Raw genomic sequence first — 72,089 nt, 5'->3', positions numbered from 1 at the left:
CATAAACAAGAGCATGACTAGTTGTAGTAGACTTTGACCCCAGCTGGACATGATCTTAATTAGATGGGCAGCGGTGGAAGTTTGTGAACTGCAAACATATTTGCTGTAGGTTTAGAAAGATACCTACAGCAAAGAGGTGACAGAGCAGAGCCTAGTGACTGGCTGGTCATCAGGATCGTTGGGCATATGCTTAACAGAGCAGGGTTTATAGCTCCATCAGTCACTTGAGTTAAGACTGGCTCATTTAAGTGTTTGAAAAATCAGGGGAGATGTGGCTAAAAAGATTCTCTCTTGGGGTTTCAATTATTTTCTGGTTGCTATCATAACATTCTTATCCTGGCCTTTCACATGGCATCCTAGAACTTCTATCCCTATTCCAGCCAAAACTACAGAGCCAAAATAAAAATAAAAAATAAAATAAACCCTGTGCAGGAAACTGCTTTTGAATAAAAGTTCTTCCTTATCTACATGCATCGTTTTATAAAACATCTGAATTTAGAATACAGTGGCCAAATACTTCAGGTACTCATTTTTTCAGTGAGCCAGCTTTAGTGTCATTAACTGTGAGTGAACGTTGGGGTGGGTATGATACCCTATATGCAGAGACAGGTCTGGGTCCATTGGCTTGGTGATAGCAAGGATGAGTGTGTTCCATGCCAACTCTGTTGAAACGCACCCAACTTTGGAACGATAATTTAATATAAGCAGCCAAACATGGACTTAGTCCAACCTCAAATGTCCTACTAAAACTGTGTGATGGCTCATAAAGATAGCTCTGTCTCTAGAAATTTTATGGACTAAAACAGTGTGTTGAAGTGATAAATAGCATCCCCAATACCTCCATTAAGAGCTACGTCTGTATTGCTTTGGACCACCATGCAGCAAAGAGAAATGTCCAGCAGAAGGGAATCAAGAATGAATCCTGCATTCTCTTTTTCTTTCGGATGCTGCATATATGACTTCATTTTTTTCTAATCTTCAAAATGGAAAAAAGAAGATTCTAAGTATAATCAATTGAAAGAATATTATGGTGTTCCATGTTTTGAGAAAACATCTTCCACTGCTTCATTAATGTCTCTTCTGTAACAATTCATGATCCCTGATATGTTTCTTTCAGAATTTACTGCCATGCACACATACTTCTTAAATATCTTTAAATTTAAATGCAAGTAATAAGAAGTATATGGCACATTGGGTTTCCCTTTTTGCACTAGTTTCTAGGGAGCTCAGAGTGAAATTCCGGGCTGAATTCCTTATCCCCATCATCAAATACAATGGTTTTCTGCCTCCTTTTCTGCATCTTCCCTCTTTTTGAAAAATATCTATTATAAGTGTAGTTTGGCAGGTTTTTAATTTCTCAATAAATTTGGGGGGAGGTGCAATTTTATGGCAGCATAAAGTTAAAGAACAGCAAGAAATATAAGTGGCTCTTTATTACCCATGCATTGCATGCTCTTCAGAACTTGAGATATTTTTCCTAACACAGCATGGCTTCATTGAGTGGGTAATGTTAATGCACATCATACTATCATGCCACTGAGTTCCCTATGGGATCTTTTTCATGTTTATTACACTCCAAACTAGAAAGGGTAGATTTAAGATGGAAGGATAGAGAAGGTGAGGTAAAGGAGGAGCAAGGGAAGAATATATAATTTCATGAACAAATTAGTGAGAATAAAGGTGTATTTGAATAATTTTTATAAAACACTTTGAGATTCTTTTTCTCTGTGGAAATTTACACACTTCCCTACCATTAGCATTAATTAGTAAGAGGTTATTATAATGGCAGTGCTTTATATGGCATTACGGAAAGAATGAGTGCATGTAAAATTTTGATCACACAGAAGACTCATTGAGGCAAATGCCAAAATTTTCCTGTAGAAAATTAAATGTACTTTGACTTTATATTTGGTCTTAGATACTGAAATGTTTTACTCTTATCCAAATCCTCTTGGCCTTTGCAATTTTGGAACCAATATAATGTGTTTTGTGGTATCTTAAGGTATCATTCATGATGACATTATGACTGCTAATAAAATCATAGGGTACACAACAAAATGAACTTCTGGATTTGGCTTAACTAATGATTTAGGATGGAAAATTCTCAGAGAAATTGTGCATGAATTTATTCAGTGAGAGAAAGAACTCACCCAAACATGCTAATTCTTCTGGATGCCTGAAGACTAAAATATTACTTGTATACTCAAAAAAGTTAGGAAAGCCCATGTTCTTTGGCTGAAATTTATAAGTTGGAATTAAAGATGTATTGGTATTATTCAATGAGATCTCTTATATAAAATGAGCAAGGCGATGGTCAAGAAAGTAATTCTGAAGTACATGCACACTAAGGAATAACAAGGCACCCACATCCTTAACAGCAAATTCCATTTTTGTATTAGACTGATAGGAGAAATGCAGTGAGAAAAGATGATAGGGTATTGGTGCTTATGCCAATAGTTGAATTTCTTCTTTATTGAGAGCTTCTTCATCTCTTCATTGCTGGAACATGGTATTCCACCCCCCCCCCCCCACCGGCCCCGAGGCCTAACACAGACTGAGTCTACATTGGGCTATAGGATCTCCTCATTCTGACTGAATTAACCTTTCAAATTCATCAAATAAACAGGCTCTGTTTCTGTTAATTGGACATTTTATTGACTAAACTGATTGATTTAAGCATTAATTTCAGGTCACTTAAAAAAATGTCTACCTGCAATATACAAGATCTCTGTAGATTCAACAGATCTTACTGAAATTTAATGCTTGAAAATACAAATGTCCATCTCCAAGAAGCATAGGAAACTTGTGCAAAGCCAATTCATTTTTTAAACTTTCTTTTTAATTCACTTATTCAGCAGATACTTTTTGAATAGAAATAGGATTGAACAGAAATAGGAACAACTATGAACCAGTCAGATCTATTATTTCTTTTGTCCCTAGAGCTTATGGCTAGGGATATAGTGTCCTCAGTGCAAGGCTAGGAGTTAGTGCAGGGTGCCATGAGAGGACATGGGCAGGACATCTAACCTTGCTGGAGGCGGGATGGGAGCAGAGAACAGACTAGGCTTCCCAGAGGAAATGACCTAAGCAGATGGAAGGGGTGATGAGGAGACTGATGCAATAAGAGGCAAGAAATATGTGACCTATTTTTCATTGTATCAAAACAAAAGAAGAAAAAGATGAATGTGGAAAACTTGTGATTTCAATGGCAAGAATCTGTCAGGATCGTCTTTGTGATTTTCTTTATGAAACAAGAGACGGGAGTACAATCACATTGTAAGTGTGGAAGAAAGAATGAGGAAGAAAAATCAGAGTGGGATAATATGGACAGGGAGGGTTGTGCAAGGGAGAGGAAAGGTTTGAGAAAGGTAAAGAAAGTTTTAAATAGGTGCTAGAAAGAACCTGAGAGAGAGAATCTCTTAGGAAAATATAATAAGGTTGTCAGCAGAATTGAGGGACAAGACAAGTTCATGACTTTTTAGAAACATTACCTCCCATAGTTCTGTGATATTAACCAGCAGGACTCCACTGTTTAAGTGTAGATATAGAGGAAATGGAGAGATGGATGACTGAGGGTAATGATTTTGTTCGGCTGGAGTGTTAGAATAATCACAGGCAAAGAGTGAGTATGAAGACATAAACCATCCAGTCTCACCTGAATAGGAAAAGCAGTGAAGTCTGGATGAAGCTGATAGAGAGGTTCAAGGTATTATGAGTCTCAGCAAGGTCAAATAACAAATCTCATGAGTGACTTATTAGGTGGGTTCAAAGATAAGGTGGGAGCCAGCATTGGGGGAAGCAGTTCCAGATGATGACACAGTGCAGTGTGTGTCTAAGGGAACAGATGGCTGAAGGAGAGGTAAAGGTCTCTGGAGCAAGAGCCCTGGGTGGCAAGAGAAACATCCATGCTGGTGTGGGAGTTGCACAGGAGGATGTTAGGATGTGAGGAATGATGGAAGACTATGAACCATGTGTTAGGCTCACTAACAAACTGAAAACAGGAGAGTATGCATTTCACAGAAGCAGGGTTTTTAAAAGATCCTGGAGTAGGTATAGCATGGGAACTGAATGAACACCAACTGCATCTCCTGGCCCAAGCTGGGAAAATGAACAGCTTCTCCCAGAGAAGGTGTCATAACTCACTGTCCTCAGGAGAGAACCTCTGGGAAGAAATGTGAAGAGTTGAGGATTTAGCACAAAGAGGTGCCATGGCTTGCCCAAAGTCACCAAACAAGAAACTCAGGGTTTTATCAATATCCCTTGGTACTGAAGGCTCTAGTACTTGCAAGAGGCTTCCTACTGGAAGTACTTGCAGCTCTCTGCCAAGGGCTTTCTATGACTGCAAGGCAAATAGAATGGGCGAGAGAGGACCTATGCCCCCAAGACCAACCTTTAACAAATAATTGAAAAAGGTAGTAAATACTTGCCCAGGATCCTTTGTCCCCAGATAGGACAACTCTAAGGTATGTTCTAAACAGTTTCCCAAAATTCCCAGAGGGATTGAGCTATAGTTACCCACACTTGCTCATTAATGCATCCTGCATTGGTCTTCCCTGTTTGTCTTGTGTCGTCCCTCTCTTAGCTTCCTGGGATTGTGTTGCCAGGATGCCCATCTATATTTGAATTTCATATAAACAACACTTTTTTTTTAGTGTAAGTATATCCCAAATATTGCATGGGACATAATGTATCCTAAAAGTTTTGTTTGTTTTTATTTGAATTTCAAATTTAGCTGAGCTCCTGCAGTTTTATTTGCTAAATCTGGAAGCCCTATTTGGGATTGCCTTCCAAATAATTTACTTGTATTCCCATCCTTCCCTCAATATTTGCTTCTGAGAGAGACCAAAGTAAAACAGTCAGCAACTACTCCAGAGGGATAAACTTTGAAGAAGAAAACAGACTTGAGAAGCAACATTCTACTGCATCGTTGAAACCAGATTGGAATTATAAATGACTGTCCCTCTAATGCCAACTCTAAAGTTACCAGGAAAAGGCTACAAACCAGCCACAGCACATTTGGCTTGATTTGTAAAAGCCATCACCTCATCAGAAAAGCACCTGTTATCCAGTCACCTTTATTAAACTCAATGCCAAGTATCATTAGTACAGCAATGCTGTGATGATGTGTATTCATTCCATCACCAAATGTCCTAAATGTCTATCACTGGAGAACAGCCTCTGTTTCAATAAAATAATATTACTGAAAAGGACGCGGGGAGGCCATGCAACCCTGGTGATCTCCTTGACCAGCCACTTCCTAGCAATAAGCTGTGCTTGATTGCATCAACACAGGGGATCCCGGATGCATGATTATTAATGAACTTTCAAACTGAGGCTTGTTTGTTAATAATTTAATGAAACCCCCAAGTGTTTACTTGCTGCTATTTCTCCCAAGAGATCCCTCTGAAAATTCTGGATAGGAGCTGCTTCACTCCTCTACCCCAACAACATTGCCAATGTTTTCCAAGCTGATATTTACTACATCCTTACTTCCATGAAAGCATCCAAGCCCGGATGGTGGGGTGGTTTCATTTCTCATCAGTGTAAAACTAGGCCTTTCAGAGTATCTGCATTTCCCCAACATGTCTGGTGATTCCTGTGTCTTGAATTTCACAGCAGAAGTTCAGTTGTTTATCACTTTTGTTTATGCACAGTGAAAACAAATCATTGGTGCTAGTGTGAAGTTGTGTTTCAGGTACAAAACTTGCTCAAATATTCCCACAAAATTCCCGGGTTAATGAATGTGTGGTAACTTCTCTCAATGTTTAAAATGATCTCCCATCAGTGCAATCTAATTTTGGGCATCCTTACTGTTTTTTTTTTTTTTAATTTAAACTATTTAAACTGAAACAAAACAAAACTAAAAAACCAAGTTCACCCATTTCTCTCACCCTGTCACCTGCTGCCTCTGGCAACCACCAATCTGTTCTGGTCTCTGTATCTATGAAGTTGTTTTGTTTGTCTGTTTTAAATTCTACATATAAAAGAGATCATCTAGTATTTGTCTTTCTATGTCTGACTTATTTCACTTAGCATAATGTTCTTGAGGTCCTTGTCACAATGGCAAGATTTCATTCTTTTTATGGCTGAATAGTATTCCATTGTGTGTGTATATATTTATCCATTCATTCATTCATCCACTGGTGAACACTTAGACTGTTCCCATATCTTGGCTATTGTAAATAATGCTGCAGTGAACATGGGGGTGCATATATCTCTGAGTTAGTGCTTTCATTTTCTTCAGATAAATACCCAGAAGTAGATTTGGTAGATCATGTGGTAGTTTCGTCTTTAATTTTTTGAGAAACCTCCATACTGTTTCCCATAGTGGCTGCACCAATTTACATTCCCACCAGCAGTGCACAAAGTTTCTCTTTTCTCCACATCCTCGCCAACACTTGTTATTTCTTGTCTTTTTGATACTAGCCATTCTGCCAGATATAAGGTGTTATCTCATTATGGTCTTGACATATATTTCCCTAATGATTAATGACATTGAGCATCTTTTCATTACCTTTTGTCGATCTGTGTGTCTTCTTTGGAAAAATGTCTATGAGGATTAACATTATTTTCATGTAACACTGGGGTCTTTTATCTCAGCAATAGATAGTACCAATCTGTGGCAGTATCAGCAAACCTCAGGGCTTCCAACAGCACTTGAGTCACTGGGGAATGCTAGTGAAGTTCACTTTAAAGAAAATAATTCTTACGTTTATATGCATTCTGCAGACTTCCTTTTGATTTCCACAGTGAGCCTATTGATTTCAAAGTGTCCTTTCAGGATCACTTAGAAGGCCAGAGTCTCATCCATGTCCCAATTCATTGACTTTGCTCCATGCTCAGTACTTGTTTGAAGTCTGTGGGGTTCTGTCTAAAAGAGGCTCAGTAGGCAGCAGAGAGAGGCAAGTGTCTAGTCTCAAACCTCCCTTGTGGGATGATTACAAAACCAAGTAGAGACTGGGGAACTGGGTATCATCTTGACAATGAGTCATCTTCCGAAAATGAGTACTCAGATCCAGCATGGCAGGAGATGACTACAAAGGACGGCATTTTATAAAGGGGCTCACATCTTTCTCTCCTGCCTGTACAAACTTCACCATTTTGAAATCTCAAGAAGTTGGTTCTACACCAGAGTTTGAAGGCAGATAATCTTCGGATTCACAAATTACTAAATTATTTGAATATAAGTGAGAGATCAAGATGGATGAAGACAACTATCTTCATTTGCTTTCATCACACACTCCTAATTGGTAGTTCAGGATTGTCCCCATAGAGCGGATGAACAGCAGAAACCCTACCCTACTTTAACAATGCACAGAATTGCACTGTGCTTCCTCTTATCTGCTGCTTTCTGAGGGCAGTATTGTTCTAATTATAAGGTCGGATGGTTTTTCTATTAGTGGCAACTTACGACAATATGTGACTTCATGAGAGCTGAAGAACCATAGTTCTGCTGTTGCCTTTCCTTGCTCCATATGGTTGATCCTACAATATATTTGAACATGACACAATAATGTAGATAGATTGCATGGTGGGCCACAGTGACGAGGCATTCCAGGCTTTGTACCTCACCCATTACAGAGGGCTCCCCACTGAGTCAGACTCCAATTCAACTCTGTAATTAATTTTATTTAACATTCTGAGTGACTTTTACATCACTTAGTGTCTAGACATAAGCTCAAGTAGCTAAGACATGCAAAAATTCACACAAAGCGGAAATTTATCTTTCTGTGGGATTAAGCCATTTAGTTGTTTCATGGAATTCAACAGTTCATTTTTTAAAATTACTTTTCTTTATCACTTGAACTTAGCTGGGCATACCTGTGTTTGCCAAGAGGAAAGCTTTTTCATAATGCTAATGTCTTCAGACCACACATTTGTATCCTTCGTAGGAATTGGGAAGGACCTAAGTTGAAAAATCAGAATTCATAGGCATCTCCCCCCAGATTTTCCAGACCCTGTGTAAGTCACTTGCCACTGTTTGTAGAGCATACCTCAGAGTCTGCTTGGAGCTTGTTGTGATTACACAGTTTTTCCAAAGACCCAGGGCAAGGGCCACATCATTTTAATCTGGGAAATGACTCTTTTGAGCAAGTACCAGATAAAGTTAGTGATTTACGAAAGCTTTTATCAGTCTCCTGATGGCTTTTACAGAGTGGAACACTACATGACCCATGTGATTTGTTTTCATTTACAAAGGTGCAGAGGCTTTGAATTTAAAAATGGAACGTTTTCTTCTCGTGCCAAATGTAAACAATTTAACATCCATTTCCCATCTAGCTATTTTACCAGTTCAAAAGAGTTTATATGAATCTTATCTGTATTATATTTCCTGCTGATTGGCAGCGCCTCCTACTTCAGCTGGGAAGCCAAAAATGTGCTGGCTCAGATTTGAACAGGAAAGGAATAACAAAGAAAACTGGGAAATAAATGTAATGAGTGGTTACAGGGTGCTGAAAACTATACTTATCGTTTCTTATTCTCGCAGAGTTGGTGCTGCCATATTGATTTATGCCTGGGAAGTCTTTTACGGAAACACACAACAAAAGCTTCAGATTATTTTGTCAACAAGAAAACACAGTTTACCTTATCTTCAAAGTCCCCATCTATTCCTGATTTAAGCAGTTCCATATTCCTTGCTTGCTGAGATCTCTGTGAGCCCTAGAGAAGATTTGCATTGGATACAGTAATTCACCATAAGAGATAAAATCCCCCAGAATGTCACAGAGCTGGTTTTCAAGGCCAGTGGAATAAATCTGGGGGGACCACTAGGAGTCCAGAGAACAAAAACTATTGTGGCTCTTCTAGGCTGACTTAGAGTCAGTTTACTGAGCCCTTGAGACCCCCTTTTTTCTCCCTACAGAATGCAAAAGACATTTATTTGGCTTATTGTTTAAAGGTCTTAAGTTTCTTTCTCACATTCAAGGCCTGAACAATTGGAAAGGAGAAGAGGGAAAAGAACAAAAACAGCTGTCTAGACATTTCCTGGTGGAGGATCATGTTTATAAGCCATTTTCCATGCCTTGTCCTAATAATGCATTATGAACTGAGATAAAATACTAGATTGCAAACTTGGACCCTATTGTGAGGAAGACAGGAAGGGGTTATGGTTTTCTTCCCAAAATTAAACTTTAATTTTTTTTAAGATCACAAGACCAACAATTTCTATTAAAGGCCTTTCTTCTGGCCACTGTCCCAGAAATGTTCCCATTTGCCACTGGCTTCCCCACCCCACATTCCCTTACACTCTCCACCCTACCCTCCATCTGCAATTTTCACTCCACTCTCAAGCTTCAGTTTAATTGGACTTAATAAGTATATGGGGAGTATGTTATTTTTCAGTAAATACCCTGCCTTTCCTGTCAATAAACCTCATGACTATCACCACCATCTAACAACTGGATGCTCATATTAAAGATAAGACATAACGTAAGGTAACATTAGTACTGACTAAAAAGGATAGATGTGGATGTGCTTTCTGAGGCTCTCTAGGCAAGATGTATTTGGCAGACAGAGCATTATAGGAGGCCCAGGTTCCAGTCCTTGAGTAAGACATGTAACCTCTCTGAGCCTCTACTTTAATCACCAACAAAATGGGGGCATGGGGCCAAAAGCTTAGAAAGTCCCTGATTCCTGAAAGGTTTTTTGTTTTTTTTTTAACTTTTAAGCTTTGTGTTTTTAGGAAGTTGACTATGTCCTTGAAAATTTCTTCTTGCTATTAGATGTCCTTGCTATGAGGAGTGCAAAATGTTTTACTAGAATACACATGTACTGATCTTCATATTAATATTTTACATTATTGAGTACTGCTGGTTCACCAAGTGTTCACCCACCAGCTAACTTCTCACTCATTAGGCAACTCACCAGTGTAGTGGGTAACATTATCAGGTGCTAACTGCAATACAGTGACCTTCCAAAGAGCAAGTAGGATGGTGCATATGATGGCAAAATAACTGGTAAACTAAAGGTCACCAACCAGAAATTGTAACTGACATTTAACAGACGTTTCCTAGTCTCCCGTTCTTTTCTTTACACCATGATACGTGTCTTCTTTTTCTTCCTCCATACAAAGAAATACACTGATTTCCTGTCCCGTGTATTTACACATGGTTTCCATTTGAAAGGTCATCAGTTATTTGGACAATGATAACAAGATATTTCATTAAAAAGTAATCTTCAAATATTGAGCACCTCCAGAGAGGGAACACTCTCATTAAGTTCATTTGATGATATGCAGTGTGTGTATGCAGTTAAAATTGAAGGAGGTGGCATACCATTTTCCCAGCCTCAAAAACCCAGCCTCAGATAAAACACCTTGAGATAAGATTATGCTTCAGGAACATACAAGTTCATTTAAAAAGTATAACCCAAACTGTACATTTTGTGTCTTACCAAGACACTAGTCTTTGAGCAATAAGTTCAAATTAGATTCTCAAAGAATTCTTTTAAAGCAATGAATGGATAAGTGAATGAGTTGCCTTTATATTAATATACAATTGATTCTTGAACAACACAGGTTTGAACTGCATAGGTCCACTTATATGTGGATTTTTAATACAGCACAGTACTGTAAATGTATTTTCTCTTCTGATTTCCTTAATAACATTTTCTTTTCTCTAGCTTACTTTGTTGTAAGAATACAGTATATAATACATATAACATACAAATTATGTGTTAATCAACCGTTTATGTTATCAGTAAGACTTTCAGTCAACAGTAGGCTATAGTAAAGTTTTGGTGGAGTCTGAAGTTATACATGGATTTTTGACTGTCCAGGGGGCCTGGTGCCCCTAACCTCCACATTGTTCAAAGGTCAGCTGTATATTGTATTGGTCACTGACTACTGGGTGATGGTTACTTATGTGGCCTACTTCACCAAAGTTGGAGAAATAATAGTAGTAGGTCTCATATGATATCTTTCTTTATCTGTTTGTTCTCTTCTCCAAGGGCAAACCATTAGGCTTATTAGGTATACACATTAGTCAGGCATCTTTGAGATTTAAAATTATACAGAGCTTTCCTAAAGTGCCAGCATGTTAGATAGATAATCCGATGCCTCATTCACATCTGATGGAGACAACTATTAGATTCATTTATGCCAGTCACTGGCTGGACTAGTGCCATACAGCTAATTACTTGGTTTTCCTTTATAAAAATGAGGGAATGGGGCCCACACGATCTCCCGGTTCCCTCGTGGCATTAATATCCTGTGGTTCTATGAAAGCAGCAACTGTGCTTACAGAACATTCTTTGTTCACTGCAATATGTAATAGGAAGAAAAGATAGCATTTATCCATGGTTATCTTTGAGACATGGGATTATTGGTGATTTTTAACTTATTAACTTATTACTATTAACTGTTTTCAGTCAGAATTTTTTACAATTAACATTCATGATTTTATAGTCAAATGAAACAAGCTTTATTTTGTTTCATTTTAAGAAAAAAATCTAATTTAAGAGAAAAAAATAAAAGGCAATAATGCAAAATATTAGTCTCCATATCCAGATCTAGAGCCATGTGTTTCAGACTTTTATGGACCCTATTCTGGAGGTTCTGATTCAGTAACTCAGGATGAGTCCTAAGAATTTGCATTTTAGCAAGCTCCAGGTTCACACTTTGAGGAACCTGGTGAAACATCATATGGATATAGTGCTTTGAGTCAATCCCCACCTATAAGTATTCCTTACCTATGACTATCATAGTTAGGAGGAAAATTTTCTATATCAAAAATTATTTAACCTAAGAATCTTCTAGGGCTAAAGAATTGTCAAAAGACTCAAATCCACTGGAAAATTGTGGCTCCACCCCAGATGGCACTTGAATAACTCAGAATGATCAGCTCATCACCACAGAGTTTAACCCATTTGGGCCCTAGACCCCCAGGATCCTCCAAATCTGCACACTAGGAAAACACAGTCTGATATTTAAAGTCAGGGGTCAGTAGTTTGGATCTGGAGCTTTGGTACTAGAACATGCTCTCAGTAATGAAATTATGGGTCATCCTTTGGCAATGGATTAGCTGGTCAGTGAACTGAACTGACTGTTTTATCACTGGGTTTCACTTGAAATGTCAAGAAAGAAAAACTTACAGGGAAAGAGAATGAGAAAGGAAATGGCTCCAAAAAGAATATGCATTATAATTAAAAGAATAACAACGTTAAAGAATATTGACTTAATTTTGATTTTGTTGATTTGACCACATTGCTGAGGTCTAAATGACAGAAGAACAGTTAAATGGATCTTCCAGCCACAGAACGCTTTCAGTTTACAAGTCTTCATTTCAGAAGCAGCAATAATACTAATATTTATTGTTTGTTCAGAATTGTTATGAACAGAATGTTTGTGTCTCCCTACATTCATGTGTTGAAGCCAATCTCCGTTGTGATAATACTTGGAGCTGGAAACTTTGAGAGGTAAATAATGTTAAGTGAGGCCATGAGGATGGAATCCTCACGATGGGATTAGTGGCCTTATAAGAAGGGGCAGAGAGATCAGTCTTTGTGCTCAGGCACTGAAGAAAGGCCACATAAGGACATAGGGAGAGGGCAACCATATGCAAATCAGAAAGAGGGCTCTAGTCAGGAACCAAATTGAAAGACACCTTGATCTTAGACTTCCAAGTCTCTAAAATGCTCAGAAATAAATTGCTGCTGTTTAAGCCACCTGACCTGTAGTACTTTGTTATGGCAGCCCAACTAGACAAAGACAGTGCCTTAATTGCATTATCTGATTTATTCATCCACCATGGTCACTTTAAAGAAGAAACCCAAACCCACCAAAATCTTTTACTGTATTCCGAGTTATCAATAGTGCTCTTTTATATTTTGCTGTAGAATCTTGTTATATATTTCACATGTGTGTATACATGTGGACCTACCCTTGCATGTTCATATAGGATACGTAAGGATAGATGTGTTTGTTAAATACCTGTGCCTGTAGTGGGGTGGATACTGGATCCAATTTATTTAGCAGCTAATTCCCTCCCATTTTCCTCCCAGAAATTCTCTGTCTCCACATTATTGCCAGAGGGAAAAAGGAAGGATGCAGGAGCAGAGAGAAAGGAGGAGAAAAGAAAACCAAGCATGAAAAGAGAGAAGAGGAGAGAAAATGATGTGAAAGAGCAAATAAAGGAGAGTGATTTAGAAGGAAGAAGTGGAAGAGTGACTTTGAGAAGCCCTGCTTTCCTCTGCTCTACTCGCTGCTCTGTCCCCAGATTCTCAGGCTACTGCCACGCCCATGCCAATGCCTGTTATATCCATTCCCTGACCCTGTGCCTGATGAAGCTTTCACCTCACTCTCTAACTTTTGCCCCCAGCACTCCAGCTAGAAACAGAAATAAAAGAAAATTTCCTGTTCCCACCCTTAGTATTGCACCAAGAGGCTAATTAAAGAAAACACAAAAACCTATGACACTTTCCAATTCTTTAAAACTATAAATGGTGCGTGCACAGCTCCTTACAGCCTCCTTCATGGGCTGGACCTCCACCATTTCTTCCCCAACAGCTCTGGAGACCTGCTTAAATGTATGCAGAATGGATACCAGGGGGGTCCCCTTCAAATTGACTTCCAAACTGCCCATTACACATCACCCCATTATGCATTCCATTCTTTGCAGGGTTTTATTTTGGGGATGTACATTGCTGAGGAAAGAGAGGCCTTTAGGGTACAGTATACTTTAAAACACAATTAAACTCTTCATGTGGAAATGTAAAATGCATTTGTATTCTGTTAAAGCCTTTGGCCTTATCAACTGCAGAGTGCTCCATAACAAGGTCATTAGTAACCAGCCTTACACAATGGGCAACAGGCATCAGCTGCACAAAAACAAACAGGGGCCCCAAACACCACAATAACTTCCTGTACCTGTTCTTGTTTGCTTGCTGAGCCCTCAAACATTGGGAGTTGCTGAAATACATAAAAGCGTAACAGCTTGAGTCAATATTTACCAGCCTAAGCGAGTGATTTTATTTAGCGAGACGACTGAACCCCTTTGAATAAATACATCTCCTTGCAGAGAACAACCCCAGGCAGGCACTGGGGGAAGGGCTAAGACAGAACTAGTTCTGAGGCTCTGAGATTTTAGAGGAGCCTTCTCTGGACACTTTTCTGCAATTCTCTGCCACCTAGGACAAGAGATCTAGTCCAGGAGCAAGTTGAGAGAACTCTCACCTCCAGGCTGCACTGGCTTCTGGATTAGTCGTTCTCATCATGTCACCACAGGGCTTCATAAATACTAGTTCCTGGGCCCAGCGTTGCTGATTCAGAAAGTGTAGGGTAGGGCCTGAGGATCTGCATTTCTAACAAGTTCCCAGATGATGTTAGTGCTGCTGGTTCTGGGACCACACTGAGACCCACTGGTCTAAACCATCTCTGTGCAACAGAAATGTAATGCAAGTTTCATGTGCAATTTGAAATTTTCCAGAAGGCATGTTAAAAAAAGCAAAAATGCACAGATGAAATTAAGTTTAATAATGTATCCATAACAGAATTCAAAATGTAGTCAATATAAAAATTACTGAAATACTTTACATTCTTTTTTGTACTAAGTCTACAAATTCCAGTATGTAATTTACACTTGCATCTCATCTCAATTTGGACTAACCGTATTTCAATAGCTCAGTAGCCACATGTGACTAATGGTTGCTTTATTGCATGGCACAGTGCTAGACCACGCTCTGGGTACACAGAACCCAGGAATTCCCAGACCTATAGCGATAAGCCTATCTCCGGAGCCTGAGTGTCCCCACAAATGTGTGTCTTACTGTTGGAGTAGAGTGCACATCCCCAGGCTCAAAGTTTGTCTTCTGGTGGGTGTGAGATGAACAGGTGAAGAGTATTGGAATAAACTTGGATATAAGGGTGTCTATATGTATGAATGTGAGGCCCCTTGAGGTGTGAGGCAGAGTTGGGGGGGGGTGTGGAGAAACAGAACGATCTGGCAGTGTGTGCATGAGACAGAGGAAGGAAGGAAAGAGAAGAAAAGGCAGAGAGAGAGAAGAAAGAGAGAGAGAGGAGAGAGAGAGAGGAGATGATTCTATTCCGGGCTCCCTTCAATTACAGAACAATCCATTTCCCATGGCACACCCTCAATGAATTTTGCAAAAAGTTCTGGTTGCCGGTGCATTTGCACCGTCTCACTTGTCTTCAGGACACTTCAGGACTCATAAAAGGAGATACCTCATCTGCCTTCCTGCTGCAGGGGCCCCCTTTCCTGGCTTTTTTCCTTTTCTTTTACAAATGGCTTGGGGTCTGACTTGAAGGAGTGATCATAAAGAGAATGATTACTTTTATACTCGCTGCAATGAGGAGAGGCTTCTGTGAGGAGGGATTAAACATGAAAATCAATACCAGCATTGGAAAGCATCCTCTTTTGCCCATATAAGTGCTGCCCACAGGGTCAATAGCTGGAATTAACCTGGATCCTTTTTTTATTATTACTATTTTTAATAAAGCTGCTTTATGATAGACTCTGATGTGAGCTCCCACTCTGCAGCTGCACCAATGTGAAGGGAAAGAACAAATAGTTTCATTTAAGAATTAACTTTCACCCCAGTGGATACCACACCTCACGTCCACTTCCCCCACCTTCCAAGTCTCCAGAAAGTCAGAAGGAGGAGAATGAAATTAAGCTTTTTATGAGCATAAACTGATACCAACATAAAAGAGATTGAGCTCATTGCCCTGATTTTATAGGTTGTTTAATTTGCGATATACAATAATAAAAAATCACTTTTGTAGGTACAGCTGTACTGAACACTTACTGTCTGCCAGATTCCAAGCTTGGTGCTTCATTTACCTCATTAAATTTTTTCAACAATTCTATCAGATGAAGAAATGGAGACCCAGGATGGGTAAATGTCTCAAGGAAGGTATAAGGGGCTGACAGTCCTTGTCCTATTAAAGTCTTTTTGACTCCCCAAACTGTGTCATTTGCTGGATCATAAAGATTGAATGGATGGATCCTCCTTACTTGCTAGAATAGGTGTTGGAAGCTTCACCTGTCTGTGGACCTTATTCAGGCCATTCTTTCTATTACCGTTTACAAAGATAGGGTGGTAAGAAATTGCTTTTATGATAGCCCTGGAATCAGTCCTTGAATCCTCTTTCTCACACCTCACAACCAATTGATTGGTAAATCCTGTTAGTTCTACATTTAAAATATGCCAGACTCGGGGTGCCTGAGTGGTTCAGTTGGCTGAGTGTCTGACTTTGGCTCAGGTCATGATCTCACAGTTCATGGGTTTGAGCCCCGTGTCAGGCTCTGTGCTGACAGCTCAGAGCCTGGAGCCTGCTTTGGATTCTGTGTCTCCCTCTCTCTCTGCTTGTGCTCGCGCACTCTCTCTCTCTTAAAATAAATAAACATTAAAAATAATAATAACAATAAAAGAAAATATACCAGACGGTAAGAATGCTGTGTCACCTCCACTGGTCAGTAACTTCCAACTCTCATCCCCATATAGACTCTGCTCCATACAGCAGCCAAAGTGAAACCACAGTAAGTTAGGTCATGCCAGGTCTATGTTTAACATCTTCCAGTAGCTTTCCATCTCATTCAGAGTAAAAGCCAAATTCCTTGCAATAACCTTTAGGGCCCTAAAATGTTCCTTACACACACACATACACACCACTCTTCTGATTTCATCTTCTTCCACTTTCCTCCTTGCTCACACCCCGCCAGCTACACTGTCTCAATGCAGTTTTTCAAAGTCACCAAACACCCTCCAGCATTCAGACCTTTGCACTATTTATTCCTTCTGCCCAGAACACATTTTTCTTGGTTAATAAAATGGCTCACTCCCTCACTTCTATCTAGTGCCTTCCCAAATGTTTTCTTATTAGAGAGAATCCTGCCCTGACTACCTTGTAAAAAATAGCAATCTCTCCTTCCTTATCATCCTCTTTGAGCTGCATTCCTCTCCAGCACCTTCCACTGCCCAACATTTAAACATTCATTTGCTTCCTGTCTTTGTCTTTCTCATACCCCACCTTCCTCATCAAGATAGTAGTTCCATAGAGGTTTGCTTCATTCACTACCAAAATAGTTTCTGGAATAGTTTCTAATAGGCAGAAGGTGCTCTATAAATATTTGCTGAATGAATGACTGACAACCATTTGGGAAAACCAGATATGGGAAACGGGGCATTAAAATGAATTTTAGGACTGTTTTTGGGTGCTCGGAGAATAAGAGCCTGCTCCTTGAGAGCCAGTCCTGACAGAATCCCTCAAATGCAAACTCGGGAGGATTTTCAGCACTGCTTCTGAAAAAGGAAGTTCCACTTCATCTGTCTTACTACACTTTGTGTTTGCACTTGGCATCCATGGCATTTGAATAAAGCAAGAGCATGCAGTTAACAATCCAAATTGCTTCTCATGATCCTTTGTATTGCTCAGACCTCAGAGGACAAGTTGGCATCAGAGTGGGAATTTGGGCATGGGTGGTCATTCGGTAGTGTGGGCCCTTGGCCATGCTGTCTCATCTGTCTGAGTCCTTTGGGGGCAAAGATATCAAGAAGAACAATTGGAAACTTGTAGACTTAACCAAGTCTTCGTGCCAGATGGTTCTTTCAAGGTGACTTTCCACAGCATGAGCTAAGTGGGTTTATGGATTGGGCACTGAGAAATAAAGGAGAGTTGGAAAAAGCTGGCCTACTACTCAGGGGATAATCTGAACAGAGTTCAACATATAACTCAGCTCCTTCTACTCTACTACATCACATGAACCTAGAAGTCCTAAGGATAATAACATTGCAAAAAGTCTCAGCCCTTCAAAATGGAACACTGACCAATTCAAACTGACACTTGCCAGCTGGCAAGCTAAAAGCAAGTGTTTACCTGCACAGACTCAGTCCCAGGCAATGTGGTAATTCTCAACTCTCTTTCTAACCTTCTCTGGCCCTGGGGATCTTGCCATATATGCTGGGCTATCATTACTGGTTCAATTAACTAGTAATTTTTATGCCTCCATGGCATCTTGTTTGGTGCAGACACAGTCTCACTGCAGGTATGTGTGCCTCATGAGTCTGAAACAACCGCCTGTATCAGGAAAGCCTGGAAGGAAGACAGACTCCAGCCTCCCAGCAATATTATAGTGTGTCTTCGGCTGCCATAGCAGAAGAATAGTTCACAAAGGTAATATATTCTGGGAGCCTGCTGGAACGCTCAACTGACAAGAGCCCTGTTGAGATGATGTTCATTCCCCCGGGAGCTTTTCTGTTTACATGTGCCTTTACTCATCTTTCAACTGAATCAGAAAGCTGAATGGAAACTGCAGTGTTTGAGAACACAAAATGGATTTTGATGCTTAAAAGGACTTTCATACAGAGAAACGCAGAGTTAACAATCTTCACGTGTAGGCTAGTTCTAAAACCCTAGAATTTGAGAGTTGTCTGGGACTACAGAGATGCTTCCTGTGCAGTCCAATATGGTAATCACCAGCCATGGTGATTTAGCGATTTACATTATGATTTAAAATAACTTAAAGTAAAATTAAAAATTCAGAAAAAAAGTCTTTCAGGCACACCAGCTACTCACAAGCTACATGTAGTTAGCGGCTACCATATTGGACAGCACAAATACAGAACACTTTCATTTTTGCAGAAATTTCTACTGGATAGCACTAGCTAGACTACTTCCCTTGTTTTATAGAAAAAAAAACAAAGGCCAAATATCTTGCTTTCTTGTCTTAAAGATAGTAGCTTGGCTGCAATTAGATAAGATCTAGTTTGTCTTACTCTGCCCTTTCAGACTACGAGGCCATCTCCCATCTCTGATGATAGAATCAAATGTTATTCTAATAACATCTAGCACAAACACAAGTGAAGGAAAGCAAGCCAGTGACACAGCCTATAAATGTCCAACTATGAGTGATTACAAAATCAAATTAAAATAGAGTCAGGAAATCCTGTCTTCTCCATGAAACTCTGCTAGGCTAATATGAAGAGAGTTTTCCCAATAGCACTGTTCTTATACCTGCATCTCACAGGGATCCACTGGTTACTATGAGACTACATTACTTATATATCTAACAAATGCTTTTTATCAGGTTTCTTTGGTTGTGTATAATGAATGTCATGGGGAGGGTCTTAACTGCTTAAATAACTCCAAGAAATCTTCCCTTATACTATGAATACAGGGTGCATTTAGGAACATTTTGGCCACAGCAACCAATAAGCAATAATGACTACTCTTAGCATGTATATGGCAGAAAATATTTTCAATTACCCTATGATTCAAAACTTGCAGTATAGACTAAGGTGTCAGAATTGAGCAGGCTATGGTTCTGTGGTTAATGACTCTCCATATACAAAAAGCTGGACAATTCCTATGAAGTCTAGATCATGTCTACATACAAGAATTTCTTTCTAGTCCTTTGACTAAATTCCCTAGGCACCAAAAGAATCTCACATTTACACCAAAGGATGTGAAGCTAATACTATTTTTTTTTTAGGGTTGATGTAGACCTGAAGAAACTTCTAGAACTTATGAGGGTCAGAAACATTATCACTGTTCATCTATATCACTCATCACTGTGCCTGGAACACAGTACATGTCCAGCTACTGTCTGTGGAAGGAAGGAAGGAAGGAAGGAAGGAAGGAAGGAAGGGGAAGGAAATGAATTATGCCTTTAGAATCCTGTCTAGCCTCTCAAGTAGAAGAGGAACATATATCATGGAGAAATTTAATTGTCCTAATTTGGTCCCTTTCTTCATATATATGGCTAAAGGCAATTACACCCACGAAGTAAACACCTATTTTTGTCTTCTCAGCATCCTGCATATTAAGAGAACCTATCTCTTCCTTTGGCCACTACTTCCCTTCAGGTCCTATACTTCAGCTGAAATTGAGCCTACTTTTGACTCCAGGAATGGACACTAGACCTGGGCCTGGCCAAAGAGATTATTTGAAATGTGAGCAAACTAATTAGAATAATCTCCAGAGATATCAAGAAGAATAAACTCAATTTTGGTGTTTCTAAGTTGGAGGAAAGTAATCCTGGAACTGTTACTAGTCATCTTTGGTCTCTCATTGGCCAACTCAGAGGAAACCGCAAAGGGCAAAAGATGGAGAAAGATGCCTAATGTCATAGTTTGGACATCTAGATCCAGTCTTGAACTTTTCAGTTAACTGAACAAATAAATTCTTTCTACCACCACTCCCCTTATCCAGCTCTTTTTGAGCCTGTTTTAGTTTGGTTTCTGTCACTTGGAGCAGAAAGACTAATGATTAATATGAACACCAATTCCCCCAAATCTCTTTTGCAGGATTGCCACCATGATTCTTACAGCTATTAACTAAAAGTGGTGACTGCTTCAGGCTAGAGAATGCTCTGGAAACCACAATTTTCTTCACATTTCCAGGCATGTCTGGCTTTCATGATGGAGATCCACTTCTGAGTAGGTATCCTCTCATCCCCACACACTGTCTCCTCTGCTTTACCCCACTCTCAAGCTCACAAATCATACTTTTATATTGCTCTGTGCAAGCCTTCTGCACTTACCTTTTCCCAGGCTTTAATTTTCCAAAATCATCTCATGAGTCGGCTCAGCCCAGGAGCAAGCAATGGGAAACAAAGATTTATGTGGCACAGTGTATTTTATATTTAATAACTGATCTGTCATGGCATTTATCTGCATAAAAAGTTGGGTAATTCATGAGTGGGTTGGCAACCGTGGCCTCCAGTGAGTATTGTTTCCTGCTCTACCTCATGAAGATGGACAGCTTGGTAGATACCAACTCTCAGGTGCTCAAATATATTCAAGACTTTTCTGTAGCCTTACCAGGAAACAGTGGCCCCCAGGAACATACCGTAAGATGATCACTCAGGTTAGCTGCCTCCTGCCTTAAATAGAGAAAAACAGGAAGGAGGTGTTTTGCCCTTAGGGTTTCTCGGGCAGGATCAGTTCTCCAGAGATGTATGTTAAGTGAGTAAGAGGAGTAGCTTGGAACCCTGGTAATTCCTTCTACTTCTGTGTCCCTCCTATCTCCAGGGTGATGCAGGGATAACAAAGTAGATGATGGTTAACAGAGATGCAGTAGTTTCTTTTCAGCGATAGTGCCAGAAGAGAGAGCACCCTCTGGAAGCTTCCAGACAGAAGTCCAGCATCTTTGCTCTGGCCTTTTCTTCCATGGGTAGCCATATATGGGAGTAGCTGCAGCTCCATGATTTCAGCAGTTTCTGGAAGAAAGACATACCTGGGCAAAGCAAGGCAGCTTTTTTGAAAACAACTAGGTCCTGCATTTGCCACACTCTAAATGGTCCAGAAGGGATTGGCTTGAAGTTCTGTACAGGCATCTTCACCCTCTCATGAATGAGGAATAAGAAGCTGCAGACAGTAGCTTCACTCCTTGGGAGCAAGTCTGTGCTGTGGAACTTCTACAGTCCTGTGTTCCCCTACTTAATCTTAAACTTAATCTCAATCCAACCAGGAAATTACTTACCCTGCTGTCAAATACTTGTTCCACTTGCCTTGGGGGTACATCTTACAAGTAAACTGCCTGTCAGAATATTTAACAGGATAAGGAGCAGGGATATTAATAAGCTTTCAAGAAATGGATGTATGACTGCTGTTGTACACACTTGCTAATGAATTGTGGAAGTATGACAGAATTCCTTCCTAGGACTTGATTTTGTTGATAAATACAATCTATGAGGAGGCATTAGTACCATCTATTTATAATAGTTGGAAGTCATTGAGTATATCAAAATAACTACAAAATTTTGAATGGGAAAAACTGGCTTAAATTAAGTCTGCAATACCACCCATCCCCATTTTTTAACCCTAAGTATGAACTCAGCTTTCTAGTTCTGTGATTATGACCAAGTCACTTAATACTATCTGAACCCATTTATACACTTAGTTATTTGTCCATTTAGCTTTTCTTCATTCACAAAGTACTTATTGAGAACTTACTATGTGTTAGTAAACGCATTAGGTTTTATAAAAGTGCTAGTAATAACTACCTCATATAGTAATTCCAACTGTTACATGAAACGATTTAGAAAAGCTCCTAGCACAGAGGGGATCGTGCATAAACTTCTACTGTATACAAATTTGGAAATAAAACATATTAGAGAGTTAGGGAGAGAAAAGCCTATTTTGGGGTCCACCTAGGTACTTAAAGCTCATGTACTATTTTTATTTTTATTTTTTTAAGAGAAAGTGCAAGCAGGGGAGAGTCAGAGGGAAAGGGAGAGGGAGAGGGAGAGAGAGGGAGAGAGAGGGAGAGAGAGAGAGAGAGAGAGAGAGAGAGAAACAGAATCTTAAGCAGACTCCACACCCAGCATGGAGTCCAATGCAGGGCTTGATCTCACAACTATAAGATCATGACCTAGGCTGAAGTCAACTGTCAGATGCTTAGCCAGCTGAGCCACCCAGGCACCTGAAAGCTCATGTGATTATTGCTAAAGACTCTGAAGGTGTATTTTTTTCCCTCAACAATAGAATGGCGATATTATTCTATAATTGTCCAAGGGCCAGATAAAATTGAAGATCAGTATCTACCCATGCACAAATATTTCCCTACTTTTCTCTGGAATCCAGTCCATGATATGAATCATATTCTGGTAGAGGCTTCTTATAAGGAAAGCCACCCTTTAGGGAGAATTCTGAGAGGTGCTGTAACCTCAGATTAACAAGAGAGCTTTCCAGGCAACCTCTCTGTAACAGTCCTAAGTGATTATGCACACACAGCACTCTGCACACCCTGCTCCACAAAGGCTCCCTTCCTACTTCTCCCCAGTATCTCCAGTAGGTAGTTCAATTAATACCAAATAGATAGTCCAACAGAGCTTCTAAGGTTAGTTGAAGAAATTATGTATTCCTGTACTCTCTCTACTCTGACAACTTAAGAGTGAAACTGGGATAAAAATTTTCAATATACCAAGAAATGCCTGGATATCCTAGGGCCACAATGAAAAGCCCAAAATTTCTTACTGGTTGTTTTGCTTGGTGAATCAATGGGGGTTAATTAAATGTCCTACTGAGAATGGGGAATCTGGTATGCTTTATAAGACTGAATAATCCTTCAGTGCAGCACAGTGAAGATTTGTCTTGTAGGAAGCTGCTCACTAATGTGAGGTGAGTGAACTCTTTGGAAGAGCCCTAAGCCAATACAGCTGGTACGCAAGTGAGGAGCCATTTATTAACCAGCACCCTGGGTGCCCTGGTGAGGGCGGATAAATTTAGGGCAACTATGCACTTTTCTTACTCTGCTCCCCCAAGAGTCAGGCCTTGCAGCATTATTGAAAATAGGAAGGAGTATTAGAGAATTCTGTATTGTAATCAGTTTCTACATAATCCTGCACTGTGCCAAAGTGGAGACAACATTCTTTTTCTTCAGGTTTTTATTTAACTCCAGTTAGTTAACATATAGTGTTATATTAGTTTCAGGTGTACAATATGTGATTCAACACTTTCATACATCACTCAGTGCTCATTATGACAAGTGTACTACTTAATCCCCATCACCTATTTAACCCATCTCTCTACCCATCTCCCCTGTGGTAACCACCAGATTGTTCTCTATAATTAAGAGTCTTGATTGAGACAAATATTCTTTTTTTTTTTTAATTTTTTTTTCAACGTTTATTTATTTTTGGGGGGACAGAGAGAGACAGAGCATGAACGGGGGAGGGGCAGAGAGAGAGGGAGACACAGAATTGGAAACAGGCTCCAGGCTCTGAGCCATCAGCCCAGAGCCCGACGCGGGGCTCGAACTCACGGACCGCAAGATCGTGACCTGGCTGAAGTCGGACGCTTAACCGACTGCGCCACCCAGGCGCCCCAAGACAAATATTCTTTAAACCAAAAGCTTTGTGGGTTTTCTTAAAAAAATATTATGTATTTATTTTTACCTCACAGTGAATATTCAGAAATATATCCCTCACCCTGCTTTTTGCCTCACCTGGCCTATTTGCATGACCTTGTGAACACAGATAGCTTTAGATCTTTGATTTTTCTTCTTCAATAGAACCTGGCTTCCCAAAAAGATAAAGGGGGAAGATTCCAGGACCCATGACTCTTCTGAATTCTTCTTGTCTTTGAACAATGGCTTGAAAGAAAGATACTTTATTCAATGCAAAGTGAAGAAAAATGTCTTGATTAAATTCAATAGTTTTTTTCTTTTTAGAAGTCAAATATATAAAATTCTCTTAAAGATCTTTGGAAGACATTTTCAAGGAGAGTGAATTATGGAAACAGTTGTTTATAACTCATTTTTTGAAATGTTTAAGGGAAATTTGGCTCCAGCCAGAGTTTGGTAAGGATGGAATAAAGTCATCTTCATTCATTTAGAAAAATATAATGAAAGAGAGTCAAACAATAATAAGAGGGAAGTTCCAAAATTCACTGATTTTAAAAGTTAATTGTGTGTGTAAAAGTAGTCTCCAGGTTTACTGTGAGTGCAGTGAGGGTCTATAATTATGAAGTAATTAGTAGCAAGTTAAATATCAATAATGCTGATTAAGAATTATAATGCCAGGAAGCTACTGTGGCTCATGTTTGCTTTTTTTAAAAAAAGCAAATACAAACAAGGAACTGTCATTCCAATACATTAATTTTTCTTAAAATTAGGAAAGCCATTTTTGAGCCAGTCTTAAAAGTCTAAACATTTGGAATTTACCTTTGGAAATAACAATTCATGTGGACAGGATCCTCTCCAAAAGTGACTTCTTAAAATAGAGCTGCAGATTTCTCAAGTGATAGATTTCTCCTAGTGGACTAGGAATTTCCAAATTCTTATTCCTTGACAAAAATATTGAAGAAAAAAAACCAAGCAGAAATATCTGAACTAACTTTATCAGAGCTGTGGAAAACAGTCAAAGGTTTACAGCTACCAAGTCAATACCTAATCGAAAGAAAAGAGAAAAAAATCCATCTTGAGAAGGGTAGGAAAGTAGTTTTGTGGCATTTTTACTCACTCTTGCCTTACTACCCCTGCCCCCCAGACATGTCAGTGGTTTTGGTCTTCATGCAGTAGCATCCTGATTCTCAGTTCCTACTTCAAACCAGAGGAAGCAAAGCAGAACTTATTTGTAAATTACTGTGTGTGTTTGTTCTAACTTATATGAGAGATATCTGAAAAACGATGCAGTGTACTTGTCTCTGTTTTTCCCACCTTGGGATTTAGGCAGGAAAAGTGGCAAGTTCTGCTCATAAAAGCTGCAAGGTAATTATGGACCTGTAGATGACTGGGGCATGAGATTACAGGTGGAGACATACAATGAACTAAAGCCTGGAGGAGAGGCTGGGTTGAGATTCTTTGTGGGGAATTAACACATTCAAAAACAGCCATGTATATAAGGGAATTTAGAAAGCTACGCACATGCCCAGGCAAGATATATGGTCAAAAAATACCACAGGCCTTAAAGTTTAACCTCAGAATTATCCCTAAGCTTAGAACAAGCCTAGCTAAGTTTTGAAAGATTATCCCAGAACAGACCCAATCTGCAAAGATTAGGAGACCTCTTGGTATCTAAGCAAATCTCTCTCAAAGCAAATCTCTCTCAAGACAGCTGAATGCAGAGACTTCAGTGATTACACATGACAAGGAATAGTCTTTGCTTATAAAATAGTTTGGGAAAGTCTCAAAAAAAAGTATTAGAGCCTTCAACAATTAAGAAACAAAAAAAAAAAAAAAAAAAAAACCTGGGGCAGGGTAGAATCTGATTTCCAGATTTCCAGAACTTTACACATGATAATAGTCAAATGCTCAATTTGCAACAACAACAACAACAACAACAACAAAATCACAAGGCATACAAAGAACCAGGAATGTATGGACCATTCAAAAATAAAATAAATTGACAGAAAATGTCTCTAAGGAAACCCAGACATCAGACTAACTAAAGACTTCTAAAAAACTGAATTAAATAGGTACAAAAAGCTAAAGGAAAACATGAGCAAAAAACTAAGCAAAATGAAGAAAATAATGTATGAACAAAATAAGAATGTCAACAAAAATACATAAATTATTAAAGGGAACAAAATAAATATTCTAGAGCTGATAACTAAAATGAAAAATTCACTTGAGTTCAACCACAGATTTGAATACGAAGAAGAAGAAGTAATCAGCTAACCTGAAGACAGGAAAATTGAAATTATTAGCCTGAGAAACAAAAATAAAGTGATTAGAAGGAAGTGAACAGAGCCTAAGACTTATAAGTCAGCATCAAGTAGGCCAACAGACATGTTATGGGAGTCCCAGAAGGAGAAGAGAGAACAGGGCAGAAAGAATATTTTGAGAAATAATGGGCAAAAGTTACCAAGTTGGATGATATACATGAATCTATAAATCCAGAAGCTCAAACTTTCAGTATGAATAAACTCAGACACCCACAATGAAGCAATTATAATTAACTTTTCAAAACCAAAAGGCAAAAAGAAAATGCTGAAAGCAACGAGAGAAGCAATTCATCACATAAAAGATATCCTAAATAAGACTACCAATTAATTTCTCATCAGAAATCTTTGAGTCCAGAACATATTGAGATGATATATTTGAAGTGCTGAAAGAAACAACTATCAACCAAGAATTCTGTATCTAGAAAAATGTCTTCAAAATGAGTGAGAAAACAGGGGTGCCTGGGTGGCTCAGTTGGTTGAGCATCTGACTTTTGATTTGGGCTCAGGTCATGATCCCAGGGTCATGGGATCAAGCCCCAAGTTGGGCTCTGCACTGAGTGTGGAGCCTGCTTAAGATTCTCTCTCTCTCTCTCTCTCTCTCTCTCTCTCTCTCTCTCTTTCTGCCCCTCTCCAGCTTGTGCTCTCTCTCCCTCTAAAATAAAATAAATAAATAAAATAAATTTTTAAAATGAGTGAGAAATTAAAACAGCTCCAGATAAACAAAAGATGAGGCAGTTCATTACCACTAGACCTGCCTTATAAGAAATGCTTTTTAGTAAATGAAAGGATGCTGACAGCAACTTGAAGCCACATGAAGAAATAAAGATCTCTAGTAAAGGTAAATACATGAGCAAATGTAAAAGCCAGTATTACTAAAATTTTGATTTGTAATTCCAATTTTATTTTCTACAGTACTTAAAGACAAATGCATAAAAATAATTATAAATCTATGTTATTGAGCAAAGAATGTATAAAGATATAATTCATGACATCAATAACATAAAGAGGAGGATGGACCGTATATAAGTAGAGTTTTGTATACAATTAAAGCTAAGATGATCTCAAATTAGATTGTTATAATTTAGGATTTTATATATAATCCCATGAGAACTACAACAAAAATATCTATAGAATATACACATATATACATATAGAATATACACATATGTATACACAATATACATATACACATATATATATATAGAATATACACATATAATGACAAAACATGTCATTATAAAATATCAACTAAACACAAAGGAAGGCAGTGGTGGAGGAAATGGGGTGGGGAGCTGCTGTAAGACATACAGAAAACAGATAATAAAATGGCAAAAGTGAGCCCTTTCCTATCAGTAATTACTTTAAGTGTAAATGGATCAAACTCTCCAGTCAAAAGGCAACAAATGGCAGAATGGATAAAAATCATAATCCAACCATATATGGTCTGTAAGAGACTCATTTAGATCTAGAGACACAAATAGGCTGAAAATGAAAGAATGGAAGAAGATATTCCCTGCAAATAGTAACAAAAAGAGCTGGGGTGGCTACACTAATATCAGACAAAATAGATCTTTTTCTTTTTTTAATGTTTATTTATATTTGAGAAAGAGAGTGAGAGTGTGCGCAAGTCGGGGAGGGGCAGAGAGAGAGGGAGACAGACTCTGAAGCAGGCTCCAGGCTCTGAGCTGTCAGCACAGAACCTGATGCAGGACTTGAACTCATGAGCCATGAGATCATGACCTGAGCAGAAGTTGGACACTTAACCAACTAAGCCACCTAGGTGCCCCTCAGACAAAATAGATCTTAAGACAAAAACTATTATGAGATATTATATATTGATGCAGAGGTCAATTAATTAAGAAGATATAACAAGTATAAACATATTTATGTTGATATACAACAGAGCCCCAAATATGTGAAGAAAACATTAACAGAATTAAAGGGAGAAACAGACAACTCCACATTTCCCCCAATTCATACTTTTGTGTTGTCCATTCCCATCCTGTTCTTGTCTGACTGTGTATAACCAACAGAATGAGAGAGAAGTGACTCTGCATGATCTGAACAAACCATTCATCTTCAAGGACATTCTTGGGTCTCAGTATTGAAAAGTGCTCTGTGAAGTACAGAAGCATGAGACAGTCTTTGCCCTTAAAAAACTGACAGTATAATTGAAAAGATAATATTTAGCTACATAAAACATGTTTCATAAAACAAAAAAAAATTAAAAATTAGATCTTATACTGTAAATCCCAATTTGCTGCGGGAGTTCAGAGTTGAGAAAAATCCATATGGCATTATAGAAGAAATAGGTTTTGCCCTGGAAATGGGATGCATACTCCCACTGCTTCCCTGGTTGCAGGGAAAAGGCAGGCTCTCAGAGGAAATGGGGGGTATAGAAATAAGGGAGACACTAAAGTGAAAATTTTGGACAGATATGTTTCAAGGTCCATCCAACTTAAAGTGAGCATATTACCAGGGACACTGCATGCTCGAGGGTCAGCTGCCTGCTCTACATAGCATTCATGTGGGACCCCCTTTGATCCTGTTCCAAGGGCTCAGTTGGGCCTGTGTCTAAAACAAAGCAGCAACACCAGTTATCTTTACTCAGATGAGCAGAATTAACTATCATCTTCTGAGCAGTGCTTGCATTCCAGAAATTCAATTTTTGATCAATGGGGAGATTAAAAAATGGGTAAGTCAGAAAATGTTTCCCCCTCAGAAACAGCATTACAAATAGTGATTAAATTTCTAGGCTTCCTTCATAGAAAGGGTACAGAATCCAGCCAATGTGGCTTATCACTGGTAATGCAGGAGAAATAACTTACAGATTCTATTTAGAATGTTTCTGTCCTTTCTCTTCCCAGGTCAGGAGAAGGGATGATAGCAGCAGAACAGTCCCATGTTCCTCCTAATCAGTCCACCCTCCCCCATTGACCTTGAGGATTCTTCTGTTTAAGAACACTTGTCACTGAAAATTTTAAGAGCCCCTAGCCCAAGTACATTTCACAGGACCCCAAGTAAAAGAGACTTCTGGGTCATCCCTTTCCTTTTTCACTCACTTGTAGGGAGTTGTCCCACTGGCCTTTCACCCCCACTGTTCATGATGTCAGATCATAACTTCTATCTCAGGCCCCAGGCAGGGACCTCTTCTCCCTCTACTCAGTTCACTGAAAACAATACACAGCCCTTCTGTGGTTTTCTAAGAGCCTCTATTGCTACCATAAGGGAGAGCAGAAGGAGGGGACCAGAAAGCAGGAAGATGCGATAGTCTCAACAAGTCACTTAAGGCCTTAAGACACAGCCAGAAAGATCCACCACTTTCTCTCTTTTCCCTAGAAAGAACTCTGGGCTCCATTTATACTAAAATGCTGTATCTGCATTATCTCTGACTCATTCCTCTTGCATTTTCTCTGTCCTTTAAGTGACACTGAGGACTCTGCCTTAGAGCTACCTCCAAGGAAGAGTTGGCAATAATCATAATTAGAGCTGCTATTGGCTGATTGAGTGTCTACTATGTTAGGAACTATAACTAGGTTTAAACTTATTAAAACAAGTAATGTCTCATTTAATAGTCCAGCAACCCCTGATGTAGGAATCCTTAGTCCTACTCTGCATGTGAGGCAACTGAAAGTCAGAGAGTAAGTGGCTTGTCCAAAATTCCATGGCACCCAGCCTCTCTGAGTCCAAGACCCATCCTCTCCCCTCCAGGCATAGTGAGGGCTCTTGGTTCTCCCTTTCAAGCCTGCTGCTCTGCTATTCACCAGGAACTTATCTCCAAGAAGGCATGGCATCACAGCTCTGTCCCCATGGAAACAGCTAATTCTTCTTTCCTTTCTCCCTGCCCAAGACCCACCCCATCACAGTGACATGCCACTTTCCCTACCAAACACAGACAGAAGATGGAAGAAGTGCAGGTCCAGGCTGTGTTGATGGTGTGGTTTTTCAGGTTACAGATGGGTCTCAGTAATTGGGGTGAAGTAGATAAAAAGAAGAAAGAGGTATTTTCTGCCAGTGGGTTAGAAGGAGACGGGCATGTCACGGTGCTCTGGCCACCATTGCAAGAGTCATCATGAGGACTGAAGGAGATAAAAGGTGTGGAAAGCTTTTTAAATTCTCAACTGACATGGAGGTATGATAATACTATATACACCATATTTTCTCAACTTTAAAATGTTTTTCATATTTTAAAGTTTCTGAAAACAAAATGCATCTTACAATTAATTTGTTAACTCTGGTGAGATATTTCTTCCCCCACTACGAAAAGGTGCTATTAATTCAGAAGTAGATTTTATGGAGGACAGCTTTCTAGAATCCTAAACTCACAAACTGACATAGGTCACTTTGACATCCCCAAGTCAGGGACTGTAAGTAAGCCTAAGATTGTTTTTTGTTTGGTTTTGTTTTGCTTTTGCTCAAGAAGGGCCCTTCCCCCACCTCTTCTCACTCCAGCTCAGTCCTATAAAGGAGAAGTCTTCACATGCAAGTATGCACATACACTACATCCACTTGACCCCAATAGTTACCATTTAGCCACCCCTCCAGCCTAAGTGTGCTACATCACTGGCATGGTCTACACTTGAAGAGCTCTGATGAAGGTGCTCACACAGGCTCTGGAAGCATGCTCAGGGCCCTTTGGGCAGAGACTTCCAGAATCCCAGTACCCAAAGCATGGTTTAGATGCTAGACTCTAGAACAGGGGTTATGTGGCCATATCTCCTTGACCCTGAGAATTTTGAAAATTTAGAGAGCACAGTCCAGATCACTGCCTTTACTTCTGACACCAAGTGCAAGTTCACGGGTTTCAAAGGCATTCTTACTTTTGATGATTCACTGGAAGCACTCTTAGAATTCACTGAAAGCTGTTAGACTCATGGCTATGGTTTATTACAGGGAAAGGATACAGACTAAAATCAGCTAAGGGAAGAGAGGCGTGTGACAGGGTCTAGGAGTTTTCCAAATGCAAAACTTTCAGTCCTCCAGGTAATCATGGGCAGCATGAACTCCTCTTCATACTAATGTGTGACAATATGCGTAGAGTATTGCCAACCCAAGGAAGTTCCTCCAAGCCTTGGTGTCCAGAGTTTTTACTGGGATTCAATCGTGCTTATAGTTGAGTTCCCACATGACTGAGTTTAATCTCAAGTCCTCCAGCGTCCAAACTGATACCAATAGTGTACATACCCTCTGGGGATAGAGCAGATACCATGTGGCCCAAATACCTCTTTATAAACCACATTATTATACTGTCTAGTGTGGTCCAGGGCCCCCAGATAAATAATCACACTCTTCCTAGATATCACTTCCCAGGACACATGCCAAAGGCCAATCATTTCATTGAGTAATTTTTGTTATACAACTCCATATTTCTGGCTCATGGTGAGCCGTGTTACCAGAAAAGATATAGGGCACCAAGTCAAATTGAATTTTGGATAAACAATGGATAATATTTTAGTAAAGTATGTCCAAAATATTATATGGGGGCATTGTTCATTGTTTATCTGAAATTATAACTTAACTGGGTATCTTAAATTTTTATTAACTAAATCTGGTAAACCCAGTAGGCAGGGATAAGGCTAGAGGAAGACCAGAATGGCACCTTCTAAAGAAAGCACAGGCCTCTGAGTAGGGCCCAGTTGTCTGGGCCTAAGGGTTAGAGTAGGCAGAATACTACATTCTGCCTTACAAGCCTAAAGTAGACTTGAGGATAGACAGGGATCATTCCTAGGGTGTCTATCCAGAGATGACAATTCAGAGAAGGAAGAGTTAAGGACATATCTGTGGCCAAAATTACCACCTTGACAAGGAGAAAAGGACCACAGGACCAGAGTGGGGTTGATCACTTCAGACAGCATGCTGCCAGAAGGCTGTTACCATAAGACAGTTTTAGATATCCCAGGCTTACCCCTGCCAACAAACCGCTGCCTGAGTCTGACTGTGTGGACTCAGGCATATTTGGTTTTCATCCCAGTTTTATTACTAATTAGCTGCTGTCTTTGGGGAGGTTATTTTATTCCTTTGAAACTGCAGTTCCCTCTTCTATAAATTGAGAATACAACATGTTTCACAATTTTTTTTAAACTTGCTGAAAAGTTTTCATAATAATGCAGAACAATCATATATAGCAATTGCCTTAGAAATGTAAGCTCTTTAAACATTTAACTCTTTCGCAGTAATATACACAAATGTTATTACAGAAGGTTGGGAGGGGTTCAGAAAAGGCAGATTACGGTCTCCATAGAGATCAGAGTTTCAACGGTGTTACTTACAAATTTTACTACATCAATTTTATTTACTGATCTAGGCAGACAGAGAATGGAAGGATATACAATGTGGAGTAAATACATTCATACTGGGATGAGGAATGCTGGCTTGAGACAATTTATATAAACTTAATTTATACAAAGCATCTTGCATATAATAGTTGCTTGAAAAAATTTACTTCCTTTTCCTCCATTTTTTTTTTGCAATAAACAACTTACTTTATAATAAAGAAAGCCTATTTTAAGACTCCAGCAAGAGAAACTAACTGGTGAAATCGACTGAAATTTTTTTTTGTTATTTTTTAATTTTTTTACCAAGGGAGTCAAATACTAGTTGGTTATATTCCCCATCCCTGTTCCAAGTCCTCTGATTTGCAGCCTCTGTGGGCTTGAAAGAGAACACTCATAAGCATAAAGAAAACTGTATCCATATGAAAACAAGTCACCAACATCCCACATATAATTGTGTTTCTTAGAAACCACTCCCCAAAACACCAACCATTTAATATTGTTTGCCTGTGGCCTTTGTTCCCCAGCAAGAAATGAATTCTAAAAGTTCACATGTTCTTCATCAAGAGTAATCTTCAGCCCCAAAGGGAAAGATCTCAAAAGCATCTGAGTTAATACATTCCCCTTGCTAATGTAACCAAAATATTCTGATGTTTTCCCTTAATACTCTCAATTTACAACTAGCAGACAGATGCTTCTTCTCAAAGGCCTTCATAAATCTTCCCATATGAGATGAAAATGAAGGATTTATTTTTGCCCATCTTTTAATTTTACTCAACATTCAATGAGTTATTCTTACAGCTGGCATTTCAAATGTATTAGTAGAATTTATCACTCAAAGGCTTATGCAAGGACTAAATTACACTAATGAATTGACTATGAATGTGAAGCCTAACATGAGGCCAAATATTTTCTGGCTTCATTTCTGTATCTCAGCAAACGGCTTAATTTGCTCCCTACTTATCCATTACTGCTAAATTGTCTTGCTATTATTATAGTAAATGGCTGCAAACCCTGGCTTGCCCTAAGGCTCAGGCTGAATGGAGTGGAATGAGGACATTTACTGTAGATAGGAAAGGTAAAAACCTGCCATCCACTAATTTTTGCTGAGCTAGAGGAGGCAGGAGGGGATCTTGGTCCAACCCACCTTTTCCAATACCTCTCACAGTCGTGGACTATTCTTAACAGCTGGTATTTCCAATGTATTAATGGAATTTATCACTGAAAGACTTATGAAAAGGTTAAACTATCCTAATGAACTGACTTTGTATTTGAAGTTGAACATGAGGCCAAATATGTTCTGGCTTAAGTTTTTTTTTGTATCTCAGCAAACTACTTAATTTTCTTCCTATTCACCCATTATCACTAAATTGTCTTGCTATCATAGCAATGCCTACTAGCGGTGTTATAGTTAAGAGTCTGTGCGTGTTTTCATTGCAAGTGCCTATTTTCTGAGTTTCCGACTACATAGGGAACTATGGAAATCTCACAGGGTTCTCAAACTTTGCTGGAATTGCTCTAGCCTTAGAGTTTTGCTTTTCTGCACATCAACAATCAGACCTTTTGAGGGAGAGAGACCAGGATTTTCCAAGACAGTTGAATTTTTGCCCACTTCCAATTGTGTGCTAGCTTAATTTTAGATAGCAACTTTGTGGATGTTTACTTTAGCCTCTTTCCATCCTCTTTGTCATTTTCATTGCTCTATTGTATTTTAGTGAAGACTCTTGCACCTCATATATGAATGTGAAGATTTTGTTCCTTGATAATCAGTCACTAAATAAGATTTAAGTACTAAAAAGGGCAGGCGATTTTTTTTAAGGTTCCATCTGTGAAATAAATGAACAAGTGAAACTTACAACATATAAAGCATTCTGTACTTTTGTGGGAAACTCAACTGTTTTTGAAATGTAAAGGACTTGAATCAAATGATAAACCACAATGCCTTAAATTGTATAACATGTGCAGTGAAAAGATTAAAATCCTTGGAATTCAGATTTAAGTTTGAGAGGGAGGGAGAACCAGGAAAAAAAAGAAAAAGATAATGCGTTGCTTTTGCTCAAACTTTCATAAGTTTCAATATTCTGTGAATCTCTATTCCTGTATTCTCATCTTTCATTCCATAGTGGGCCTGGCAGACTCCTCAGTGCTGCAAGAGGGTCCTATCCTCAAATCCTGTCTTTTATCCGGACATAAGGGCTACCTGTTTCTGTACTCTTTCTCTGCAAGGCAAGCTCAGCTAGAGTTCTCCCAAATATGGTCTAAACCCAAGTCTTCCTCAGCTGCGACAGAACAACTTTTCCCAAGCAAAAGGCTGAAAGGTGAAATTGCGTCATCATAGATGACCCTCATTTGGGAGATTGTGAAGTTTGGATCCAATGTCTCACTCCTGGGACTCAACTCTCACAGAAGTTATATTTTAGCAGAGTGTTTTGAGAGCATTCCCTAACCCTTCTCAGTCAAACACATTTTTGTGAACTTTTTACCCCATGCAGAACACATTTAGGCTCATCTTCCTGCTTATTGGCCCTAATTCAACTATCTGGCCATTTACCCCCTCAACAAAAGCTCACATACAAGCCATCTTTCTTGTAATTCATCATCTGTGTTGAAAATAGTTAAGGAGGAATGAAAAAAAAACCAATTATCCTATGACATACAGGGTCTCTCTTTATGTCATGCCAAATATCAACTTGTGCTGAATGGGAAGCAAGATCTGCTCCATGTTGCCTGAACCATTCTTTATTTGCATGTAATGCTCTTGGCTTCCATGGATTTCTCTCTGAACATTCCCCAAGACACTGAAAATTATTCACCAGCATTTACCTATCAGTCTACCCAACCAGTTGGCTTTCCTTTTGATAACCTTGAGTCTCAGAATAATCTCACAACCCCAAGGATCCCAGGGCCCCAGCCCAGAGCATGTTGCATCTTTCCAACCCCCAGATAGCTGGTACTGCTTCATCTTCACCTTTAGCTGAGAGACCTTCCCAGCCTTCACATTCACTTCAACTTGCATATGAGGACAATGGAAGGTCCTAGCATGTGCTTTGCTTTGTACTCGTATCTTTTGTTTTGACTTTTTTTTTAAATTTTTTTTTCAACGTTTATTTATTTTTGGGGGGACAGAGAGAGACAGAGCATGAACGGGGGAGGGGCAGAGAGAGAGGGAGACACAGAATCGGAAACAGGCTCCAGGCTCCGAGCCGTCAGCCCAGAGCCTGACACGGGGCTCGAACTCACGGACCGCGAGATCGTGACCTGGCTGAAGTCGGACGCTTAACTGACTGCGCCACCCAGGCACCCCTTGACTTTTTTTTTTAACATATGAAGGGAAAAGAACTTTTCCTCTGTTAGGTTAAATTAAACAGATGTCATAGTGTGCTAATCCCAAGTACAAAATGATTCCACATTTACATGTACCAAGAATGACAGACAATAATATCTACCGAGTCCTCTGGCACAGGGAGCAAGCTCCCAAACTCATGGTTTCTCAGAGGTGTTGGCTGATTAGAGGCATTTATAGTAAAACTAAGCTAAGGAAGCCCCAATGGTCCACTTTTTAAAAAAGTTCTAAGTTTTTATTTTAACATTGTAATTCCTTGTGAGAGTTTACCTATGTTCTGGAATAGTTTCAGGGTGAAAGACCAACTCTGTTTTTTGGGCCTGTTTAATTTTCATAATTTGGCTCCTTACCTTTTTTGGGAAAGAATCATGCCATTTCCGATTCTGACCCGTATGGCAATTGGAGAAATTCCAAAGACATATGAAGCAGAGAAAAGCCAGAGGGTCAGAGGTAATAAGCTATACCTAGTGAACTCTCCTTTAAGCTCTAACTGGAATTTTTTAAGGCACATTCACTCAGCATTTTGAAGATGTATTAGAGGAAAAGGCCGCCAACTGCCATTCTTTTTAGCCACTTATACATATATTGAAAATAATATTTTGATATTCACATTCATGAAATGGCATCCCCTAATTCGAATGGCAAGCTTTGTCAAGGTACTGAGCCATATTAATAATGTAAAAAACATCATGCCACAACAGACCAACATAAAACATACACTTGATGTGTAGATGAATCCAAAGGGAAATTTATGTTCAAACTTCATTTTTTGGGATTTTGCTTCTTTCTTTAGTGGACTTGAGTTCATTCCCTGGGAAATTATGGCCATACTACATATACATTGATAGTGAAATATTCTGGACCACATGCCAGCAAAACCCTTCCTACTTTAGTTCTTCTCCAGACAAATGTGTTAACCATCCAGTGAGTAGATGCACAGACACACACTCACACACACACACACACACACACACACACACACACACTGTTGCCCGTATGACTGAACAACTGAGAGGTTTTGTATGATAGATGATTGGCCTAACAGTTCAGGATGCTACAATCAGATGAATTAAATGAAATGGGAGGCATTCCTTCAGAGTTAACCTTGTCCAGATTTCCCATGCAAGACCCCAAAATTCCTGTCCCCATGTCTTTGCTCCTACTCATTCTTCTTCCTAGATTTCTCTTCCCCTCTTTCCCTTTGTACCAGTCTTGCAGAATACAGACCCAATGCTACTTTTTAATCTCCCATCCTCTCCCAAGTCTGAAGCATCTGATGCCTCCACTAAATACTCATAGCATCTACACCTATAAAGAGACTTGGAAAAGAATAAAAGTATGGTGATTTTGAGCAGAGACTTTTAAGACCTAAACATCTGAGCTTATGTCCTGGTTCTCCCTCTCACTATTACAGCTGTATAACACTTGGAAAATTCTTTCTTCAAGCCTTGGTTTTCTCCTCTGTAAAACAGGGGAAATAATATGAATATCATGGTGTTAATATAACATATATATATATGTATATATATATATATATATATATATATATATAGCATTTAGCCAAGTGTCCAAAGAGAATATATGCAATAAATGCTGACTGTTGGTATTATATCAAAGCACCTGCCACTTTCTTCCTCAATCCTATACATAGCTGTATATCCATCTTAGCCAGCCCCCACCTCAACACTAGGTTGTTAATAAACCTAGACTGGAAACCCGGTCTCCTGCACCTTTGCCTTTCCAAGAGATCTTAGGACAGTGCTTTGCACTAAATATATTTGTTAAATAGATGAATGGTGGAAATATTTTAGCTAACAACTATGTTTGGTTCTTTTTTTATGCTTAGTTATTTATTTTGAGAGAGAGTGCAAGAGGTGTGAGGGACAGAGAGAGGCGGAGAAGAGACTCCATGCTATCAGCACAGAGCCCGATGGGGGCTTGATCCCACCAACTGTGAGATCATGACCTGAGCTGAAATCAAGAGTCAGACGTACAACTGACTGAGCTATCCAAGTGCCCCTTATGTTTGGCTCTTAAAAGCCATGACCTCCTCAGAATATCCTGTAAGGCTTATGGGAAATAGGCATCATGTTTTAAAATACCAGTGAGGAGACCCAAGAACCACAGTGGTCAAGTGATGGGACTGAGCACCTTCCAGAAGACAATGACATGTATTTCTTTATTGATCTACAAGCTCTCAAAAATAAAAATAAAAACAAGACAGAATCTCAATTTAAAAAAAACCAACACTGTACTAAATCTGTGAAAAACAAACTGCCAATAAATCTAGTTGACTCAGTGGAACAATTTTTAAATTGTCAATATTTTGTGTGAAACATCTGGTTGTTGATGGAATTGGCCATTATGAGAATTAGTTGTCAGTCAGCTCTTGGATACCCACACACTAGGCTCTATTTTGAATCTTTGGATTAATGCTGTAGCTAAATTCCTAGACAAAATTTTCTTATTATTTCAAATTCTGAGCATGAACAAAAAATATATGTAATTTAATAAAGATGATACTAAGTACATACTTGAGCTATTTTATTTATAGACAAAATTAGGTGATGGCCTTTTCATAGTTTTTATGATGTAAGATGGTGTTAAAATTCTACCTTCCTAGATCTCCAGGCATCAGAGAATTCTCATCTCAGTGGAATGTGAAAACTCAATTTTTCTCAGTATTTAACATTCACAGGACTTGTAAGAAACATACCATAGTACCATGACTTTTAATTTCCTCGTGGCTTATGTAAATATGAGCCGTCTACAGATGAGTACGTATGAGTTTTTTTCTTCACTCTATCTAAGAGAATTGTTCTTGAAAAATCATCTTTAATTTAGAGAAGCATTGTACATAAAAGAAGTGTATACATTGCCATCTGCTAAAAAGTGTCAGAAGGCTCCCCATGGTGAAGCCAGCAGCATCCTGTGGTTTTCAACTCATTACTTGAGGGATTCAGCGAGGTTTCTCCTAAACACTGTCAAGGCTTTGCTGAACATTTGGCAGCATTGAGAGTATTTTAAGCAGCTCACTTTGGTTAGAGTCTGAAAAGATTTCCTGTTTTTATGAGGTAGTCCTCTTTTTTAAGGGGTGGGGGGGGGAAGGAGGCTGTAGCTCCAGAAGAGGGAATGAATCTTGTCTCAAACATACTTGAGAAGTTCTGAAAGGTGAGATACCCTGTTTTAAAGAACATTACTCAGGAGCAAGGAAGCTTTGGGGATTCACCCAGTAGTGAGCTATATACAAGAGAAAGGTGAACAGAGTGGAAGTTAGAACTACTGGTTTTATTTCCTGATTTTTACCACCAACATCTGCTTTAATGGAAAGATTACAGACTGAGTCACACCTGGACCTGTGCACATCACACATGTGCACGTGCACACACACAACACAGACACACATGCATACAGATGCATATTCAGACAAACATACATCATATAGAGCTAGAATAATCTTCCTGAAACATGGCTTTTCAGCTTTTGTTCAAATCCCGTCAGTGGTGTAAATTTTCAAATCAAAACCCTTCAAGCTATTCATTCAACTTTTTCTCAATTTATTCCCAGCACCCGCCCCCTGCCCCAGCTCTTTCCATTATCTCATTATTCCCAAACATGGTAGCTCTGCTTAGTGTCCAACTAATCCATCTGTACATATGCCCTTTGCCATGTATCTCATTCCTATCTATTTCATATCCCAGTCGTTTTCACATTTTTAAACCTGCAAATCCTCTCAGAAAATGGAATTTTAGATGGAAATTGATTGTGTAAAACTGATCAAAGCAGAGATGGTGTGTTCAGACAGGAATGGGGCAGGGCTCTCATCTATGCCTCCCAAGGTCCCCCTTGCCCTCCATGCCATTTTGCAGTGATACCTGAGTCACCTCTGTGAAGGTTAGGCTCTACCAAACACATTTGAAAATCCACTAATCAAATGCCTCTCTTTGGTAGCTTTTCCATACCCTAGCCACACTCACTTCCTCAGTTAACGTCCTGCTCATCTATACCTGTGGATTCATTTGCCCCTGGACTCTGCATTCCCTTGGCATTTATTGCTTTGCTTTGTAGAACAGCATGCTGTGTGGAGAATGGGTGTCTTGATATCAAACTCCCCAAGGACAAAAATAGCTTCACTTTATTCCTCCCACTCATCTCCAACTGTTGCAACATGGCTGGAGGCCAGCATAACAGTAGTGCTCTACTGAATAAAGAGCACTGTGGAAGTTCCTCTGTCTCTGAGGTTTCAATTTACACATGTTCATGGTTGTGAGCAGTGGTGTGCATCAAAGGCATAACTCTTCCTATCACTACAAGATGGCTGTGCCAGTCATGTTCAGACGTTTAATTATTGACCACTGTCTTGATCCTGAAGAAGCATCTTGCTATAGATGAATGCAAAAGTATGTTTAGTGTCACTTTTCAGTTACCCTGGAGTTGACATCTGGAGTTCCAATGCTAAAGACAAGCAAGAGCGCTAACAACCCCACATTTTAAAAAGAGCCACCAACAATTTGAGCCACTTATTTACTAGGGCTCACTAAAAATCAACTTAAAAATACTACTTGCCGGATGCCTAGGTGGCTCAGTCGTTTAAGTGTCTGACTCTTGGTTTCGGTTCAGGCCATGATCTTACAGTTTTGTGAGTCCGAGTCTGCATCTGGCAGTGTGGATCCTGCTTGGGATTCTCTCTTTCCCTCTATCTCTGTCCCTCCCCTGCTCATGCTGTCTCTGTCTCTCTCAAAATAAATAAATATACTTAAATATTTTTCTTAAAATAAATACTGGTTGCTACCCATCCTTCATGTCAGCTTTTATTCTCCTATAGAAGCAGAAGGCTGGGGGTAGGGAACAGAAAGAAAGTTCTGAGAATATGAGTGGTGACAACAGCTCTGTTGCCATGCAATGTTTTTGTGTTAAGGTTTTTTGCTGTTGCTGTACTTCCTTAAAGCCAAATGAAAGGCCCTTCAAGAGAAACACTTGTAACAAATAGGGTGCCTGCGAGAACAAGACCCCACATGTCATTCTGCTTTTGGGCATGCCTTGGATAATGGACTTGCTGCTCTGCCTTTTATTTTTATGAACTTGAGAAGAGTGAATTGAGTGGTCTCAAGATGAAGAGAAGTGGACATAGGGGAGCAGCCTGACTTTGGGCTTGGCAAGGAGGCCTGCGTTTCCTGTGGGTTTAGTGAGCACTGAGAAAGGTATCTGGACTGGGGCCATCTTGCTAGTCAAGAAGTCTGCCCACTAGGCAATGGAATACCAGAAGCAGCAACTGTGGGGTGTCCTGCCAACAACAGGAGCTTGTTGATGGGTGGAAGATGGAGGAAAACATGCAGATGGAGGTAGAGTTGGATCCCACACTACAGCAGGGAGATGCTAGAGGGAAGCTCAAAGGGCCCTACAAAAACTCACACATGCACCCTCCCTTTTTGGGTGACTGTACACTGAGGCCTCCCATAGCCACCCAGTACCGGCCAGAAAAGCAACAACAACCCACAGAGAAAGGACCATAGCCATGGATGGTTCAGTCAAGAGATGGTTGCTGTTTCTTCCCTCATATCCTTTCTTCATCATAATAGGAATCCAGCCTCATTAAGGGAAGGGTAGGTGCAAATTCAAATTAGAGTGTTTAGTGCCAGAGGTAGCACTAGGTTAGGGGTAGCACTAGGTTAGGTTATAGGATGAAAATGAAATACAAGAAGAGAATTGTAAGCTGGACTCAGATGAAGGGGCTTGGGAAGTCATCAATATTCCCAAAATTTCATTAACATATGTTCAGGGGCATTTGACAGAACATGGTTAAACAGTGGTTGAGAAAATTAAACTGTTTCAAGTTATTTATCCCTATTGACTCAAGGCTACTCAATAAATAGTCATTCATTTATAGTGAAAAGATGAAAGCCAAACTCTAAACATCTTCGTATAAAAATTTTAAGAGAACTCCAAAGAAACAAATCTGTATTTACAGTTCCTACAGGCTATCAGCCTTGACAATCTATATGCACATGTCAGTCACCTGTATAATGTTACATTGGACTCAGGTACAAATGGCCTTCTTGAAAATTAACTTGTTTTTAAAGAAAAGTGCTTTCCTTAGAAAGCCAATTCTTACTGATTCACATTATTTTTGAACTAGTTTCTAAAATTTATAAAAACATTAATTATTTACAAAATAATTTGATGAGTTTTATTTTATGTATTTTATGAGTTGTAAATTACAAGTCCAACAGCTCAGAGGGCATGAAGCAAAAAGTTAAACACCCAGACTGTATGTTCACTCTGTATACGTAACCATAGTTAACACTTTCTGGGTTATCTTTCCAGAAATTCTCCATGCCTCTAGGAGCATATAAGCATATTGATATGTGTCTTCTTCTTAGCAAAACTGGAATTTACTAGACACTCTTTTACAGCTTGACTTGTTTTCATTAAAAATGTGTCTTCAACGTGCCTTTATGTCAGTACATACTGATCCACTCCATTCCTTTTAAATTTTTTATTTATTTTTTTAAATGTTTTTATTGATTTTTGAGACAGAGAGAGACAGAACATGAGCAGGGGAGAGGCAGAGAGAGAGGGAGACACAGCATCCGAAGCAGGCTCCAGGCTCTGAGCTGTCAGCACAGAGCCCGACGCGGGGCTCAAACTCATGGACCGTGAGATCATGACCTGAGCTGAAGTCGGACGCTTAACCAACTGAGCCACCCAAGCGCCCCAATTCCTTTTAAGCACTGCATAATATTCCACTTTGTTTTTACCTCATATTTTAATTATTTCTCCATTAATGGGCTTCTAGCTCAATTACATTTTTTAAGTGTGCTATCACATAAAGAATCAACAATTATCCTAATATACATGTTTGTCTATTTCTAAAAGGACAGCCTCATTTAATTGCAAATTTTCAAACTGAATGTTACAAGAATACAGAATACAGAATCTGAAGTGTTGCGTGGTATGAAAATACTCATGGTAACCAGGGAGAAGGTTAAATTTTGTTCAATATATCATTGATAATATTAAGTAATTTTAAAACATTACATTCTAACCCTCAAAGTTGGCAGTTTATATATGGTAAAAGCAAGCAGATATCTTTAACAGTGTACTTCAGTGTACCATGCTTGATAACAGAACGTACTGAGTATATACACATACCTTAACCAGAGATATGGTGAGAATTAATAGGGTAACATATACAATCTCCTGGTGACAGGTGATTGAAGAAGCTAACATAAACGGTGTGACTATTTCCTTTCTGGTTCACTCAGGCTCTGCAGATGACAAAACAAAGGCACTGCTACAAGGTTTATCTTCCATTTGCTTGTCATTCTTCAGAGTAATCTCAACCTTTCCCAGTTTATCTGAGGTCAAAATGCCTTGTTTTAACAAACCAGGGTAAGGGGCGGAGAACGCTACTACTGAGGTGTGTCTGCACTGTCTTTAATAACCAAGACCATGTATGTGTTTCCCTGCTAAGATAAATGTTTCTGTCAGCACAAAACTCTTTTTCTGGTTTTAAGCCACTCACTACTCCATTACGTCTGCTTCTGCCCACACAATATGACTGCCCACCCTAGACCTGGACCAGCCCCCACCAGAAGCCTCAGCCCTCCCTGGAGATAACTGTGTCTGAAAACGGGCCTTATCCCAGGGCTGTTTATACGCAGTAGTGTAAGTTAAGAAACCTCATAAGAGAAGCCCCTCTTCTGAGTGGTATGCCTGTGTGAGCGTACGTGTATGTATAAAAAGACATTTCAGTTTTCAATAAACTGTTTACTGTTCAAACATTAAATAAATGTAGAACTGTTTTAATCAGCTGAACAAATATTTAATGTACACTCCAGCATAAGAGCTATGTTTAAAAATATCCTCTATACTGCTAAGATACAGGGAATTTATGGAAACCAGTGACCTGAAAGGTAAAACAAACATTCAGGAGGAAAAAAATGAAGTATATAATTTTAAATTTAAACTGATCCCTCCTCTCTTTTATTAGCATCCAATAGTAATGTGTGTGTGTGTGTGTGTGTGTGTGTGTGTGTGTGTATGTGCACACGCGCACATGTATGTGTGTCTCTAAGTCCTGGGAAGTTCTGGTTGGATTATACTTAAGTTTCTAGAACAGCTAAGGGCTGGGTGACTACCAAATTAATTTCCAGTAAACTGTTATGAGAAGGCAAAACATGGCAAAGCTCATGCTCTGCCCAGAACTGTGCTTCTTAGTGTTTTGTTTGCTCTTTAGGTTCTAAACACTGGAGGTCATTCACAGCAGCAGGAGCTGGGTTTCTGTCCACAGCTGTTAGAAAAAATTGTCTAAAACTCCAACAGGAAATGCTACGTTCTTGGAAAACACTTAATCCTTAGTAGCTTCTGTGTAAATATCAAAATATCACAGAAAGTTGGCAGAAAGTGTGTTTTTTTTAGAAAAATAATTTCTTACAAAGGTATATGGGAAATACCTTTAATAAAATGGATACCATCTTCTTTATGCTAATAGCATTCTTAATTATATTTGCAAAGAAAAATAAAAAAAAAGGGGGTCTTAAAGTAGCCATGCTTTCTAACTCTTACGGTCCTGCTAATTTAGTTTGATGAGCAGATCTAATCAAGGTCATCTTTCTCTTCTTGTGGCCACAGATTGATCTGCCATTTTGATCAAACAGTACACCCACTCCACATCATCAAGAGAGTCTTTAACAGTAGATTTCTACCCACTTGATCAGATTATCAATGTAGTCAACTTGATTTAGCATTAAGGAATTTAAAACAACAGATTTATTGGCTTTCAAATACGTGCCTTTATTAATGAGGATGTAGTGTTTGAGTTTCTTTCTGGTTTATATTATTTGTTAAATGAAAAACTTGAAGTTTTTAAGTAATTTTGTTTCACTACTTCTTTTGGGGACACAGCACCATTGACATGTTTACTAAGTTGCCTGCCATTGGTTCAAGGAGAAATGCTTCAATTTTAGTTGGAGCCCAAGTCATTTCTGGCTCCCTCCAGCTCTGTGACAATTCATCTTTCTGTCCATAATCACTGAGAAGTCTTCGTGTTTCTGAGAAGACTGGGAAAATAGCACTTTAGAGCCTAAGTTCAGCTGTTCATAACCATAATGAAGAGGAACTGGAAGCTGAGAATTAAAAAGAGAAGAAAGGAAAGGAAGCTACTTAGCAATCAGAAGAAATACAGTGTTTATGAGATCATTAGGAACCCATTTGAAGTGCTTTTTCCTAACTAGCTTTAGCAAAAAGGAAACTGTCAACTTAAGTCAATGAATAATATAACCCTATATCCACATGGCTATGAAGCAATTAATGCATCTTAATGCCATAATGAAATGGTTGGAAATTATAAAAGTCTTCTTCCAAATTTGGGGCTGCTTTTCCATGAGGGGGCTTTGATGTCTGTACTGTCAGGCAAAGCTGGCTCTTGTGTCAACAGCAAGATGGTGTGCTTGGCAACGGACCCACAGGCATAACGCAAATATACCTGCCCTCCTTCTCAGTGCCCTCTGAAATAACTACTGTGTTAGAGCTGAAAAAAAATAGGAAATTAGAATGTTTGCTTATTTAGCTTCAGGTAGAGCTTTGGCCATAGCAATCTCTGAAGCACCATGAAAAATGCATGGTATTTCCCACTGTGTTCTTAGACATACAGTACATAAATACAGAGATAGCAGTGAAAGGGTCTCCATACTGATGTGGCTTAATTCAGGCTATTTGCCACTCACTCTTAGCTTGCTATATCTGATTTGAGGGTATGGTAATAACATATCACCACACTGAGGTGGCTTAATTAGGGCTTATTTCCCTTCTGCATCCCTGCTTTCTCTCCCTGATATGTGGGTACGGTATTAACATACCATCCACATAACGAGGGCTTACCTGGACAGAATAAGAAACTTAAAGGTAGATCCCCATGTGCTTTTCAGACCTTGGACTTTTATATGCCAGCCTAGAGAATGGAATTAGATTCTATTCAATATGTATATGAGCAGTCTCCTGATTCTGGAACTCATTGCAAAACAATAGCTTCTTCTGTTTCTCCCTCTACCCTGCTACCTACCTGCTGTTTTATTTAGTGTTATCATTTCACTTCCTCTCCCTATTGTAAGCATAGGTGTGAGACAGCCTATTCATATATTAACAGCTATTATCCATTACAAATGTTATTTCCCCTGGTTTCTTATTTTTTAATCAGGCTTGAACTTAAGGTGAGGGGGAGCACAAAGGGGTGGAGGGTATGAGCAGGAACCGCTATGCATCAGGCATCAGGGGGACTCACATCACCCAGCAGATGGCCTTTCCTCCCCCACAGGTAGGCAGGTTTATCCAGGAAGACAAGTGACTCACCTGAGCCTCCCAGGAGATTAAAGCCACCGCAATCCTGGTGGAAGCAGAGTCTGGGAATCTTAACCCAGCACACTCAGAAAGCTAAGCAATTGTTCCGGAGTAGAGACTGGGAGAGAACAGGCTTAGCTGTTCGAACCACTTCTTATGTATAACCCAACGTGTTATAAATAAAGATATTCTTTTTGACATTCCAGGCATTCTGGCAACAAGTCTGGGAAGCTGTGTAAACAACAGCAGTTTCCCAGGACTGTCCCCAAAAGGCCCACCGACACAGGAGGCCTCTTTAGTTGGCCCTTCCCTGGTCTTGGAGATCCATCCCTACACACTCCACTGCCTGTGGTCAGGTTTACTCAGTGGAAGCCCTGTTATCCAAACAGAGTGGGTTTCTGGTCAGAAACAAGCTTTGCTACACACTGGTAAACACAAACAAATCACCCTACAGAGCCCCTTTCTTTTAAAGGGCAGTGCAAATCCAAGGGTCAGCGGTCAGGAGGAATATCACCAAACAAACGGAAGCTGTGTTTGCTCCACCACGAAACATGAGCAGCGCATGTCTCCAGGAGGATTTACTGTAGCGTGTCCAAAGTAAACGGACATGGGTGAGTGGGTGGGGGTAGGGTGAGATTCCTACTTCAAAGTCTCCTTCCAGCTGCTCCTGGAGAAAGAGACTCCTTCAGGATTTCTCCCCACAAGAAAGCACTTATGAGACTGCCATTTCTGGATTAACTGTCTTTATCTATTTGAAACTGGAAGGGAAGGCAGCACTTCTGTTTGTTTTTTTGTTGATGTTAAACAGATGCATGGTTTATTACAGCCACACGGGCCTAATTCAAGATGAAGCAGTGATAGGAATGTTGTCGCTGTTGGGCCAATGTGAGGAGAATGGGTTTGCCTATTATTCTGCATATGTGTTCAATATTTTCATTTGATTTAATGCCCCAATCTCCCCGACGGGTCAAATTACACCTATCTACCCCTGGCTCTTTTCAGAAATTCACTATGATTTCAAGATCAGCTGTTATTTCTTAAGCAGATCAGATCAAGGCCACAAATATTTATCTCCTCATGATTTGTCTGTGAAAGGTGGTGAAGCAAAGGAAGAAAGAGTAGGGAAAGGAAAGAAAGGGAAAAAGCAGATATTGGGTCAATCTTTATTTATTTATTTATTTATTTATTTATTTTTAAAGTTTGAACTTCATTTGTACCAGTTTGGACCCTCTGGGCTTCCTGAGGGCGGGGCCTCACAGTGAGTAACCTGCCCCCCTGCATCAGAAAATCCTAATGTTCTCTAAGAAGGATTTAAATGTATGTTTTACGGCTTTCTTTTCAGAGTAAGATGAAAGGAAAACTGAATCAAGGGCATTTGGGTTTGCAGATAAGGTTTTTGTAGACATTAGGGGTCTCAGATAGCTTTTGGAAGTGAATAGGGTGCAGGATAAAAACAAATTAAATTAGTGATATGGTGAAAACCCTGAGTCAGAAGCCTCTATGAAGTTTTCCCGGATAACATTACCTCAGAGTCTTTCTCTGGGGGAAAAACAACTTCCAGCAGGATGCAAAAAGGAAGCAGACCTGTTCCATCGGGTGGACAACGAGCCTGGAAGATCAATACCCACATGGAAAGTCATTTGAAAGACCCAATTCTGAAGAGTCAAATCTGCCTAAAGATTCCAGGAACAGATGTCAAAACAGGGCAGGCTTCTGGAGACAAGAAAACTCATCTGCTCCTGTCTTCAGACCCCTTTAAAGCCACTGACCTCCTACTGCACTGAGTAGGGTAGTCAGTCTATCTTAAAAGCATGCAGGGTTATCATTTTCTATAAGTTGTTTCCCTGACCTTCACTCATTTCCAGGTGATATTTTCATCCACATAGAGACTAAATTGTATGATTACCAGGTACCTAGGTTTTACTATAGAGATCTGTACACAGTTTGGGAACCACTTTAGATGGAAGCTATACATGTCCTAAATGGCAAAGTCAGCTTCTTGCAGAACTAAGAAAAACCAGCACTCTTACTGGTCATGAAAATGTTCAGTTAACAGAACACCATGCATTTAGGTTTATTTGCTTGTTTGCTTTGCTTTGTACATTTTTCAAGACCTGTGATTTCAATCACCTAGAGCATCCACCAATAAATATTGTAATGATGGATAGATAACAGAAACCAACCATTTTACAAAATGGAATATACTAATTTGAATGCATATGTATAAGTATTCTATTTTGTATCACAGATCCTGTGCTGAAATGGCTGAACTCTAAAAGACCTTTTTCTTTTCTATCATTAAAAAATGTTGAAATGTCTCTAAATCTCCAAAACTTCAAGCTTGTGGTCGTTGCTCTCTGTGCTTTAGATATACATGAGAGATTGTATTTGGTTCTGGGTACCAAATTCTCATAGGAATAAGAGGGAACTTAAGTCTACACAGCATAATAACAAGATAACAATGTAATTTCAAGCTTTGCACCTAAGAGTCAGTTGAAAGAACTGTATATGTTTAGCCTACAATAACATGAAAAACATTTAGCTGCTTCTTATGATTTAGAATCCATCATGTGGAAGACAAATCTGACTTATCCTGAATGTTTCCAAGTAATATACCCAGCCCTAGGTAGTAAAAGTTGTAAAGTGATAAAAGTTGGCTCAATTGACGAAAGAATTTTCTAAGATTCAAATAGTTCCCCTCAAGCTTAGGGCAGACAACACTCTGATAGACACTGGATGAGTTATATTCAAATGTCACATGACTATATGAAAGGATGTGTAGAAAAGTCCATTGGAGCACTAAGATCCTGTGATCCTATGATACCCAATATAAGCTAGGTTTTGGTTTTTTGTTTTCCTTTAGCTAATTTCCCCCAGTCTAACAGATGATTCATGGAAAACATCAGATAAGTCATTCTTTGAAATTTTGCACGTCAAATCATATATGTAATACCCTGTTATTCATGTACAAATAGAAACACTGGCTAATCACGTCTTAATATCTGTTCTGTAAATGAAGGGAAAAAATTCTTGATATTGATAACCTTTGCAAATACCCCATAGGTTTGGAATAGAAGCAGGGCCCTTAGAAAGATCAGAAGGCAATGTCCTACCGTGAGAAAATTGATACCATGAAACAGTAATTCTCTTTGAAGCTCAGAGAAAAGGTCTACTGAGAAAAGTTAAATACACAAAAGGCAAGATTTGCCAATGATGGAAAAAAAAATATCAGCATCTGAAACCATTTCAACAAAAGTATAATTTCTAGCAGTGGTAAACTGTCAAGTATAGGATGAAAAGAACTAAGACCATGCTTTCTTTCCCAAATCTCTTGTCTTAAACACTACTCATAGCAACTGGCTAGTAGGACTGGAGGACTCTACAGGCCAACGGGCATATTTCTAAGCATCTGTGGGGTCCACTGAATATGTTATCCTTGGAAGCTATCCAGTACCATGGCACAAACAGAATTTGTTGGACTTAGTTTCATGGAGATACTCAAACACTAATAGAAACTAAAAGTAAACTTTACAAACATGTTTTTATAAAGGACCTATTAGTCTGAGATTTCATTTACAAAATCATCTGGATACATAGCCCTGGCACAGTGCCTTCTCTTACCACCTCTCCCAACACCCAAGTCTTGGATGCTTTAACTCACCTACATCAAATTATCATTTTAAGTGAAAATTTCAGAGGCATTTACTACATTTACAGTGTTAAGCAACCATAATCTTTATTTAGCTCCCAAACATCCTCATCACCCCAAAAACTAACCCCATACCCCTTAAGCAGTCACTACCCATCTCCTTCCTTTAGCCCCTGGCAAATACCAATCTGCTTCCTGTACTGATTGATTTACCTATTCTGGATATTTCAAATAAATGGAATAATACTATATATGACCTTTTGTGTCTGGCTTATTTCACTTAACCCAGTTCTGTAAAGAAAAAGTATAGTTTATATTTTTTTACCATGCATTACTTTATAGTTCAAAGTACCTTGTTTTAGATGTTAGTATCTTTGTATAGCTCCCTACAAAGTGTATTTACTCCCCTCATATCTCATGTTATTTTAACCTCATAACAATCTTATCAAGTTGGCAGGAATGACTTTATTATTACCATTTTACAGGTGGAAATATTGAGACAAGGAGAGCCAGTCCAGTATTCCACAATAAAGTTACCTGATATATTCCAGTCTTCATGTTCCATTGCCTTTTGTAAAAGGCACTTCATGTATGCCTGTCAGAGTTATTACAAACACAAAGCACTTACTAGCAGTTGTATTTTAAAATTCTCAGAAGCATATTTTAAATGAATAGAATAGATGAAAATCACTTTTGGGTACATTATCACTATTTGCACTCAGTAGAGAGCTGCTTTTGACACATAACAGTTGCATATGACTGGAAGTAATCTGCACACAAGGCCATATTCTGTCCCAAGTCCAAAATTCCATTTGGAGTCATTTGGAAGTCAGCTCAAGCACTAAGTCCTTGGTCCCTGTATAGTGTCTAGGTCTTGGCTCTGTTGGCTGTACAATAAGGCTAGACAGAAATGACCCCTGAGATCTCTTCCAGATCTGAATTCTATAATGGTCAGCTAAGCCACAGACCAAACTCAACACTGAACTCATCAGCTCCATCTACACAAGGTCAGTACAACTATTTGAAAGATGGATCCATCAAAAGTTTTAGTAATAACTAATGTCAATGGCCATTCCTTCTTGTTGAGATTTTTTTCAAGAAATTGTGGAATGTTCTTTATCAAACTACTATCCCACTGAGATTTTACTGACTAAATGATTTCTACATAAATAGGCAGTCTGTAAAAAGGTCTACTAATTTGGCCAGGTTTATGCCTTTCTGGTATAGAAAATTTCTGGTATAGAATACTATTTCAGACATTTCTCTATATCTCAGCCATTCATTCCATGGTAGACCTGCCCATATGCATCACTTTTTAATTTTGCACAAATTAGGACTGCCAAAACATTATTTTTAGCATGTTCATAGACACGTATTTTTTTTTCAACCTGGCGTTCAAACCCAACCATTTATTTGCCATCAACCAAAAATTAACACTGGAATCTTGTTATGCCATCTCCATAGATTTTCCTTGGTCAGTTTTTAGTTTTAACTGTGGCTTTAGCAATTCACTCAAGATTGGGGAGTAGTCAAATTTAGCAGGGCTAGACTGCCATCTAGAGACCACAATTTGATTTCCAACATCCTGGTCCTCAGTGAGCTTGCTCTTTAACAAAAAGTAGCTATCTGCCAAATAAAGAAGCTTGAGTTTTGCTTCGGCAAGGTGGGAAACACCCACTGAATCTAGAAAGAAGAGATTCAAGAGCAAGGAGCTTGAGGTGATCCAGTTCTGAAAGTCTTCCAGTTACTGAAGATTAGGTGACCACAGGAGATATGAATGACAATGAGCCCCCTGGTGCAAGAATGAGTCTTCTTTAACTTGCTGTTAATAAACAGTCCCATTTGCTCCACTCCAGGCCAATTAGGATTTTCCAACTTGTAATATGAGCCAGAAAGGAAGGAGTCCTCTACAAGACAGTGAAAGTGCAAAAGTCTTTCATTTATGTGAGAATCCGATCTCCATAGTCCTCATAAAACTCAAACCTGCCTTCCATTTTTCTGCCTGAGCACTAAGTTGCTATGTCCTGGGCACATTTGATACCATCTTTTTGCTATTGTGTCTTAGAAGAAGCAATAGTCTCTAAGTTTATAGAATTTAGATCTGAAGATCACATTATGTTTAGTGTTTCCATGGAAAATGCATAGTTTGAAAATCCCTCCCTCATTCTTTTCCCCCAAAGCTGTCCTACAGGGCTGTGTGCTAAGACCATCTGTTCCATCAGATAGTCCTTTGATGGATGTGAAGAGGCTGGCTGGAGGGGTACAGAGCTGGGACTGAAGTGGCTGGGAATTAATTAACTGCATATCCATTTGGTAACTGTGCCCAGAAGTTTAGCTACGGGAATGTTTTATAAATCAAAAATAACAACTATTATCGTTAACCTCAAAATCATAGGCCACAAGAGTTCCTACTTTGCTGATGCTAATTAAATGGTCGAGTCTGTCCAACAGAATGTCATCCAGGAGTCTTTCAATTCATGATGAGAGAGACAAAAAAATGTATACTGTCTTGAAAAAATTTTATAAATATAGGATGAAGTGCACCATATCCATCCAAAGTTCCAGTGATGTCATTTTTGTCTAGACCTCACATGTTTTAGGAATTTTTAAAGCCCTAAATTACTTTTGTTGGAGGTATTAAATAGGGTCTGGAAACAGACACTTTGATATAGTATGGTATAAAAAATGAGTTTTCAAGTCCAAGCAACTGAGCTTTGGATCTCTGCTCTTTCACTCATCAGAGACCTTGGACAAGCTTCACTTTTCTTATCATCTATAGAAACTGGGGACATAAAAAGTTATTGTAAGGATTAAAAAGAATAATGTATTTGAAAGCACCCTGCACACGATAAGTGCTTAATAAACACTTGTATGATTTCTTTAAAGTTTTGAATTTATTTTCCTTACTCTAGTGGTTCTAGAGCTGGAAACACAATGTTGATAATAACACTGGTCTAAGAGTTTTGCTTCATCCCTAGAACGGGATGAATCTCTAAAGCAATGCTGCTTAAGTTTGAATGTGCGTGTGAATCACTTGGGGATTTTGTTAAAATTCAATAGGCCTGATTCAGTAGGTCTGGAGTGAGACCTGATAGTCTGCATTTCTAACAAGCTCCCTGGAGATCCTGCTGGTGTGGGGATCAAATTTGAGTAGCAAGACTCTAAACTACAATTTGGCAAATTATTTACTGCCCATGGGTTAACCTCATGTGTTTATGAGTAAAGTTTTATTAGAACACACTCACACATATTCATTTACATAACGTCTGAGGCTATTTTCCTGCTGCAATGGCTGAATTTACTATCTGGCCCCTATAGTTCACTGACCCCTGCTCTAAACCACTCTCTTTCTTTCTCCACACATATAAGCTAAGTTAATCATTGGCAGAAGCCTATGGAGGGCTGGGGGAGGTATGAGAGGGCAGAAGAGATGGAGAGTAGCTACCTGTATTATCCTCCTATTGCTGCTATTACAAATTGCCACAGAACTAATGGCTTACAACAACACATACTTATTGTCTTATAGCCCTGTAGGTTAGAAGTCTGACAAGGGGCCTCTCTGGGCTAAAAATCAAGACATCAGCACAGCTGCATTCCTTTTGGAGGTTCTAGGGGAGAATCCATTTTCCTGCCTTTCCAGCTCCTGGAGTCCTCTGGCATTCCTTGGCTCAAGGCCCTTTCCTCCATCTTAAAGCCAGCAATATTGTGTCTCTCTGACTTCTCTGCTGTCATCACATCTCTCTCTGACCACAGCTGGGAGAAGTCCTCCGCTTTTAAGAACCCATGTGTTGGGGCGCCTGGGTGGCTCAGTCGGTTAAGCGGCCGACTTCGGCTCAGGTCATGATCTCACGGTCCGTGAGTTCGAGCCCCGCGTCGGGCTCTGTGCTGACCGCTCAGAGCCTGGAGCCTGCTTCAGATTCTGTGTGTCTCCCTCTCTCTCTGATCCTCCCCCGTTCATGCTCTGTCTCTGTCTCAAAAATAAATAAACGTTAAAAAAAAAATTAAAAAAAAAAAAGAACCCATGTGATCACATTAGGCCCAACCAGACCCAGATAATCCAGCAGCTAAACCTCCCCATCTCAAGGTTCTTAACTGAATCACATTTCCAGTGAGGTAACATTCAAAGATTCCAGGGATTAGGGTATGGACATCTTTGGAGTCTCTGCCTACCATACTACCTCAAAGCACATTCTTCAAAAGGACAATTTTCCAATAATTTCCTTACAGCATTATGTTATCATGGTTGTCTTTGCGTTATGATGGAAAGATGTCTGGTGAAGCCATATGACAGAAAACACAGAGATGGTAGTCAAAGGATTTCTCTTTTATCTGCTTCTTTTCCCAACAAACAAGGTATACAGGCTCACTACCCAAGACTAGCTTGTATATCTGCACAGGTAATATACTGCACGATTTCAGAGGATTCTTTGAAGTCGCTCAGTGCACAAACCTCACAAGCATACATGGCAGCCCTGTCCTCCATATCCTAGCTGCCTGCCCCTGAGATCAGAATTTGTCTACACTTCTAGCTATTGATCATGATTAAGCTGAATTCTTTGGAAATATTTTCTTTAGTTCACACTATAAGTAAAATAGTTTGCCCACATTGATGTGATAAAATTAATCACTCTAATGAATTAAAATCAATCTAAAAAAGTGTAGGAAAACATAACATAATCGCTATGGAGTAAGACCACTTGAGTAGCAAGAAGCTTAAAAATAAACTCTAGTCATTCAAACTTGTGCCCAAACACAGTGTCATTTCCACAAGAACCCAAGACTGCAAGAGGGAGGGGGCATGTGAGCCCATGGCACTGGAACAAGAACGCAGGGAATGCAATAAACAGAAGGGAAGGGAGCTCTCACAGGAATATTTTTCCATTGCAGTTCAGGCCCAATGAGGAAGGTTTCATATATGAATCACTGACAACTGCCTGCTAGGCTGTTATGCTTAATCCTTCACAGTTTGAGTATGTCATGGTACTCCATAAAAAAAAGCTTATTGCATAAGCCATTCTCACTCTTCTAAGCCCATTCTTCTCAACAATGCCAGAGATCTAATAACAGGTAAGTGACCAAGAAAATATATGTGACCCAACCATTGTGTAACATTTCATTTTGCTGAAGGTCAAGACAAATTATCATGAAATCCTTAGAGATACTGTTACATGGTTCCTGGGGACAAAAGGTTTCCTTTCAGAGAAGCTTCTTAGAAGCAGAGGGTGCTGTGTTTCAATCCTCAGCTAACTTTTAGTTAATGACTCTTGCCTTTTCCCCTACCAGCTCTGCTTATTAAAAGGAGAATGCAGTCTGGAGTGTGTGCTGTCAGAATGAACAGCAGGGTCAGTCACTAATCCCAAATTGTATGCCCCCAGGATGCCTGCTACAGAGTGAGGAAATGCTTATGTTTGATTAACCTTCCAGGTAGAGAAAGGGAGGCAGCCAGGGGTCTGCAGCTACATGACATGGTATAATAGTAGTTTTAAAATATGGCATTCCCAGGGGGATGCAAGAAAAGTCACAGCAGAAGGTGCTGACTTAGTGTAACAAATGAAATTATGTCTATATAATAGTCAGTGAGCCTTTGGGGGAACAACATCACCAAACTGGGCATTCATTTTCTTCAAAATATTTGTGACAATACGATAGTCCCTTATGTCTGTCTATATGGTGCTTTATGGAGTGCATAATGCTTCAAGGGCACCACCTCATTTGATCTTCACCACTGTCCTTTGTGTCAAAGGGCTAGAATTGAAGAGCACTTTCCCAGTTAAAAAAAAAAAAATCCCCATTAACTGTCAATGCACTGTCTTCTTGCCCTGGCATTTTCTTTAACACTTTCTTTAAGTACAAACAATGTAGAGTGAAGAAACACCACTGGGTGGGGAAGGGGGATGTTGGGGCAGTTAGGGGATAAGATAAAACCATGCAGGAAAGACATCTCCTGAAAACATGGGTCAAAGAAAGCAGAAGGTCACTTCTATTTCTGCGGTTCCATGTACAATAAGAAAAAAGAAATCTACCAGTGTTAGGGAAATGGTTTAATCCTCTTGTTAAATGTAACATTATTTAGCTGTTCAGTTGAAAGCTGAAATTTGACATTTTGGTGAATATGAGGCCCAGGCCAATAGCTACGCTCAGTATGCTAAGAAGAGAGGACAATGGATTAATCACAGGCAGCTCTTTCATCTTTCAAAAAGTGTGTTTTTGTATTTATTGCCACTTAGCCATTGACTCCATTTCCATACAAAATCCTATTTGTCCTTCAAGACCCAGTTCATATAGCATATTCACCATGAGGTCTTCCCAGGCAGCATTGTCTGTTCTGTCTGTTCTAGTGTGTCAGTTATAGGATTACCATGTTATAAGCCATGGACAGCATGTGTTTTACATGCTGTCTTTCCTACTAGACAATGAGTTCCAAGTGGGAAGGGATAGTAAAACACCTAAAACTTTTGTAGATATTCACATTTGCAGATTAAATGAATGAATAAAATAAAGAAACCACGAGTCACTATAAAATAATCAAATCCAGTGATTCTAGGTTTGATCAAATGCATGTTGGGAAACTCATTAAATATATATTTATTCTGGGAACTTTTAAAATACAATTGTTCCTGACTCTTTAACCCAAGAGTTGTCATCATTAGCTTGATTTGATCAATTTACCACAGACCTGATGTAGATGATTAGGTAATGCATATTTTTATAACTGTTTTCTCCAGCAATCTGTGCCTGATTTATAAAATATAACTTCTTCATTCTAAGCAAAATCTGATGAAAGCAATGGTGGCTTAAAAGCCTTGTATTCCACAGGTTAATACCAACAAAGGGTATATCCCAGTAATTCCTTTTCTACTCTAGAGTCAAAGGCACCTTGAGTCTTTCACAACTGGGCTCATTAAGCCAATGAGGCTCTGAATTCTCCCCCACTTACCAGCAATGTCTTACCTCCATGAAAACAGATGAAAATCTACTCTTTTCCACCTTGTTTACTCAGCTCAGGCACACACTGCTTAAAGCCACTCTTAGAGAAAAAATTAAGAATGCACCTTGTTGGTGCTGGATTTAATTTTCCCAGCCTAATGAAAAATATGTCTGTGATTACAAACCAAACCTTCATGCAAAAACGCAGCAAGAATCAGTCTTCTTTTAGGAGTTGCAAATTCCTTTGTGGGAGAACCTTAGTTTAATAAATATGCCCAAGTAGACTTCATTCTAGACAGAAAGCAACCATGATAAGAAATAGTAGTGGGCACTTTTGTTTGAGTTGAGGTTGTAATTTCAAACAGAAATATGGCAGTGAATTCCTTAGAAAGGAGAACTTGCTGGAATCTTAACTTTTCAGTCATCAAAGGGCATCTGGACATTTGTCTTTATCTCTAATTTTCTGCTCTGCTATTTGTTACCCTGATAACAGTGTGTTTTATGGCTGCTCTCCATTAGTCAGTGCTATAGTTTTATGAGCCATGCAGAGAAAGTGAAGGAGGCGCTCAGCCTCCTTCAGAGTGTTATTTTGCTGTTGCTCGTTTTCAAAGGAATTCTGACTATCACCTTTGTTCAGTCAAAGTGGGAAGGGGAGTGTTTTATTATTGGCCAACCCCAAACTGTAGCAGTTGCTTGGACCCAAACCATGTCTTAAATTTGAAAAAGATGATAAAAAAGCAGTCTTAGCTATCTAAATAACTATGAAACCTTCATGACTTATTTCTCAAAAGAAAGAAAAGAAAGGGGAAGAAATAAGCACATGGCAGAGTATTGTTCCTTTCCTTTTTTAAAAAAAAAGAGGCCTTGAAATATGTTTTAAAATATTTTATGAGGTCACACTAAAAAAAGAGTAATTGGAAGAAAAATTCTGCTTGTCTAAGCGAAGAGCACATTTGTAGCGGTAGGGTAAATGTTTTATCGATTGAGAAGCTGGGAAACTCAAGTCATTACTCACCATGGGCTAAAGAATAATTGCTAATGCTCTGGCGGAAAGATTAAAAACAGTTTCTGGAAGTATTTCTTACAATGATCAATGGTGTATCATCCCAGGCCATTGGATCTTCAATAACATTTTTCCCTTTTGGGATACAATCAATTTTTATAATATGATTCATTTGCCAGTGGGCATGCTTTCTTCATACGATGAAAAGGCACTTATGCATCTTATATTGTTGAAAAGTAATCTTATACAGCCAAAGATCAGGCTGCGGTATAGAAGACTCACTTGAATCTATCTCTATTTTAAATGGGTTTGGGAAATCATCTGGGGTGGGGAGCGGGGGTTGGGGAGACAGTTGCTAGCTTCTTTGTTATTGTTTTGTTAACCCTTTAAGAATGCATTTAGCACACTCTGACGACAGTCATAATCATCATAGCACAAGGGTAGTGATGGAGGAGGGTGGTATTTTAGATGTGAACATATGCCACAGTAAGCTTGACTCATTTGCAACACTAATTACTATGGCAGCACTCTCAGGTCAAGGGTTGCCTTACAGCTGTCTACTGGCTGCACACATCTGACAAGGTCTTCAGCATCCTGTGGCAAAGCTCAACTTTGGTCCACTGCTGCTGAATCCATCAATTCATCTCTGCTTTAATAAGTAACAGCTTTAGTCATGAGAGGATGTGCTCATTCCAAAATTTCTCCCTGGAGAGAAGGCATTGAAGGCTTGCACACAGTGACCTCTCAGGGTCTATTTTGACATTGGACTTGGCCCCATCACCAGGGTCTCCCCTGGTCTCCCCTCAAATGAAGAGGCCAAAAAAAATAATAAATAAAATAATAATAATAATAGAGTCAAGCTTAGGAAGTGGTCAAATGTTCTACTAAAGGGTAGCATGCACCCACAACCTGGAATTTTGTTTCAATCTGGGAACAATGGCTTTTATTAAATTACATAAAGGTTAATCCTCCTTCTGCTTATGGCAGAGTCTCCTCACTCAACACCCTGGCTCTGCACCCAAGAAACTGTACATCCAAAATTAAAACAAATTTTGTTTAATTTAATTAAAAAACTAAAATAAAATTTTGAAAATATGGTTTAGATTACCTATATTTTAAGTATCTCCTTGTTTGATGGTGAGATTATTTATACCCAACCTGTTCCTGACCTAAAAAAATTTGTTTTCATGTGAATAGTTAGTATTATATAGATAGTATTTTTCATTTTTATGTAACTCTATTGTATATATTTGGTGAACCAAGTCATTAGTTTTCCTATCTCTTTTTTCTTCTTTTCAAAGAGAAAATTTTTCCTATTTAAAAAAATTAATGTTTATTCATTTTGAGAGAGAGAGAGAGAGAGAGAGAGAGAGAGAGAGAGAGAGAAACAGAGTGTGAGCAGGAGAGGCGAAGAGAGAGAGACACACACAGAATCCGAAGCAGGCTTCAGGCTTTGAGCTGTCAGCATACAGCCCAACGTGGGGCTCGAACTCATGAACCACGAGATCATAACCTGAGCCAAAGTTGGAAGCTCAACCAAGTGAGCCACCCAGGCACCCCTAAAAACTTCCTTGATATTAAGAAAAACAAAAATTAAGAGAAAAATAGCATATCTAAAATGATTTAGAGATTTTACTGAATAAAAAAAAAAAGCTCTTGTATTCCTTAATTATGTCAAGATTAGTCTTCTGAAAGGAAATCAACCTTCTCATCACCATGAAAGTTAAATTGAGCACTTAACTTCTTGCAAGGCACTAAGTAAAAGCTAAATATATATATTTATAACAAACATTCTATGAGGTAGACTAGTAGTATTACCTACATTTTGTACAAAAGAGGAAATTGAGACCTAAAGAGGCTAAGTAACACTAATCATGGCTATATAGCTAGGTCATGGTAGAGGGGTTAAGAATACCACCAGTTCTACTTTGAAGGCAGGGCTCTTAGCTACCTTACTATGTTTCATCATCATAAATCTTATTAGCCCCCAATTTCTTAAGAGTATGGGTAAAATCATGTGAGTTGATTTATACATCTAAATCTAGAACTCAAGACCTTCCATAACCTACTCCCAGTGAACCACCATTCCAGTGTTATCTTTGGTGACTAATACCCTGTGAATCTTACATTCCTGCCAAAATGCGCTTTTTGCTATTATGTCTACTAATGCCTATTATCTTTCCTCCTACTCAGCTTTACTTATGCTATTGCAAATATCACATCCCCAGTTGACCTTGTCAGAAGTTTTTTGTCACCATTACTAACTTCTACTTCTCTTGTTTTGTACTACCCTCAGAGTAATTTGTGTTTCCTTATATTCCAGTCACTTACATGTGTCATATATTTTATTGTATATTTGCATCCTTCTTGGTGCAGCACCATGCAAGGTTCACAATAAGTTCTGAATTAAAGTTTGCTGAATGAATGAATAAAAAGTATACATAGTAACATCGGTTCATGGAATAACTGATTCCTGATGGGAAAAGTCCATTTTAAACCATTTCTAGATGTGCCATGGATGTGATTACTCATCTAGAAATAGTAGGGAAAGTTCATTTTAAGCCATTTCTAGGTATGCAGATCATTTCTATAACAAAATTTTACATTTTTTAACCTAGTTGAGTTTTAATCCAACCTTGGTCTTTGGGTAGTTATGTCAGTTTGCTAAGGCTGCCATAACAAAATATGCAGCCTACATGGCTTACGTAATAAGAGAAATTTATTTTCTCATATTTTGGAGGCTAGAAGTCCAAGATCTTCTGAGGCCTCTCTACTTGGCTTGCAGATGGCTGTCTTCATGCTGTAACCTCACAGGGTTTTTTCTCTATGCATGCACATTCCTGGTGTTATCTTGTGTATCCAAATTTCCTCTTCTTATAAGGTCACCAGTCAGATTGGATCAGGGTGCAATAACAGTCTCATTTTAACTTAATTACCTCTTCAGAGGCCTGATCTTCAAATACAGTCACATTCTGAGGTGTGTGTGTGTGGGGGGGTGGTCAGGGATTCAACATATGAAATTTGGGGAGAAACAATTCGGCCCATAGCATATAGCTTGTGGAAACAGATAGAAGGCACTATATTAGGATGACAGCATTAATAAGTAAAAAATGGTTACTTCTCAGAGTGGCTGACATCCTAAACATACAAACACTTTATAATTTCTAGTCTTATAATGCAGCCTTAGCCTTAAAGAGTGGACCGTTTTGTTTGATGGTGAATCTGTCAGCAAATTTAAAATGCCTGAATTATACAATTTATAGTGAACAAAGTGAAAACCCAAGGCAATTTCAATTATAGGGCAATTCATCAACTATAAGGAAGAGTCTCAGAACACAGATTGAATTATGGTGAGCAGGGTAGTGTATGCAAAATTCTTCCTCCAATATAAACTTAGGAGGGTCTCTGCAGAATGGTATAACAAAGCATGGCTATTTCCATAATTGCATTTGCTCTAGCTCTTGGGTCAGCACACTTTCGATGCTCCAACGAAGTAGAAAAGAGCTCATAGATTTTCAAGGCTGCAACTCAAGCCAGAGGTATGCTGTTAACAGTTCAAGACAGGAGAAAATTGTAATATATGGCCTCCAAATTTATACTCTTCCTGACCCAGGTAATGAAACATGAACCACACATCCAGCTTTTGATAAAGTAGTGCTCACTTGGGCGGTGAGGGACTGCAGGTAGATATTTATTTCTTTGGCTGCCATCCTAACTTGTCCTTGACTGGCAAGGCTTTCACATTAACCCTTTTCTCAGAGGATTCTGAGGAAGTTGGCTCCTGGAGATGAAATCTTACTACATTTACCACCCATCCTTCAGGTTTCCATTTGCTTATAATTATCTCAGTGCTGTGTTCCTGTATATTATTGCTGCTGTTACAATGATACCATCTTGTTGAGTGATTAAAAATAGCCCAATGAAGAAGGGGAAACAATTTTCGCAATATATTCAGTCAGCCTCCAGTAAGTAAAAAGTAGGCTGTCAGAATTTCCCATCTCATAGATGTGCCTGACCCTCTGGTTGACCCTAGACTGAGCCACTATTCCACTTTCACATTACATGATAACATGGAAAATTCACTGACCCAGTTTTTGAGAATTAAGAGAATGATGACTGCAAAGTGATATAAAATGGAACGCTTTAGAAACACTAAATAACCATGACCATGATTAATGGAGTATGGCAATAAAATATTACTTACTGGACCAGAAGAAAGAAATTATGGTGGGTGAAGGCGGTGAGAAGAGGAGAAAAAGGAGAGGAAAGAGCAAAGGAGAGTCTGAGTATGGATATTGGCAGTGCTTTTCCAGTTCCTCTTGATACAGATGGACTGTATCAAGCATAAAAATATTCCCGAAGCATGAGCTTTAAAGTGAAACATAAGACTTAACTCCAGGGAAGAATGAGTGTGTGTGTGTGTGTGTGTGTGTGTGTGTGTGTGTGTGTTAAAAGTGGGATGAAGGAAGGTGTAAATTTTGGACTCAATATCTAAAGGAGTGAAACTTAAAGGAGGGGCTCCACACTGGGCATCTTTGGGGGAATAATGAATGAGGCCTGACACTCACCTCTTCATGGAAGGGGGCACTGGTCCAGAAACAGAAAGAATGAAAACCAATGAAAGTCCAATGAATGAAGGAGTAGTTTAGTCTTCTGGGAGAAAAAGGTTACAACTTTGTTTTTTAGGTTTTGTTTTTCATTTTTTTAATTTGTTAATGTTTACTTATTTTTGATATAGAGAGAGACAGAGACAGAGTACAAGTGGGGGAGGGGCAGAAATAGAGGGAGACACAGAATCTGTCTCCAGGCTCCAGGATCTGAGCTGTGGGGCTCAGACTCATGAGCTGTGAGATCATGACCTGAGCTGAAGTCGGATGCTTAACCGACTGACCCACCCATATGCCCCAAAAGGTTATAACTTTGTCAAGTCCAGGGTACCTGATGGCTCAGTTGGTTGAGTGTCCAGCTCTCGATTTCTCCTGACAACACAGATCCTGCTTGGGATTCTCTCTCTCCTTCTCTCTGCCCCTTCCCTGCTAATTCATTCTCTCTCTCTCTCTCTCTCTCTCAAAATAAATAAATAAATAAATAAATAAGCATAAACAAATTTAAAACAAATTTTTTTTGGGAAAGCCCAGTGGCTCAGCCTCCGGGGAGGCTGCTTGCCCAGGGGCTGGAGGGTGTGTCTTTAAGAAATTGCACGTGGGAGCACACAGTCCTAACTGGGCTGGCACAGAGGCAGCAGAGCTATGGCTGCAGCTGGGCATCACTTCAGCATCTCGGCAACCAGGAGAACAAAAGACCATGGAAGGTGAGGGCAGATTCCAGGCTCACTGTCTGTCTCCTGCCACAAAAGCTAAAGGGGGGGCTTGGGGGACTCCCACCAAATGAGAAAAGGGTTATGCCTGGTAGTATGGGCCTTGTCACCATCAGTGCCCCCTGGCTCTACCATTAAAGTTATGCTAGAATTCACTAACACAGGGCTGATCAAGAGATATGATATCACATAACGTTAATTGAACATGGAAGCACAAACTCAGGGCTAAGTTTAGTGACTAACCAATGTATGCATTTAAGTCTGTTATACAACTTCTCTGATCCTCAGGTTATTCATAGCAATGGGGATGATAATAATTGCCTCATAGAAGTTTTGAAATTATATAACTGAAAGCCTAATACAAATACTTGTTGAGCACCTGTTTATGTGCCTGGAACTGAATATGAATTGCAGATTCAACCAAAAAGAAGGCAAAGCCTTGGCCCTAATGAGGTTCAGAAACTTATCCTGGAGTAAGGGCATATGCTATTTAGTGCTCAACAATACTTAATTGCTTATTCCCCCTCACAGTTAGGTTGGGGCTTTGTGACTGGGTTCCGGCAACGGAATGTAGGACGATGCAATGTGAGGCACTTCTAGGCTTGGCTCTCAGAAAATATCCTGCAGAGGGCATCTGGATGGCTTAGTCAGTTGAGCATCCGACTTCAGCTCAGGTCATGATCTCATGGCTCGTGAGTTCAAGTCCCACATCGGGCTCTCTGCTGTCAGTGCGGAGTCCCCTTCGGATCCTCTGTCCCCCCACCCCTGCCTATACCCAGCTCATGATCTGTCTCAAAAATGAATAAACATTTAAAAAAAAAAGAAAACATCTTGCATAACCATGCAGCCCTTCCTTTTGTTCCACTATGATTGTGGAAGCCATGTGTTGTAAGACTACAGATACATATGTGCTACCTGATCTGCACCTAACTGCGGTGGGAGCCAAAACTAAACTTTATCATGTTGAGCCACTGAGTTTTTAGACTTTGTCAGCCACCATAGCCTACCTTAGCCTATCTCTCTAGGGAACCTGAGGCCAGCCTGTCTGGCCTGCCCTGTGAGCAAGCTTGGAAGTAGATCCTCCTCCAGTGGAGTCTTCAGACTACTGCAGCCCTGGCTGACACCTTGGGAGACCCTGAGCTAGAGGTACTCAGCCAAGCTGTGTGCAGATTCCTGACCCACAAGAATTGAGATAATAAATATTTTACTCTTCTAAGTTTCTAAGTTTGGGGGTCATTTGTTACACAGCAATAGAACACCAATACAGTGCTCCATTTGGCAGCACATATACTAAAATTGGAATGATACAGAGTAGATTAGCATGGCCCCTGTAAGGATAACATGCAAATTCGTGAAGCATTCTATATTGAAAAAAAATCAATACAAATACACCTGTCCATCAATAGGTTAGTGGATAACCAAACTGGTATATCCATTCACTGAAATGTAACTCAGCAATAAAAAAGAATTAACTGTTGAACTACAACATGGATGAGTCCCCAAATAATATTTAGATAATTAGAAGCCAGACAAAAGAGTACATACTGTAAGATTCAATTGATGTAAAATCTAGAAAATGCAAACTAATCTAGTGTGGAAGAAAACAGATCAGTGACTACCTGGGATTGGGGTGAGTGGGACAAGAATGAGTGGAAGCACACAAAAAGATGACAAAGAAGCATGAGGAAACTTTAGAAAGTGGTAGCTATGTTCACCATCTTGATTGTGGTGATGGCTTCACAGGTGTAAACATGCCAAAACTTAAAATATTTGTTGTTTATTGCATGTTAATTACAACTCAGTAAAGCTGCATACCTGTGTCCAACCGTACAACTCTAAAATCACTGATTTTGTTTGAAGAAGTGATTTTTGTTTCAGCACCTTGATCCAATGGTGCACTCTTCCCCTAACCTTGCATTTGCACAAACCAGCACCCTCATAATCTTGTGTGTGTGTCTCCCTGTTAAAGAGGCACCCTCAAATATACCTACTTTCTTTCAAAGTAAAGACCAGTTAAAAGTGATAGTCAATCCCCTGGTCCCAGGTTTGTGGGCATTGCACTTACTCTATGGCATTGACCTTCCCCTTCACAATCCTACCCCCAAAGCAAAACTAGAGGCTCCCAAGCTTATGCATTCCCAACAGCCAAGGAAGCTTGTTAGAGTGAACAGATGAGAGTTTGCTCAACCAAGTTTATTAACAATGTAAAGAATAATCAAGCAAGACTGCATTCTGTACATTGTAGGGACTGCAGGGAAAAAAACAAACCTCTCAGAAACCTTAGCCCACAGAGCTCTAAATCAGGCACCATGTGCACCTTTTAAGACCTCTTTAATATGGCTTGTTGGTTGTTTTGCTTTCTGATATGAACAGCTATGTTTATTTCTAATATTCCCCCATTCATTTCTTTAACTACCCACACCTTTGCCAGCTATCTGAAGAGTCACCATAACAGAAAGCATACATGATGCAGGCATGAAATATAAAAGTAGCTAAAATTTTGGTATGACTTTAACCTTCCAAAGTACATATTCAAGCACTTGAAACCTTTAGTGGCTGACTAAGCTTCTAGAAGCCATAACTTAGGAGATACCCAACGCATTTTATAATGAATGAATTAGTGGATCATTTGATTTCAGCGGAGCTGAACACCATTCAATGGTTTTAATTATGTCCTGATTAAAGAAATTACATTTATTATTTGTAGAATTTGCCAAGGAAATGGTGCCAAATAACATTACACACACACACACACACACACACACACACACACACACACACAAACACACATATTATAGACACGGCAGTTTACAAATCCTTATTTACTTTATACTTTTTATGATGAAAATCCTATTACAAGGTTGTCAACAAACCCTGTTATATCTCACTCCTTGAAAAAGACTTGCTGGAAGTCCCTTGAATATTTTGAGATGCCCAGGATTTCTGGGTAACAGTATTACTTTCTGATACTCTCAAATTTTTTTCTCCCAGTTTGGAGATTGAGAACTGAAGACAGGGTATATCCAACTCATCAATGGCTTCCCCCTAACATCTCATTCTCTCCTGATATCTACCTTATTTGTTTACTTTTCTTTCCTTCCTCTAGCCATCTAACACCATAGCAACTGTCTTTAGCCCTTCAGGGCCCTCCTGATTTTAAAGACTCAGAGAGGTCTGTGGCAGGCCACTGATGAAATGTACAACCCCATGCTGTTTTCTAGTATCAGTCTCATCTGAAAAATAGAATGAGTTTAAAGTAAGAGCCACATGGGAATTAAGGAATGAGGACTTGGTGAATCAGCAGGCAGAAGTCTACTAGATAAGAGGTGGGGCTCTGAAGTTTAAATCAACACAGATGAAAAGAGGAGAATCAGTTCCCAGGAAAGAAAAAATGAAGGGCTGCTGCTCTATACTTGGAAAATTATGAAAAGAAGTAAATGATGTCTGAATTCTAGCTCTATTACTGAAAGCTATATGACCTGTCTCAATTTCCTCATCTACCAAAAAAAAAAAAAAATCATAATATTTACCTTATAGTATATACTGATGCCTCAAATCTGACATGTTATAAATAAGGTATAGTGCATAAATATTTTAGAATAGTTCCCAACACATAATAACTAGAAAATGATGCAGTTTTTCTGTAGTATTTTCCAAAGTTTGCAAAGAGGAAAACTTATTTTATGGGACATTATTTGGAATTACATGAAAAATAGTTCTGTGGTCAAATTATAATATATGGAGTTAAATAATTTTAAATTGTTTTTATTAATTTGGGGCCTCTTAAAACAATTAATAGCCTAATATCTATTGGGGAGATATTATATTTAGCATTTCCCAAATTTATTGAACCAAAGGACAATTTTGGCTACATTCTGTGGAACACTCATTGGCAGTGGTTAATTATCTAATGGAAGACAAAGAATTTACTTAGGATAAATTTGCAAATGATAAAGTTTAGCTTTGACAAGTGTGTTCATTTCTAGAAAGACGCTAGTTTTAATTTTAGCTTTCATGCACTTTCTATTTTAATGTCTAATTACCTTGTTACATAGTTTTATTATTTAATAAATATGAGATAAATATTAGAGGCACCATAATCTTCCAATGCTCAGGACTTCTAAAAAGTCTTAATTTAGCCCAGCTCTTTGAGAAAAACTGGTCTAGTATAGTTTGAATATACTTCCATAGGATTAGTAAATAAGAGGACCTAGTAAATAGTAAGTATCATTCATAGAAATTAGAGAACTCTGAGCAGTAATGGACTTTCATAATAAAGGGTCAATTCACCAAGAAAGCATAGCAACCCCAAATGTGTATATACCCAAAAAAGCTGGAAGGGAGGGCTCCACCCCAGTGCACCCAAAGAGGAAATTTGCCTTATAATGAATCAAACCTGGAGTCTCACCCATACTTGATTCAGATGATATTTAAATGAGATTTTTAGAATTGGAGTTGATATTGGAATTTGTTAAGGCTTTGGGGGCTATTAAATGCATTTTGTACATGAGAAGTACATGGATTTAGGGGAATCACAGGGAGGAACGTTATGGGTTGAGAACCCCCAAAATTCCTACATTGAAGTCCTAACCCACAGTGCCTCCGAATGTGGCTGTATTTAGAGATAGGGTCTTTAAACAGGTAATTAAAGTTAAATGAGGTCATTGGGATGGACCCTAATCCAATGTGACTTTACAATGATGCCTTTACAAGAAGAGGAGATTAAAACATCCAAAATCCATTCATAAATCAAGAAGAGAGGCCTCAAAAAGAAAAAAAAAACACCAATACCTTAATCTTGGCCTTTTAGCCTAGACAAGTGTGACAAAATACCCCTCTGTTGTTTGAGCCACTCAGTCTGTGGCTAGCAACTAGCAAACTAATATAAATCCAAAATACAAGAAGTAAAACTGATAGAACTGAAAAGAGAAATAGAGTATCCCCAGTTAGAGTTGGAGACGTCAACACACCTCTTTTAGTACTGGATAGAACTAGTCATCAGAAAACCAGTACAGATATAAGAATTGAATAATATTATCAACTTATATGTAATTGACATTTATACTCTAAATTGTCATTGTGCTTATAAATTGACATGTAAAAAATGCCACCAGACAATAGCAGAATACATGGGAATTCTTTTTAAGTACACATGGAATATTCACCAAGATAGATAATACTATGTGTCACAAAACAAACATTAATACATTTCAAATAACTGAAATAATAAAAAAAATGTGTTTTCTGATCATAATGGAATTAAATGAAATCAATAGCAGAAAGATAACAGAAAAGTCTCCATACTGGTGGTTAAACAATGCTTCTAAACAATCTATGAGTCAAAGAAGAAGTATCAAGGGAAATTTTAAAAAATGTTTTGAACTGAATAGAAATAAAAATACAATGCATAAAAGTTTTTTAGAATGAAGCTAAATCAATGTTTAGAAGATATTTTTAAATATCATTAAATACTTATATTACAAAAGAATAAAGATCTCCAATCAACAATATAAGCTTTTACCTTAAGAAAACAGACACAAAAAAGTAAATTAAGTCCAAATCAAGTACAAGAAAGAAACAATAAAGTTAGCAACAGAAATTAATAAAATTAAAAACAAAAATAGGGGCGCCTGGGTGGCGCAGTCGGTTAAGCGTCCGACTTCAGCCAGGTCACGATCTCGCGGTCCATGAGTTCGAGCCCCGCGTCGGGCTCTGGGCTGATGGCTCGGAGCCTGGAGCCTGTTTCCGATTCTGTGTCTCCCTCTCTCTCTGCCCCTCCCCCGTTCATGCTCTGTCTCTCTCTATCCCAAAAATAAATAAACGTTGAAAAAAAAAATTAAAAATAAATAAATAAATAAAATATTAGAGAAAATCAATGAAACTAAAATCTTGTTTTTTAAAAAAATAATAAAATTGATAATCTTCTAGAAATACAGTCAAATTAAAAAGAGAGAAACACAAATTACCAGTAAAGGAATGATATAGGAGATGTCGCTATAGACCATGATGGCTTTAAAAGGATAATAAGTGAATACTACAAACAACTCTACACACGTAATTCAACAACTTAGATGAATCAAATTCCTCAAAAACTGTGAGGGAACAAAACTCTCTGAAGATGAAGTTGATAAGAATCCTTAACTATTAAAGAATTTAAATTTGTAGTTTAAAATACCCCAAAAAGAAATCTGCAATCCCATATTATCCTACTAGGAGATCCTATTAAACATTTAAGAAGAATTAACACCCATTCTAAACAGTATCTTTCAGAAAATAGAAGAGCCAGAAAAACTTCCCAGATAATCTTTTTAAGTCCAGCATTATCCTGACACCTACACAGGACAAAACACTTCAAGAACAGAATTCTGTAGAACAGTATCTCTCATTATCATAAATACAAAAACTTCTCAACCAAATATTACTAAATTACTAAATTGAATTCAGGAATACATCATACACACACACACACACACACACACACACACACACACAGAATAATAATAGGCTATAATCAAGTAGGATTTATCCCAGGAATGTAAAACTGGCTTAATATTTGAAAATCACTCAAGGTTGGGGCACCTGGGTGGCTCAGTGGGTTGAATGTCCGACTTCAGCTCAGGTCATGATCTCAGGGCTTGTGAATTTGAGCTCTGCAGTGGGCTCTGTACTGACAACTCAGAGCCTGGAGCCTGCTTTGGATTCTGTGTCTCCCTCTCTCTCTGCCCCTCCCCCGCGCATACTCTGTCTCTGTCTCTGTCTCTCTGTCTCTCTCAAAAATAAATTTTTTTTTTAATTTTTTTTTCAACGTTTATTTATTTTTGGGACAGAGAGAGACAAAGCATGAACGGGGAAGGGGCAGAGAGAGAGGGAGACACAGAATCGGAAACAGGTTCCAGGCTCCGAGCCATCAGCCCAGAGCCCGACGTGGGGCTCAAACTCACAGACCGCGAGATCGTGACCTGGCTGAAGTCGGACGCTTAACCGACTGCGCCACCCAGGCGCCCCAAAAATAAATTTTTTTAAATTTAAAAATTTTTTTAAAAATGAAAAAATTACTCAAGGTAATCCACCACATTAATGTTCTATAAGAGTAAAATCCACATGATCCTATCAATAGATGTAGAAAAAAACATTTGACATAATTCAACATTCATTCTGGAGAAAAACTCTCAAGAAACTAGGAATACAAAAGGACTACAACTTCATAAAAGCCATCTATAAAAAACATACAGCCAAGATCACACTTAATGATCTTGTGAAAGATTTTGTGAAAGTGAAAGACTGCTTTCCCTGCAAGATTAGGAGGAAGGTGAAGATGTCCACTCAATACCCCTGTTTAACATCATACTGGAAGGCTCTGCCATTGCAATAGGCAAAAAATATATTTAAAAGGTACACATATCAGAAAGAAAACATTAAAACTGTCCCTATTTGTAGATAGCATGATTATCTATGTAGAAAATCAAATAGAATCTACAAAAAAGACAAAACAAAACTAAACTAAAACTAAAGATGAGTTTAGTGATCATACACATAGTGAATACAGACGCAAAAATTTCTTTGTATTTCTATATACTGACAATATACAATTGGAAGCTGAAATTTTTTTTGGAAACTGAAATTTTAAAAATAGACATTTATAATGTCTCTAAAGAAAGAAATACATAGCTAGAAAACAAACAAAACATATTCAGTTCTTAGATGTGGCACCAAAAGCCATAAAGTGCTGATGAAAGAATTCAGAGCTCTAAATAAATGGTGACATACCATGTTCATGGATGGGAAACCTCAACATAATAAAGATTTTCATTTTACCCGAATTTATTTATATAGCTAAGGAACATAATCCCAATCAAAATCCCAGAAGGATTTGTATACATATAGACAAACTGATTCTAAAATTTATATACAGTGGTAAAGGAAGTAAAATCGCTAACCCAATTTTGAAAAAGAAAAGTTGGAGGAATCACATTATTCCATTTTATAAATTTCTATGAACCTACAGTAATCTGGGGTGCCTGGATGGCTCAGTCGGTTGAGCATCTGATTCTTGATTTCAGCTCAGGTCACAATCTCATAGTTGGTGAGATCAAGCCCCACATCAGGCTATGTGCTGAGTGAAGAGCCTGCTTGGAATTCTCTCTCTTTCCCTTTCTCTCTCTCTCTCTCTCTCTCTCTCTCTGCTCCTCCCCTGCTCATGCTGCCTCTCTGCCTCGCTGTCTCCTCAAAACAAACAAACATTAAGAGAGAGAGAGAGAGAGAGAGAGAGAGAGAGAGAGAGAGAAACTACAGTAATCAGTGTAATATTAGCCAAGAGATAAATATATAGGTCATTGGAACAGAAGAGTGGAAAAACATACACAAAATAGCCATTTTATTTTAAACAGACATGCAAAAGCAATTCAATGGAGAAATAATAATCTTTTCAACAAATGGTATTAGAACAGTTGGACATCCACATGCTAAACAAACAAATGAACAAACCTTGATCTAAACCTTATAATTTATATAAAATGTTAAACTCCTAAGGATCATAGATATGTTTAAAATGAAATTAAAACACTTAAAGCATAGGAGAAATTTTCATGATCTAGAAGTAGGCAAAGAGCTCTTAGATGCGGCAACAAAACATGATCTATAAAAGAAGAAATTGATAAATTGGATGTATAAAAGTTAAAAATTTATGCTCTATCAAAAACATTGTTACAGGAATGGAAAGATGTAATATTCAAGGATAAAATATTGCAGTTTACATATCAGAAAGGACTTGTATCTAGAATATGTAAAGAACTCTCAAACCTTAACAGTAAGGTAAAAAGCAACCCAAACAAAAATATTCAAGTCTTGAACAGATAGAAAAGGGGGTATATGGATGGAAAATCAGTACATGAAAATATATTCATCATCATTAGCCATTAGAAAAATTGAAATTAAAACCAGAATGATGTATTCCTACATATCTATTGGAATGATAAAGTAATACTAATAATACCAAATACTGTCAGGGATGAGGAGCACCTGGAACTTTCATACATTGCTCTTGGTGATACAAAACGGTACACTCATTATGCAAAAAACAGTCTGGCATTTTTTCATAAAATTAAATACATATTTAT

General features: G+C 38.9%; 1 non-coding gene across 1 annotated transcript; it reads left to right on the top strand.

Moving 5' to 3' along the window:
• Nucleotides 1–64,239: 64,239 nt before the first annotated feature.
• Nucleotides 64,240–64,344, top strand: LOC125151094 (U6 spliceosomal RNA). The gene has a single exon (XR_007146641.1). It is a non-coding gene; the product is annotated as a U6 spliceosomal RNA (small nuclear RNA).
• Nucleotides 64,345–72,089: the final 7,745 nt, after the last annotated feature.

The sequence above is a fragment of the Prionailurus viverrinus genome, chromosome D4, assembly GCF_022837055.1.
Source record: "Prionailurus viverrinus isolate Anna chromosome D4, UM_Priviv_1.0, whole genome shotgun sequence".
Lineage (NCBI taxonomy): Eukaryota > Metazoa > Chordata > Mammalia > Carnivora > Felidae > Prionailurus > Prionailurus viverrinus.
The sequence above is the reverse complement of the archived record's forward strand: the minus strand, read 5'-3'. Positions and strand labels throughout refer to the sequence as shown.